This window comes from Haplochromis burtoni, unplaced genomic scaffold, assembly GCF_018398535.1.
Source record: "Haplochromis burtoni strain Fernald_Lab_line unplaced genomic scaffold, NCSU_Asbu1 Contig_28, whole genome shotgun sequence".
Taxonomy (NCBI): domain Eukaryota; kingdom Metazoa; phylum Chordata; class Actinopteri; order Cichliformes; family Cichlidae; genus Haplochromis; species Haplochromis burtoni.
Window position 1 is genome coordinate 1,523,911 of NW_024582389.1, and position 70,669 is coordinate 1,594,579.

The following is a 70,669-nucleotide window of genomic DNA, read 5'->3' on the forward strand; positions in this document are numbered from 1 at the left end:
TTAGAACTGAACTCCAATAATACTGCTGAACTCATGACTGACTAAAGCTGCTAGCCTCACACAGAGCTAAGAAGAAAGATATAGAATTCTAGTAATCTCAGTTATACACTCTGCAGATCCTTTTTTCATTTTCATTGTCAGACCCTCAGTCTCAGCTTGAACTGACCCGAGTGCCCTCACATGAAGCAGCTTCACACAGATGATTCTGGAGCCAAAAAAGGCTATTAAATAGACTGTGGTGTGTAAAATCTGTGCAATCCCCCTTTAAATTGATTGTCCTTCTCCCACCCTTCTCTACTCTGTAAAGCTGCACTGATTTATTTTTATAATGATATTAGATCAAATGACTTTGTGTAATGTGAAGGGGTCATTCTTAGTGACAAACCAGCTGAGAGCTATCACCAGCTCTGCAGTTCCCTTCAGGCTGACAAAGTGTCTTAACGTCGCTTAGCTTACATTGAGAAAAGACAGCTGTTCTCATTGTAAAAGTTCTGATAATCCTGCTTATATGCTGCTGAACATGGATTAGCTTTTAGTTGCTAAAGAGAAATGTTTACTTTAGGATTTACTGAATATGGAACTTCATTGTGCTTCTCAGTATCTGCAAAATGAGTATGTAGGAAACTTTGAAGCAGGTTCAGTGCAGTATTACTTTGCCTGAGTGACTAAAGTAACATGCTTCATCTAAGATATCAACTGCTAGCTGGACAGATAGATGCTATAAGAAGTTAAATGTCTTGAATATCACTTAATGCACCATTAATCAGTGTTTCTATTCTCAAAATGTCAGTTATTGCTGATTTTGGTTGCACCAATTGAACAACTTTCTGGGTAACGCTTTATAATATGCTAGAGTTACTCCACCATCTAGCTAGTGCTAAAAGCTGAAGGAACATTTCTGAAGTGGCAGATAATTTCAGATGCAATGTTTCAAACAGCTCCGCATACACAATCTGTCTCCTAGATAAAAACAGCGCTGCAGTACTTCCCAGTGAACAAAAAAAATGTTAATGTGACAAGTTCACTCAGAGATGGAGAAAGATGTTTGAGAGGACAGAAGAGGAAGATTTCATGATTATTTTTCAAAGGTAAGGACTGCTGAGTGAGATTTAAGCTTAACTATAATGTCTTAATTCGTGTTAGATTTTTTTTTTCTTTTTTTAAATAAGTCTGTCCATGATGTGCTGACTTCAGATTGCGAATAATGATCGTGATTTTGTGTTATTAAAGTTTCAAACAGCTCCACAATCAGCTTTGCACTAAAGGACCGTGTTGCATCGATGCAGCACAGACTGTGGTATCCACGGTTACTGCTAGTTTATGTCCTGGATGGCAGCAGAGACATTATGAGAGTGAGACAAGTCACTCAAAGAATTCTGAGTTGGAATTTATCTGAGAAATAGAGTTCTAGTGGAATAACATCCAGGAGGAAAAAGAAAAAGCAACAAAATAAAATCAAAAGCTTTTTGAAACTTTATTTGTGAGCAATAATTTTGGTGATTTGCAGCAGATTTGATCATGTTATACACATACACTATTTAGATAATTTATTAATATAAGTCTTCCAAATGAATGCCCTAATATGTTTCAGCATGTAACTGCTGAGTTACAGGATTTGCTCCAAGAAGGAGACGTCACTTAGAGTGATGGAGAGTGACGCTTTTTTTCACCCAGTTTTCACCATCATACCAGCTTTATACTGGTCAGACACCAGAGAACAGTCATAGTGGTCATGTAATATCTGCTTTTATACTGTAGGTCAGGGATGTCAAACACAAGACCTGGGGGCCAGAATTGGCCCAGCAAAGACCCTAATCGAGCCCACTGGACAGTTTTGAAAAATGTGAAAGAGGGCATAGATTTGGATTTTTCATAGGTTTAATGTGTTTCTGTCAGGTTTTCTGGATCATTGAGAGAATGCCCCAAGAAAACATACAGTGTTTTCAGTCTCTACTGTGTCACTGTTTATTTTCCCTGTGTTTCCTGTTTTATTTTGTTAGACTTTTGGTTCTGTGCATTATGTTCAGCTCTATCTCCCATGTCTCATTATTTAGATTTAGTTCAGCTGTGTTCTCACTTGTTTCTAACATCTTCATTATCTAGTGTATTTAAACCCTCAGTTTCCCTCAGTTCCTTGTCTTCTCATCATAAATCAGTCCAGTATTTTCAGTCCAGTTCAATTCAGCCATTCATTAAGTCAGTTTTTCATATTCTATTCATTCAGTCTTAATAATAAACACCATCCACATCCTCAATAAACCCATGAGACCTTGGGTCCTCTCTTCTCTGTGTGTTTGTAGAAACAGCCACTGTGACAGGTTCCTACAAATGTTACACCAAAGTAATTAACACACAGAAAGTGTCCCTGATTTAAAGCTCATCAGAAGAATTGGTCCTGCAGAGACATTTCAATAAACATGATACAAAAGGCTAGTAATAAAGAAAAGAGTACTCCCATCTTTCCTTTGCTCTTCTTGTTCACATCACATGTACAGACACTACAGTTATTCCCTAAAATTAGACTCTCGGGTACCCAGTAACGACATTTATGCACTTTAGGGCCTAGTGAAGAAAATTCCTCCTCAAATGAGGAGAAACAGCGAATGCATGGGGATGGAGCTCTTGTACCAGAAATCACTGCCTCTTAAAAGCAGACAGGTAAAAGCTGAAATTGTCCCAGCCTGCCAAATCAGCCATTAAGTGTCAGCACCGGCACTCTCATTGTGAGAAAAAAAGAAAAAGGTGAGGTTTGTCTTGTAGAGCCCAATGACAGAAATTAGGGAAATTGCAACATTTGTCTAATATTGGGCTGCAGGTTGTTTCTTCTCACTTTGTCAGTTTAAAGCCTGCCTCATCAAGATAGGCAGTTTGTGTGGAGAGATACGCACACAAGGTAATCACATAATTACAATAAGTGCACCTGTCACTCAAATGACTTGCGCAATCTGAAAGAGGGCACTTACATGGCAAAGAATTCAGAGGAGGAACCTGTTAACACAGATGGGATTTTGTCTGTATATTCGGTGGCGCCTCGGCTTGTCACTGTTCCTCTCAAAGGGAACCCTGAAAAACAGCTTCAGAGTGATCATCAGACTGTGAATGGTAGAGAGGATCAGAGGTGATGTGCTGAATGTTGCCAATTTTATGTGCAAACAGCGCTGTGAAGCTCTTCTAGTTGAATGACATGATGTGCCTTCACCATTTTTCTACCTCTTGCTGTTTTGTAGAAGCTGCCGCTGTCTCTCCAGCACGTGGTTCAACAGGGAACACTTTTAATAGCCACTGTGATTTCAAATTTCTTTTGAACAATGTTGGCAAAGGCAGTGATATTTAAGATGATGAAAAAGAGAGATCATTGTATCCAGCAAACCCAGGAAATTAACTCTGGATATTCCAGTTCGGGCAATTTAATATTACTTAATGTTGTTCCTACAACATCACAATGAGTGTTGCTCCAATTCTTTGACTGTAACTGACTAGCAATGGTTTTGTGAGGTCATAGCTTCTAGTAATATTTATAAGCTTGTGTTCTGGTGTATGGTTTTATTGTTATCTGAGTATGCTACATTTTATTTTTCTTGTGTTGTCTGAGTTCTGTTTTTTATGGAGTTTTGCATTCCTGTTAAGATGGCTAGTGTTTTGAATTCCTGATTCATATTGAGCTTCGGTGTCTTTACGTTGCTGTCTGCTTCCCTAATTTGACTTCATGTAAGGTATTTATAGTCATATCCTAATTATAACATAGTAATAATAATATATTATAATATCTCTTGTTTATTTCTTGTTTTATTGTAAAGGTAAATGTAAAGGCAATGTTCTGTTATGTTTCCCCATGTGTGATCCTCCATGGTCTCCTGTGGGTTCTTTTTTAGATTCTTGTTTATTTTACATTTTTGTCATTGCCAAACAAAATATCTCCACATTCAATCTTGACATGTTTACATTATGATATTCCCCTTATTCAGGATCTCGTCATGCCTGGGCCCTATACTAGCAAGTTCAGCATCTTTCCATTATCTCGATTCACTTACCTTAATGTCTTCAATCAGGAAAAGCGATCGCACAAAGCTCCCCATCAACTCGAAAAGCTAACCCAGGGTTTCCCCTGCTCATTCAGCAAGAGGTGGCTTTGGCAGCATCTGAACAATCACAAATATTTGCAAGTGTACTGGCAGCAGAGGAGAAATAAAATATAAAGGAATTGAAAACTATACTAGTAAAAAAAAATGAAGCGGTTAAACAAATATTACAGGCTGAAAGCAAAACAGCTACGGCAGATAAAGCAGCACTGTGTGTGTGAGAGAGAGGAAAAGCACTGTACAGCAGTTCAGTATTAAAAGCACTGTATGGACGTGTGTGCACTTTAAACGCTTTAGTCAGTAAGACTAGAAAAGTATATTAATAATGTTTAGCTTATTTCACGTTCAAAGAACAGTTTCAGTTTTTATTCTTTCAGCTGCAACCCTGGTGTTGTTTAAGGGTAAGAGAGGGAGCAAGGAACAAATAGAAAAGTAGATTTCAAACGAAGGCTTAGCGTATGTACACATTTCAAATTGGGCGTCTCCTTTTTTACGATTAATTCTAGTAATGCTTATGAAATAAAATTGCTGTCAAATTGTTTGGATATTCCAAGAGTCTTGATATATACATGCTGATTTCGTACCTGTTGATCTCTAATCCATACCCTATCCTGCTCCAGGATAGGCATGTTACCATGGTGATTTACCCCAATAAGAAGGCCCGTACTACAAAGCAGGATTTTGTCTTATCCAGGTAACTTCAGAGTTAATCTTTGGGTTTTCTGTACTATGCAGAGGACCGCTTCTTAGTGAGTGAAATCACCAGAGTAACTTATGCTGCAGACCTAACCTGCTCTGGAACAAGTTATTTTCCAGATTATAGATTATCCACCTAATGACCAATCAATTCTCAAAAAAACTGAATCTGCACTCAATTTCCCTCAGACTTCTGTGCATAGATACAGCATAGATATAGCATCTAATGCCTTTGTGATTACCTGATGAACATCAGTGATAAATATAGGCTCTTAAATGCAACTTTATTCATTGATTTATTTTTTTCCTCTTGGCTGCAAGGAATTAATAGCAAAGCATTAATATATCGTACTGAAAAATACACCCATTTCTACCAGCTGACCTTATATCACGTCAAAGCCTTGTTTAAATTGTGAGTTCACATTTGGTTCGTCTTTACGGACTCTCAGACCCTTCAACACCAAGTCTGCAGCTGAACCAATAAAAGCTAAAACTGTCTTTTAATTACTAATTTAATAAAATACTCGATCATAATCTTTTAGAGTCTCCTCTGTCTTAATGATAAAGTTATGATATTGATAACCCTCTTAACTTACACACTCAGCCTTTTTCCGGTTTCAAGTAGACTTAATTAACATAGTAGCTTTTTCTTCTTTTGTAAAATCAGTCGCTCCGTTGCCATTACACACTATTTGGTCTGATGCTTCCTGTGCGTCACCTTTCGTGTCAACACACAAGGGTTAGCTTTTCAAGTTTGTGTGACCGCTTATCTAGATTGTCAGTGTATGTGAATCCAGATAACTGAAAGATACCATGGGTATGTTGACCTCACTTCATAGTACAGGCCCCAGATGATGCTAATCATCAGACTCAGCTCCCATTTCTCTCTCGGTTACACTTCTGTAAAGTTCCATGACCGAATGGTTAAACGGCCATGATGCTAAGTTGAATAAAAACATGTTAAAGACAACAACAAAAACAGCAGTTCAAATGGGATTTGTCAGGGGAGCGAATCCAAAGAAACAGACCACCGAGGAGACTCACTTTGAAATACATCCAAGGATTGATTCAGACAGTGAGGTCCGGGACCGTTTTCTTTGTGCGTACGCCATGTGATCAGCTGACCTGTGCTACTTCTGAGTGGAGTTTTCCAGCTGTGTTCTACAACACATGACACACACTCTATCATATACTGTAGCAGCTTTCCAACTATCGAGCCACAGTATGCTATGAAAGTGAAATTTGGTATACTGAAAATCATGATCTTAAACTCAGACTGATGACTGCTGTCCCTAACCTTGAGGCAGACCAATACCACAAGCTTTCCTACTCCATAGCCTGCAATTGTTTCAACCTTCTGTAAATGTTTCCAGCTGTTTAGCACAAAAAATAAGGTTATTTTATCACAGTTAAAGACAGTTTAAATGATGAATTATTCATATAACTTCAAAGACATGTCACGTACTAATCCATGTCTTTAAAAAAAAATACATAATATGATGCCTGCAAGCTTTAAACATCTTCTGGTTTATCAAATGTCATTTACACTTAAAAATAATTTGTCTTCTTCCTCGTCTGCCGTCTGCTAACTGGGAAATGTAGCTACAAAGCAAAAACAGTAGAGGTGCACACCAAAAACAGACCTCAAACCTCACAAGCATCTGAAGTTCACATAAGTTTTCATGCATCTTTCAGCTCAGCTGCCACTAATAAAATAATATATGTACATTTTAATGTGTAAAACGTGCACACTCAATATTTGTCAAAACCACATCAGCTCAGAGGAATATCAGATTTCTTCTTTTAGACCTGAGTTTAATACATCCTCACCTTCAAGCGTTCCTGTGTGATTTTTCATATCATGTGGTATGACTGCTACATTGCATAAGTATGTTGGGTTTAAAAAAAAAAACATTTTTAAAAAACTTTTTTCATTGCTGTGCACATGCACATTTCATTGCATTTTTTCCCCATTGAGTACTTAAACAGAATTCAGACTTATTTCCGTGGACATGCAGTCAGGGAGGATAAACACCACCTCGTGAATGACTCGGTGCAGAAATGAAGTAGACAACAGGGTGACTGGCCCATTGCACTTGAAAAGAGACAAAAAACAGAGAGCCTCTTCCTCCTCCTTTTTTTTCTCCCACCAATTTCCTCCAGAGAGGAGAAAAGAGGGCAGAAGGTGTGTTATTCTGTGTGAGTGAGACAGAATGAAGAGATGGGTAGTGAAGGGAGATAAGGTTCATTAGAGGAGGTGCGCGGGAACAAAGCGTAATCTCCATTTTAACCTTACCTTTAGAGGAAGGCCGCAGTTACCGCTGTGATAAAGGACTAGTGCAGCCCTAAGCTATGCACAGAATACTGATTAATCCCTTACTATTGTTATCAGGAGGTGTCAGCTAATGCTGTGATGGTGAATCGCGCCGCCGCTGCTGCTGCTGCTGTGGCTGAGGAAATGTTTCTCTCTATCTCTCCCCTCTCGGTTTCTTGCTCTCTTGCCCCATTCGCTCTGCCTATCCATCTCCCTCTCTTCATGAGTGCAGAATAGGTGCCTGGGGCCTTTGATGGCGTCAGGGGGTGGGGGGGTAGGGGGGGTTAGTGTTTTGATAAGTATTGATATCAATCTTATAAATCTGAATTTAATGACCTGATGTGCCTGGACTGCGGACATTTGTCATGCATTCCTCATATGAGGAATCAAGCTAAATAGGTTCCTTGAATTCGCATTGACTCATTCTGACAGGAGATTGTTTGCTTGTGCATTATAAACTATGACTATGACAGCCCCGTGTACTTGTGTTATTGACTTACCCTGCACCCAAGTCTGCCAAATAAAGGAAGGGCGCTTTTTGCTTGTGCCAAAGCAGGAAAGAGCAAGGAGTGATATGAGAGATGTGAAAGGTTTAAAACGGAAGAACGAGAGGGAAAAACACACAATTATGCATGCACGCACGCACACACACACACACACACAAAGGAGACATCCTACATGGGAATAGTACTCAGCATGAGTACTTACCGTCCTTCCCTTTTTCCCTCCACCACCTCCTCCACTCTTTCAGGCTGTCTCTCTTGATGGATTAGCCCATCAGTTAGAAATAATTAGGATGAGCTGTAGTCTTGTCTTGCTGAATGCACTATTACAAGCGAGCAGGGTCAAGCCTTAAAAGCAGAACTCCAACCAGCTTTTACTTTATATTCCTAAGTGTGGTGGTGGTGGTGGGGGGTACGTGCATTCAATTGTGTCACTCTACTTTATTTCTCTGATACCTCTGCGCTGGCGAAGACAAGCAGTTCAAGTCAAAAACCTGCTTTTAACCTGCTTCTGCTTCACGGAAACTGTATTAAGCAGTCATTCCCAGCTAAATCGGCGTTCAGCCATTATCTTGATCAAACACAACACCACAGAAAATCCACACAATATATAACACCTGTCACCGTGTTCAGTTTTAAGCCCGAAGGCGTCATAACATACATATTTTCACCTTCCCTCCGCTTCCCTCTTTCATTCATTTTGCAGAGAATCGCTCACTCATCGGCAGATGCTCTTGTCCACTGGAGGCCAGCACTCAATTCTGCAGATTGCTGATTAAATCCATTTCCATACTTATATCCCTCAAGCATTCGCTGTTTATTAAAGTCCAACATACCTGTGTGCCTCACGAACAAGAGGCACAGAGCGCCGAAAGAAAACTTAAAGGGGCGAAGCTGGTTTAAAGGAGCTCTGCTGAGTCACTATTATATTTATTTATTTTGTAACTACCCAGTAGTGTTTTCTGGAAAGAAAGAAAACACCAAAGAAGAAAAAAATGGCTGAATTTTTCCTAAACACAAGTATAATTCAGTACTTTTAAAGTTACTTAAAGTTTGCAAATGGGTTATATACCATTAAACACACTTCGCTGTTGCTTCAGTCAAAGATTTTAAGGGCCAACGTCTGACAGGACTTATTTAATAGTATGGTCCCACTCAGTGTCGGAAAACAGGATGCCAGATAGCACTCCCGGCTCCTAATGACATTTATTTCCACCTGTATGGGTTATTATTACCATCCTTGGCTGCCTTGCTGTGCCTACTGTATCTGCTGTCTGCAGCCTCCCTCTGTCCTTTACAATTATGAGCCCAAAACCCCAGTGGACCACCTCACCCTTCCCGATAATGGCTTTTTTTTGTCAGAACAGAATCTGACCTTCTGCTCATGCAGGAGAACAATGCTGTAATATCACAGTCATCATCGTCATCATCATTATCATTACTCCCATCTCTTTATTTAGCATCACATCAGCATCGGGAGGACATAAATAGTGTGTTTTTTAGGTTTGTGCTGCGTTTCGTTTTTTGATTCGGACTCTACCTCGTCCTTGTTTCAGCAAAGTATTTTCTAAGATGGACATTTTAAGCTATCCCTGACAGGCGCTGATCCCATGGTCACTGCCTGCAAAAAGAATAGTCTTACTTTAAAAAAAAAAAAAAGATCGAGAGAGACACCGAGACTGAAGTTCATTCCCAGCACAGATTCATTATTCAAACATGACCTTTCTTCTTCCTCTTCCTCTTCAAAAGTGGTACCTGCATGAATTTTGTCAGACAGGCAGTCTGGTTGGCACCTTCAGCAAAAAAAAAAAAAGAGGGGGAGTTGGTAGAGGTACCACAGACAATCCTAGTGCTGGCACTTTTCCTCTTCTCCATTATTGAGATGAATTGAATTCTTAGAGCAGAGAAGGAGTGCGGAGTGGGAGGGAGCTGCGGCGTGCGGATTGTTAGTTTTTGTGTTTCAAGCCCTTTTTTTGGACAAAATGGAGCGTACATGAGAGACAGACATAAAAGAACAAGTGCATTGTGGATGAGTGCGTGTGTGTGAGAGAGAGACAGAGAGAGTGCCTGGGTGTTTGCATAGCCTTTCATGTTCACTGCGTGGTGCCTTGTCCATGTCAGGCTCCACATACTGATCAAACTCTGAGCCTGAGTGGCTCAGCTGGCTGCAGGGACAGAGCAGGAAAGCTGCACATAAAAAAAAGACTGGTCACCGCTTTTATTGCTTTTGTGCTTTAATGTCCTTTTTTTCTGCTGCAGGTGCAAACCCTGACCATGCGGTGGATTTGGCATACAGCACTTCATATGTCACATGCCCTTTCTGCCCCACATCGTCTTATCTTCCTCCAAGTGTGCTGGAGCCCGTGGATGGAAGCGTGAGGTTAAAAAAAAAAACAGAAAGAAGAGGTGATGTTCGAAGGACTGAGCCGCCCGTGGAGGGTAGTGATTTTATTTGCAAACACTGTAATAGCTTTTGTCTCATGTTCACCCATCTTTCCTATTTATGCTCGGTCCTAAAAGAGAAAAGATCAGCCTCAGAAAATAACCCATAGGAGGTGTTTCATACATACTAAGCGCTGGAAACGTGTTCTCTATCAGTAAGTCGTCTCGTCTCCACAGGCATGATGCATTTTACATGGCAGGCGCAGTGAGACCTGCTTCGTCCTGGTGATGGAGCTGAAAGGAGGAAGATGGAATTCCATCTACTGAACGCAAACCCATTTTCAATTACACAAAAAAAACCCTCAGTGTGTGTCTGTGTGTGTCTGTAAGTGTGTTCGCATTAAAAGAAAGGGATTGTTCTAAAATGCAATCCAATCTTTGAACAAATGAGAAAAAGAAGTTGCTGCATCCCAAGTTTGGGAGCACAATCCACTTAGTAAGTCGAGTAAAATCGCTGTGTGTTTTACTCGACGTCGTGATAAGGAAAGGTATACCATCTGTTTTTAAAACAGAGAGTGGGAAAATATATATTTTGTTCGAACGTTATCTCAAGGTTTGAATGTTTTATGAGTGCAACAGGAGGTTAGCGCCAGGCCAAGCTGAGTACCCGCGCATGGATTTAATAGAGGCTGATACAGGCAGTGAATCACTTTTGGACAAACACCTCTAGAACAAACCGGGTGTTGCCAATGAGTCGGTCTCTATCTTTAAAAATATAGTTAGCCACATAACTGTTATTGAAAATCAGGAAATGATTTCAGTGTTGTGACTCACTGTGATGAATGGTGCTCCTCATTTCATGTTTCCTGAAATTAAAAGCCAGAAAAAACAAAACAAAACAAAAACCAGCCGCTTTCATGATGCGCACACGTCACACTGAAATTGAATTAAGCTGTGGAAAATAAAGCTTATCATGCAAACCCCACAGTCTTGACATATGCCTTTCACTGTCACTTAGTTCTGCTTCTGACTCAAAATCCTTCTGCAATCAGCATTCCCTTCACCATCACGATCCATCGAACGTCTCCACTGTGTGGATTTGTATTGAGAATTTCAGCATGAAACGCACACACAGGCTACGTACCTCATCTCAAGGTTGGTAAATAGATATTAAAGCTCTGTTTAGGGCAAAGGCGGAGAGACTGGATGATGTGTGTCTGGATAAGACAGGTCCTTGATGTCAGGCTTTTTCACCCAGCTGAGTGAAAAAGCAAAACCCCGTGATAAACATGATGGTGTGTTTAATGTACACTGCTCAAAAAAAACTTAAAGGGATACTTTTTAATCAGGGTATAGTGGAGTATTACTTCTGAGATATTGATCTGGTCAGTTAAGTATCAGAGGGGGTTGTTAATCCGTTTTAGCTGCTTTGGTGTTAATGAAATTAACAACAGGTGCAATATGAGACAAGCCCCAAAACAGGAAGGGTTAGGATAGGGTCAAAATCACTACCGGTAGCACTTCAGGACGGCACAGCAGTACATGCCATTGCCAGAAGGTTGGCTGTTTCTTCCAGCACAGTCTCAAAAGCATGGAGGAGATCCAGGAGACAGTTATGCTAGGAGAGCTGGACAGGGTCATAGAAGGTCCTTAGCGCATCAGCAGGACCGGTATTGTGCAAGGATGAGCAGAATGAATACTATTAGATGATAAATAGACTGATTCTTATATAGTGCTTTTCTCCTTCCCCAGAGCACTCAAAGCGCTTTATACAACATCCCACATTCACCCTTTCACACAAGTGCTTTCTTCTATGCTTAAGTGCTTTCTGTCTACTGATCACACACATTCATACTCCAATAGCTGCACCCGACCACAACTTGGGGTTAGTATCTTACCCAAGGGTATTTGGCATGCAGACTGGAGCAGCCAGGGATCAAACCACAGGACACAGAGGCCTCTGCAGCTTAGGCAACTGCACTCTGTCTGCCATTAGGAATCTGGATGAAATCCTTGGATTCTCAGACCCTGCACTGGTGCAGTGAGTTCTGGGCTCCTGCAAGTGTACAACAAAGCTCGGCTGCATGTGATGAATGTCTGCAGGCAGGATAGAAGATGAAGATTGAAGACACTCACCTGGCCTAAAATCATTTTCAGTTGCTGCCATGAAATGTTGGCAAAGATTCAGCCCCTAAACGTTGTGGCATCATTTCCTTCCTAACACATTACCCAGTCCACATCAGTATAAATATCCAGCCTAATTTTTCCCCATTAAGATCTGATGCATTTCCAAAGTGTTCCTTTAATTTTTCGAGCAGTGTATTTGTTAATATAAGAGCAGGGGGCTTGTTTGAATTGGATGGAAACATAGTTTCAAATGTAAGTTTGTGCGCTTATATTATGTTGGGATGTGCAGGTACAGGTATTCCCTGTATTTTTCTTTTCCTTTTGTCAAGCGAGTGTTTATCTACACTGGCAAAATGACTGGAAATACACAAAGAGCACAACACAGACCTGTTTCACAGCAGGAATTTTTACTGCAGGCATTTTGAAAGCAAGAACAGTGGACCCACAGAGCAACTAATGTTTGGTGCACATCTGCAGTTCTCCTCGACTACATCTCCAAGTGAGTCCTGCCGCTCCAGCTCGGCCACAGGTCCACCTAATCAGTCAGTCGGGGGCCACATCTGGCCCACACAACATTTATCAGTGCTGTAGGTACCAACAACACAAGATGGGATTCTGGAAATAACAACAAAACTGATTAGAATTGTCAATAACCCCACCTGCATGTCTTTGGACTGTTGGAATATCAGCCAGAGTACCCAGAGGAAACCAACTCAGGAAATCCACACAGAAAGGCCACAAATAACCAGAACCTCCTGGTTGTGAGACCACACTGCCAACCACAGAACCCCTGTGCTGCCTTTTTGCAAACTAAAACTATAAAAGTGTGATTTTGTAGAGGGTAGAGTTTAATAGCTCCATCGTGCAAGTGTTCGTCTAAAGCTGGACAAAAAGAGGGGGGAAAAAATGTCACGGCCAACCTTCCACTTACACGGCAGTTATAATAAACCACATTTCTTGAGATGCAAAAAGGGAAAGTATGAGCCTCGTGTTGTCCCAGAAACGCAGTGTTTTTAATGGCATGCAGTCATGAATCTCTTTGTTTCGATGCAAACGCACAGCGTGAGAGTAATGTGAGGAGACAAGAGTTGTCGGGAGACCATGTGGCTCAGAAGTCTGTCCCTTTAAGCCCGGTGTGATATCATACCGGGATGGGTTCCAACTAAAACTTCAAATCCATCTTTTCTCTTTGGTTTCTAATTAGCGGAAGAACAGATGATGCATCCCGGAGACAGAAGGGAGAGCACGCGCTGTGGCGTGCACCAAAGCTTCTGGTGACTGCTATCAAGCTCTCATGCCACCCGGTTCTTGTGATTTGGGGGGATTGTTTTTAGGTGAGTGATCCTCCCCCTCACCCCCCACCCCCTCCCTTTCTTTTTGCATGGCTCAGATCAGAGTTGGGCTAATCTCAGTTAAACTCTTAATAAGACCCATTTCACGGCATGCGGCCAAGAGATTAGATCTGACAGGGCAGGCGTGGGTTAATACTGAGACTACAGATCTGCAGCCTAAGCTCTGGATTGGAAATTTTCCAAAGCATGGAGCAGCCAGTTGAATGGAGAGCTCTCTGTTGCACGATGATACCAGGAGCATGACTAGGAGAAAGCCCTTATACTTTTTTACTCATCTCCCAAGAGATGCAGTTATTGTTTTTAGAGGGTTTTTTTCTGTTTGTTTGTTTTACTGGTTCAACTTTCTCGCCACCAGATGTTGGTGGAAGTTTTGACTGCTAACCTAGCCCACCTTCCACTCAGACAGAGCACCCCAGAGGAGCACCGCCGACCTCACAAGCGCTGCGAGCTGCAGCAGCAGGAGCAGCATATGAATCATGTTCTATATGAAGCTTAAAGACATGCTCTCGCAGTCCTGAGTGAGGCAGGTGAACTCAGCTCGCCATATGGCTTAGAGGGAGCTTATTAGGCTCTGAGGCAAAAAACACATTATCCACAGTGGACCAAGGCCACCTAGGGATGATTTCCATTACGAAAGCCTTTAATTCTGTTGGTATAAGTAGGAGAAAAGGGGGGGAGAGAAAAGTAATACTTTAGCAGAGGAGCTGCACTCTGGCCAGTTGGCGCGTGTAAGGATGGATGACTGGCAGCGAAGGTGAAGTGTGATTAATTATCTGAGCGCACTTATGTAAGTTATTACACTGTAGATACAAACAAATGACTCCCTGCTCGACCTAACTCCTCTCCTTGTCTCACTCTCATCACATTATTACTGAAAGAAATTCCACATATTAAACTGACCCCGTGATAAAACAGAAACAAGCAAAACATCAACATCAGGCATTTATAACACAAACAGAGAATGAACACCATCCAGCCAGACAGTGATTTGTTGACTGTGTTGCACTGTTTTCCCCTCACTATGTTACTTATTTACACTTTTTTATGGCACTTATTATTGTTGTGCTTTTCAACTGGCTGAATCGTTTTCCCTCCTGCCAAGACTCATTATAAACCTTATATCCAGAAACTACCTTTTTATTTATTTATTTTTTGTAAATGTGGAGATAAATCTGCCTCGCCATATCAACACTATGCCCATAGTGACCCCTTGAGGTTCAATGCTGGAACTACAGTCAGACTGAACCGTTAGACAGATTTGGTGTTTTGCATCTTGTCCTAGCAGATAAGATGCATCTGTCACCCATCCATTTAAGTGTCTCTGTGGCCATAGAGTTAACGTAACTCCGCTATAATTGTATTTAAAATTTGAACCTACAATATGTCTGAATCGCTTTACTTTTTAAAATGCCTTCAAACTCCTGGGCTCTCTGTCATATGTAACAATTTTGGTAAATGGTAAATGGGCTGGTTCTTATATAGCTTTACTACTCTGCTTGAGCAATTCAATCAATTTAGTTCAGTTTTATTCATATAGTCCCAAATTACATCAATAGTACCCTCAAGCAAGCACTTGGCAACAGTGGGAAGAAAAAACTCCCTTTTTTTAATAGGAAGAAACCTGCAGCAGAACCAGGCTCAAGGAATGGTGGCCATCTGCCACAAGCAGTTGGGGGTGAGGGAAGGACAGAGGATACACTTTGAAAGAGAGCCAGGGATTAGTAATAACTAACAAGCACTCTAAGCACTATATACAAGCTTTCTATCTAACATTCACACTCCAGTGAATGCTTAGGGAGCGACTCAGGGTTCACCACCATGACCAAAGATGTTTTGGGAGTGCATACTAGAGCAGCCAGTGATCAAACCACCAAACTTTTAATTAGCAGATGACCTGCTGTACCTCTCTCTCGCCCTATAGTAGCTAGGACAGGCTCCAGCCCTCAAGTGACCCTGAATTATATGAGTGGAAGATAATGGACGGACGGACTGCTCCACCTCCTGACCCACAGCTGCCCCCAAAACAATCCAAAACTGTACCTTTATTTGCAAAATAAAGGTACAGTTTTGGATTGTTTGACTAATAACTCAACACTCTGGCTCTCATTCCACTTTTGGAAACTCTTGCAACTCCAAGTAAGCCTGCAGTCTTAGAGTGAAGTGCTCTGTTGGCATAATAGATTTTTTTGTGTTAACTAATGTGAAAGAAAGCATCCCATGTGACATCCTTTAAAAAACATTACGAGAGCTGAAAACTGGTCTGATGAAAGAAGCAAAAATTTTGCTGCAGTCTTTATGGTTTGGGTTGTACTCTCAATAAAACCAACAAAAAAGGAACTTCCTTCTAAAACTCGTCAGAATGTACTTGTTCCCAGAAACAAAGGCTTTTCTCTGTAGGAAACTGTGTGTTCTATACTCCCTCTAGGAGAACAAGTGTAAACTTGCTCCAGTTCAGACTCAAACGGAAAATGTTAGACCCTGGAACGAAACCTGAGCAGGAGGACAAGCATATATTAATCTCTAGCTTAGGAAACAGACATCTCACAGGTCCCCAGCTGTCACCTTTATTAAATAACACCTGTACGAGCCGGTTCGCGCTGTTCTGTAAGGGAATATAACGCACAGTTGAATGACATCTTCCATTTTTCAGCAATTTCCAGCATCGAAAAGCTTTTATTTCTTAAAACAAGAACACTTGACAAGTTCAGAAAAAAAAGCATGTTTCTTTAGGATATAACTGAGCTCACAAAGGCTTCACTGAGTAGTGCACCTTGTAACATGACTAACTGGCATTGCACACCATGCCACTGCTGTGTAGCCATTACAGGATGGTAGTGGATCCTGAAAATGGGCCTTTAAGCTTATGTAGCTCTTACATTCAAAATCATGAAAATAATGAATTAATCAATCATTGTTGGCAGCATTTCTAATCAATTTCATGTCATATTAGACGAAATGGAAAAGAAAAGAAAAGAGGCGACATTCAAAGATAAAGCTTTTCCAAATCTGACAGAACAAGTGTTAGAGGGAGTTTAACTAAGGACACACTTCTGCAAATATTACTGCAGGATTATATTGTTTGTAATCTCCGTGCTGAGGGGCACATCTAAGAGAATGTGTATCACTTGTCTCTATAACCTGTAGATGTGAAGAGCTCTCAGGAGCTGCATCAAATTAAATTCCTCCCTCACTTGATATGTGAGCTCATTTAAGCTTCTCGGCTTTGCTTGTGCAAGAAAAATGAAATAAATAAATAATTTAAAAAACTTTATCGCAAAGCAACGAGCCAAACGTGAACCTCAGGTGTTTTCTCTTTCTTTTTTTCTCCCCAAACTTCCTGCAATAAAAGTTTCATCCACACTTAGAGAAAAGATTACTGAATAAAAAATAAACCGTATTTATTTTTTAAACACACAGTATCAGGAGGCAAGTAAGATCAATTTATTCTGGATTTTCCCCCTTTTTTACAGATTTCCTTTCTTTTTCTTTATGCCAACTTATCTCTGCAGTTTGCACTATTGTAACAATCCTTCCCTCCCGGGCAATAAAGGAGAAGGAATGAGACCTGAGAGATTTCCTCTAAAGAGATAATTATCCCTCTCCTCTTCCTTGTGAGCTTTTCATCCAGTGTCCCTCTTGTTGCCAGGAAACCAACCAGGGTAAAGACTCTTTGCAACCCTGCTCTCCAGCTGAATGTAGCGGTGGAAAATCGTTATCATCTCGCTGCTTTTCGAGGCTGTTGATAAATAGGAGATAGCGAGGACAGTCACGGGACACATGTGAGGCCTTTTGAAGCTGCGCTCTCACTGTCGGTGAAGGTGATTTCGAGGCGTACGAACAGGGTGTAATAGATGAGGTCGGCGTGTTCGCTCTGAGAGAGACATCACAAACGCGAGAGGGGGGTCTTTGCTGTAAGTCATCCACATCTAAGTCCTTATGTGGGATAACCCTGTGCCTGGTTGGGAAGTGTGTAGTTAGACTGAGAGCACCTACAAGATAAAGACCATAACCAGAACATATCAAATGTTCTTTACTTGTGGCTACTTGTCTGTATTGCTGCACTCGTCTTAATTACATTGGTTTAACCTGTGAAACGTGAACACATAAGATAAGGAGCACCAGTCTTCCAAAAAACAGAACACTCCTCTTTTGATGTTTTCATGGCGAAGCAGAGTGCTGTCCAACCATGGATGACCACAGTATGAAATATACATCATTTTCATACTTATCAAACTGGTCATCCTGAAATGAAAGAACACTTCCATCATTAGAGGATAACAGGGACCATTCAGAACAACTTTACATTGACTTGTAATGGCCATTCTCTCTACAGGGACAGGTGACCTGAACCATGCCGGTAAAATGCTCCCAGGAGCATAACACTGTAATGAGACAGCAGGAAGAGCAGTTGTTGTCTTTAAAGTAGCCAATATGGAGACAGATAAACAGATAAAGGAAACCTGTTTCCCACGAGCCTACATTTAGTGGCTCCGGCTATTCGGGGGCTACTTTGAAAATGGAAGCAAATGACATCAATCCCCCTGAAAAATACGGAGGAAGAAGAGTCCCAATGCACAGGAAGTTTAAGTAGGGTATTCAATAGATGTGTTGCCCTGTAGACTGTGTTGCATCTCTTCCACTGCAGACGGTCAAAAGATTAAAAAAAGAAATGCTTAACACGCCCAAATGAACTATGCATGCAGGAAGTGATCTGTGTGCATTCTCTTGTTGATGTTATTGTGTGGAGGAGAAACAGTTTGTTCTCGGTGTAACTGGATATATTAGATAAGTGCTTTAGTTATCTTGATAGAAGTCACGTGTGTAACTGCTGTCATATCTATTGGACAGTTAGTTGTCCACAAGACGGCGGTATACACATCAGACAGTTATTTCAATATAGCGCTATATAATATATATATTAATATATATGATGATAATATAAGCAATACAAATGTATCTTATATTTATTCATTAAACTTTTATTCCGCGTTTCACGGCAAAATGTGCATTTCTTATCGTGCACTCGCAATAAAGGTCATCCGGGAAAAAATAAAAATACATTTAAAAATAGAATTTAAAAATTTTCATTGTAATTTGGTGTGAAAACGTTAAAACGCGGTTTTATATTGCGCACGGAGGTCAAAGTTCACTAGTTCGCCTCTCAAAATGGCGGCTGAGCCCACACGGGAATGGAGCGATGAGCAGCTCAAAAGTGATGATTTGCCCAAAAAAGACATAATAAAGTTCCTGCAGGACAATGCGGCCCACTCGGTATGTTTCTCCCTTTAGTCTCCTCGGGATTCCGGTTGGGATATCTGCAGGTTACCGGTTTGAATTCTCACTGTGAAGTGCAGCATGCAGCACGGCTAGCTCCGATGGGATGCTTTGCTTCAGCTCAGCACAGCAGAGCACAATGTTCAGCACTATCTGCACATTAATACGAATGCAAACAGCTTCTCTTAGGCTTTGACCTGCGCAGCTCCTCGTGGCTTGAGCGCAAACGAGTTAAACTTTCTCCTTCTGTTCGTTTGTTGTTATTTCAGTTCCTCAACGAGCACAAGCTGCTCGGAAACATCAAAAATGTTGCCAAAACTGCAAAGAAAGAGCAACTGATTATCGCCTACGATCAGCTCTTCGAGAGCAAAGTAAGTCACGATTGTCATCCGCCTCGATGATGAACCTTGATAACGAACATAAAATGTGTAAACGTGTGATTTGCAGAGGTTTAAAGGCACAGAAGCAGTGGAAGAAGTGACGGAGAAGGTTAAAGCTGTGAAAGTCGAAGAAAAACCCAAAGATGTCAAGACAGAAGTTGTGGATGAGGTACTGATCCACACCATCAAATATCAACTTTTTAATATCATCATTTATATAAAGAAGGAGACCTATAATATGTTGTAATTTCTTTTGTCCATTCGCATATCCCACATGGGGGTAAGTGTATTATAACCACGTACATGATACTGATGCTCAATGTTGGTTAATGGGGGGGGGCGTGCAGATTTTGGTTCTGTAGATTATGGTTACTGGAGTGAAAAATTCAGGTGTACTCATGAAGACTCAAAAATGCTGTAAAAATAATGTGAATTGGGAAATATTTTTTCATTGTATGCTAAAGTACAAAAAGCCGATTCTGGTGAGCACTCAGCGATTATTCACATTTATTGACTACTGCTTCATTACTTCTCTCAGGGTCCTCCAAAGTACACCAAATCAGTGCTGAAAAAAGGCGACAAGACAAACTTCCCAAAGAAGGGCGACACTGTGAGCTGCTGGTACACCGGAACCTTAGAGGATGGGACTGTCTTTGACACCAATGTTCCCACAGGTATGACCGCATCGCACTCGTAAGGTGATGCTCTGTCGCTAGTCGTGCTTTTGCATTATTGAAAATGTTAAACTAAGTAATTTGTACTTCTTAGTTATGTAGATCAAATCTCTATGTAGCGATGAAGAATCTGTCCTTGTTCTCTTCGATCTGCAGGGGCGAGAAAGAAGAAACAGGCCAAACCACTCAGCTTCAAAGTCGGCTTGGGCAAAGTCATCAGAGGAGTAAGTTGCTCTGCTGTTGTCATTTAGTTTTCTTAACTTTTATTTCTATGTCTAATGTCTGTAATCATCACAGTGGGATGAGGCCCTACTGACAATGAGCAAGGGTGAAACTGCTCGATTGGAGATTGACCCTGAATGGGCTTATGGAAAGAAGGGCGTCCCTGAGTCCAAGTATCCTTTTTTCCCTCCCCTCTTTGGTATTTTATACCCTGCATGCATGTTTCATAAATATCTAAATATTTCTAAAGGGATGTGATAAAACTACACGAGCTGTCTGCACGTAAGGTCAGAGCTCAGCTTGTAATGTGGCTTGATTCTTGCTTATAACTGTCCTCCTTTATTGTTTTACACTAACATAATTAAATGAAAGCCAATTTTCCTTAACTCCACCTCTCCCAGAATTCCACCCAACGCAAAGCTGATTTTCGAGGTCGAGCTGGTGTCTGTGGATTAGCCCAAAGCATGCACTACATTTCAAGAATTCCCACCTAATTAAAGGCCTTGAGGTAGAGGGGGATATCAGCATGCGTCTTGGATTGCAATATTCCTGGGATGCCTGTGCTTTAGCATAGCATTACACATATACCAATTGGATTTAAAAAAAAAAAAAAAAAAAAGTAGTTTGATTTGGACAACATGGAATGGCTTGTTAATAATGTACATATAAGAGACTGTGACATGTTATCTTTTTGTTCTTTTGCATGTACAATGTCAGAAATAAATCATTTTCCCCAAATTTGTTCATTTCAGTTAACCAGTCACTGTACAGATTGCACCTGTCTACATCGTGTTCTTTAGCCTGAAGTCAACTGTATTAAGAGAACTAGTTTGTGTGGTGTACGAAGTACTAAAACCTCCCAGTAGTTTTATGCCAACTACTAATTGTTGTTCCTGGAAGATTTTAATAAGTTGTAAATACAAGACTTTGTGTCGCACCCATAAGGTGCGAGACCATTCTAAATATGTAAACTAAGGTATTCCATGTACAGTGATGCACGTCTTTAGGGTCTAAGCATCCAGTGTCTGCACACAGAGAAACTGAATAGGAGCAGCTAATGAAGTTTAGCTTCAAAGCTAGATTTGCCAATTTTAGCTAGCATTAATTCCTAGAGACAGAATGAACTTTGGCTCAAATACAGGACAATTGTCTTTATTAAGAAACCGCAAAGATTATTTGCTAAAGATCTAGATTTACATTGCAGGACAAATCACTCATCTAGACCAAGTCAAAATTGTTTTTATTTTGTACAGGATGACATTTAACTTGGTAAAAACTGACAGGTGATGATGCGGTTTCTCCTTTGGGGCAGTGAACCACTTAAGAGTTGGCATTGGGTCCCTTCTTCTTTCCGAAGGTAGGAACGACATTCACAAAGCGCCTGTTGTACTGGATGCGGCGCTTAGCACGGCCAGTCTTCTTCTTCTTCTTCTCCTGCTTATCAACCTGAAGAAAAATAAGTGGATTGGCATCATTGTAAAAGTGAAGTAAAAGCAGATGTAGTTTGTAGTATAGCTGAAGGCAGAGTGCCACCAGAAATTTTTTTTTGAAGAAGAAGAGGTGAGGTTACACTTACTTTGGGAGTCTGTCCCCGCACTTTTCCGGCACGGGCCAGAGAGCCGTGAACCTTGCCTGGTAAAGTGAAAGAGAGAAACAAAGATCATGCTATCAAGGTGGTTTTGTTAAGACAAACTATATTAGTGCCATCCTCGGTGTGCCAAGTTTTGAAGTCCCGAAGAAAACAAACATTCAAATATGTGAATAGCTACATGTCATGCACACATACCTCCCAGAAGTCTGCCAGCTACCTCCAGGGTGCAGTGCTCGGAGACACCGCAAGACACCAGAGAGGCATCATTCTCCAGAGGGCACCCAGCAAGCAGCAGCACCTGATCCTCAACCAGGAGACCTTCCAGAGCCTGGACATGAGCCTGGGACACAAACAGGTTTTCTCATAATAATCCTTTATTCAATATTGCCATTAATAAGGTACAATTTTTACACTGGTACAAGTTTTACCTTGATCTGGCCGACAGTCTCCTCTCCAGTCACCTCAAGGGTGTGAGTGTTCTGGCCACGTAAGAAAAGCTGCATCTTGATGCTGGGGGGGAAAAAAAAACAAAAGGTAGGGCCAAGCATCTTTAGTCATGGATAAAACTTTTATTAGTTTTCATATAAAAGCATAACTAACGTCCAACTACCAACATAGCTATTTTATGTTTACTGGACTTGACTATATAACAAGGACTTTGACATCAATTACAATAACTGCTAATTAGGACATCTGATAAAACGCTGGCATCCCTTGAAAATGCTGTGTGCTTTACTTGGTGTGACAAGTAAAAATGTCTACCGTGACGATCATTGCGGAAACATACTTGCGGCATTAAAATTTATTATAACAAATCCCGACTACCAAACCTTCACTTTGCCTTCATACTCATAGAATATGAAACCCACATATGATCCTCAAAGTAAATATCTCCGGTGGTAACCTGAAAGTTATTAAAACTGTGGAGAAATAATGCACTACCAGCCGCCGGGAGCTGAACTGAAGCTTCTCCCGGGTCCTAGCAAAAGCTATGCTAGCTTAGCTAGCCACATGGGGCACGCGTATGGTAAAAGTCCAGTAAAAACATATGAAATACACCTTCACTCGTCAATAAAAAGCCAAACTTATGGTTACGGATGACATATGTGCACCAATCGCAAGATAAAACATGTGACGACAAAGCCAAACTGGGAAATTTTTATTAAAAGTACACAGCTCTCACCTCGTTTGATGCTAGTCGTGCAACGCTAGGCATAAAAAGGACTGTTTAAGGGTCTACACAGCGCATGTGCGGATTTACGTAACGCTCGTCGGACGCGGTGGCCACGCCTCTTGTACTTTGGTAGTGTCGCAGATTTATCCGTTCTAGTATAGCAGTTATATTTACGGGTTCATGTGATCTTCATAGGTTGTATTTATCTATTTTCTTTGATGTTTTGCAGAAATGCCTGCTCTACTGATATTTGTATTTTATTTTATTAAATTTTGTTTGTTTATTCTCACGGTGTCCTGTTTGTTAAGGTTTTGTTAAGTTTTGTTCTTGAAATTAACATTAACAAATATGGGGGAGAGGGGGGGTAAGTTTTAAAAACTGTTTGACTCATTAATATAATTAATATACACTAAATTATTCACGAAATCCTGGTCCTTGTGGTTTATACCAATGTCCCACAACCAACATCAAATTATGTCTTATGTATTGTGTTTCATTTAATTATTTTTTTCTCCTACACTTCAGTATTACTGACTGCATATGGAGAGGGTTATATACTCGTCATATTCTTGTGTTTATTTCTTTACAAAAAATACCAAAAAGTTTGTTTGAATATGAGTGGATAATAGTCCTGGGGTGGCATGTCAGCATGTGACTCCCATGGCAATAACAATATTCTGTTACCTTCAGCAATGATTTCAGTGGTTTAAGTGTGGCTCATTTTCACATAAGGATCAAAACGATAGTTCATTTGTATAATTTCAGCCAACTGCTAAACAGTGATATACTTTTTGAGAAGGTTTTGGGTTTTTTTGTTTTTTGCTGTGAAGCAGCACCAGTACAGAGCTCATGTGATGCTGAGATTAGAGCTTCATTTTTACAGAAACACAAAAGTGGCATGAGAACATCTCATTTATCTTTGAGCTCATATTTACCACAAAAGATTCTTCATCCTACTACATTGTAACTGTTCTACATGTTAACTTCGTCATATATCTAGATGTAATGTGTATTTATCTTTGAGAAAATCTATTATGCTTACTTTGTATGTTCATATCAAACCTCAAAACCCCTGAACTTTATTTTTGTCTTCTGTGACAGTTTTTGCCTGAAACACAGCTGGAAAAAAAGTTTAATTTCAATCCTTCAAAAACCACTCGAGCTTCAGCTTGACTAGCAATGCTTTTTGCACATTATTGGGGTATGTTGTGGGTGAAAATATTTTCATATAAAATGTACTCGTAATTATTGTCGTAAAGCGTAATTATTGAATGAGTTGCCAATGAACAACAAAATGTAAATTAAGGTTTTTTTGTTGTTTTTAAAGGCAGTTACCGTGTATACTGTTATATTCAGTTACCGTGGCTCAGTGCAGCATCTAGAAATGCTTGTCAGGGATTTCAGCTTTTGTGGAAACCCATTATTCAAATATATTTCATATTTTAATTACATTCCTGCCTATTGAATATTGGAAAGGAAAAGTTGTTTTACTTTGAATGACAGTAAAAGTGTAAACTAAACAGCTAATGACAATATTCATTCTAGCCCTTTGTGAATTATTTAAAACAAAACAAAAAACATTTAAGGATATCAATCTCTTTATTATGAAATCAAGTCAAAATAAAAAACAAGGAACTCTTTGTTGCTCTTTAGGGAAACATAACCATGAGTTATTACAAATCTTTGTGATTGGGGGGGGAAGAATGATGACAGATACATTAATGAAAGCTTCCCCTTACAAGTTCTTTAACACAAAGACAGAGAGCAAACTAAGTCATCTGGCCTAGAAATTTCAAAAAGAAAAAGCCTTTGTCACACAGGGAAAAAATAAATCTGCCTTAACAAATAACATGCATTCAAGAACCCCAAAAAGAAGCCAGTGCTGGAGAGAATGACTGTAGCAATTAAAGAACTGATAACTGCTAAAGAGGGCCAAATATACTTCTATCAAGAGCTACAATATGTGGTAAAGTTGATTAGCACACTGTGAACCAGAGAAAAGGGGAAGAAATAAAACAAAAGAACAAAGCTTTTTGAAATCTCCATGACGTCTTGGTAAGAAGCCCCGTCCCAAGATGTAAGAAGGTCAAATGGATGGTCAGGCCACTATGTTGTCCATCATGTAGAAGGAGGGGGGTAGTACTGGTTATACTGGGCATACTGGTTGTATTGCCCCCAGGAGTTTTGTCCCCAACCACCGTACTGTTGCTAAAGAGAAAAGTGTGTGGGGGGGGGGTTAGAAGGGCTGTAATTGACCACACATACTTCCTGTGACAAACTAATTTCTAAGTGCTGTAAATGTAACTGATCTGTAACCCACCTGGTACCAGTTATAGTTGTAGGCAGAGGCATTTGCCTGCATGTCAGTCATGTTTGCTACAGCACCAGAGCCGTCATCCACACGCTGCCTCTTAGCATCAGGTTCCTGAGAGCTGGAGAGGTAAAGTTTAAATTAGTAAGATCCAGCTTATAGCTGACAAATGAAACAGCAGTTACAGCCAAGTTTGTTGTTTTTACTGTTGTTCTAACCAATTTGTAGATTTTCAATATGTAGAATATGCACCTGCCCTTCACTGAGATATCAAGAAATACAAGACGCTCTAGAAAATAGACTAGTAGTAGTCGTCACATGTGTCTTTCTAACACCTTGTTAGAAGGGGGTGTGAAAATTTTCTGAAAGTGTTTGTGGGGATGTGATGGACGCTGCGTTTCATTAACCACCTGTCATACCCGTTCTCGGCCTTCCTCTTTGTCGATTCATTTTCTTTTTGTAGTTTCTGTTGTTCTTCATAGGCAGCAACAAGGCTGAAAGATGTAAAAGAATAAACATGACTCTTTACAAAAAAAACCAAAACAAACAAAACAAAGAATGAATGTATTCATTTCTCCCTTTACCACTAAAAACAACTTACGCATTAATATCGCTGCCAAAGTCTTCAAGAAACTCGACTTTGCGCTGGGCAAAGAGGAGTCGTGATTCAAGAGGCATTGGGCTATTCAGGGCTCGGTCAAAACAAGCCAAGATCTCTGCCTCATTCTGGGTCACATCTCGATTGTATTCCAGCTCAAGCAGGTTTAGATACAGTTTTGGACTAGTCTACAAAAACCACAAAACACACAATTTAGTTGACAACTAGTGCAACACAGTTATATTTATCATGTGAACAGAATTCATTGCAAGAGAAACACAACCAATGCTATAATGTGTTGACCATCTGATATAGTCAACCCTCTCTCACCTGGTCTTTTTCAATAGCATCCAGAAGCACCTTCCTCGCCTTGCCCAGACTCCTCTGCACCTTCATCAGCTGCCTGGCCAGCTTCACAGCATAGAACGATGTCTCAGTAGCATTCTTCGCAGACTCCATTGCCTCCCTCAACAGCGCCTCAGCTTCCTCCAAGTTTCCGTGGCGACGCTCCAGGCTGACCCTCCGAAGGCGCACCATGGCGAGACCTGGGATCGATGCCTCCAGGGACTTCAGGATGCTCTGAGCCTCCTCTATGCTGCCTGGGTTAAAAAAGAAGAAAAAAGAAAGGAATGTCAGCTGAGCAGTTTTCCACATTTGTTTCTTATTCATGATCTCCATGCTTTATGTTGCTTTTGCATTTAATTTGCATGCTGCTTTGACTGACTGAGGTACTCACCCTGCTGCTCCTCAAAGGCTGCCCACAGCAGGTGGATGGCTGGTTTCTTGGGCAGATGGACGGTACACGCCTTCTTGTAGACATGTCTCACACCCTCAGTGCTGTATCCCTCTAGATATTTTGCATACTTCAGAGTGAAAAAGAGAAAGCAAGTTGGAAGAAAGCCAGGAGAGGACAGAGGAAAAAAAAAAAAAAGAAAGAAAGAAAGAAAAGAAAGAAAGGCAAAAGAGACAAGACATTTTTAAACTACATTTTGAGTTCACAGACAGGCAATTTCTTCATTGACAAGATCGTTTTTAGAAATTTTCTGTGTAAACCCATCAGCACCTTCATGGAACCAATTAGATAAGTTTCTGTAAGGTAGTGGGAGACGAAGAAGATGCAACGTAGTAGTTGGCATATGCTGCAGTCAAATCTTGTGTGGCAAGCTGGCCATCCCCTAATACAACAGATACAGTCACATATCAACGTTACACGCAAAGAGTGCAGGACTGTGTCGATGTGATATCATCGTTGATGGGGGAAGTGCAGGGAGGTAGCAGGAGTGTCGGAAAGGCTCAAGGTCACTTTACCTTGATCCAAAACTCCTCATAGAGAGCGCAGGCGATGAGGCATCTTTCGAAGAGAACCACCACACGCTCCGGAGTCCCATTCTCAATTTCGAACTCCAAGTACTCCTTCCAGTTGTTCAGTTGAGTCTTCTCCAAGGCTTTGACGTGGAAGTACGGTCTCTTAATCTAAAGAAACACAAATTGATTAGTTTGATAATAATGAGGGGGGGGACTGAAAGAATAAAACATCAGTAAGGGAAAAAAAAACAAGACCCACCCCTTCTTCAAAGGCCCAGCGCTTGCTGACTTCGTGTTCATTGTGGTTGAAAACTTCCTGTCGCACCTCAATCACCTTGTGGCGCATGTTCTCAATCTCCGTCACTCTCTACATACAAACACACAGACAAAAACAAGGTTAGCACCCTTATTTGTGCTTCTCCGTATCACATTCTCCACTTGATGTAAAAACTTCTATTCCTGCAGCCAACGATTTACATCACCAGAGATAAGAAGCCTGCAGAGGGGAGAAGTATTTATGCACCCTGCATATCAGCCACTGGGTATAGGTGCTGGGATCAACGGGCCCCGGGTGATCCTGTAAGTTTTAGGGCGAGTCCCTGACTGGATACCAACGTGAATCCCACCTGGCATTGATTGGCCTGGCTGCTGACATAAAGACACCTCTTCAAACCTAGGCAAATTATCTTTTCCCTTTCATCATGGATAACATCCAAGCTCCTGCTAACCCTGCAAGCAGCAATTTTATAAATTTTTTCCCCTACGGGATTGGCAGAGAAGGTTTTACCTTAGCAGGATCCGCAAGATCCTCTGTACCAGGTGGAAGCTCCTCCTGAGCAACTTGTGACTCTCCACTGTCACCAACCATTCCCGACAGGCTGGCTTTAGAGAGCTCGAGCCTTAGCTGGACAAACTCCTCTTCTGACAAGAAGTGCCTGGGGTGATTAGTCTGCACATGGTCTTTGAACCTGCAGAGAGAAAAGAAAATGTCAGTGCACAGCTCTTTCATACAATGACGTTATAATTTTCAAAATGATGTGCACCATGACTATTTATTCCTTTACCAAAGCATGAAATCAACTTTCAGTTAAGCTGTTCAAGATGGAAGATTAAGCAAAACCAACCAAGCAGGCCATGGGCAGAGGTAGAAACTATTATTTGTGCAGTTCCAAAACAAACATTTCAAGACTGCAGAACAGGATATGTCCATCACTGGGTTTGGGGCTTTGTAATTTTAAAAACTTTATATTTGCCTTTTATGACGATTTTATAACACACTCAAGTGAATGCAAACTTTCAAACAAATCTGGAAACTGTTCTTTTACTGTACCTCTGGAAGTGCTGGGAATACAGCTGGGTTGGAATGCCCAAGATGCGGTCATAGATGGCGGTGACGTTACCCAACTTCTGCTGCTCTGTCTCCCAGTTTATGAAGGATTCCCACAAACGGTCTGAGCGAAAGTCAGTGCCTGCTGCAAGCACTGCATGCTCATAGGAGCTAATAGGAAAACAAAAAAGGAAAAAAGATTCATGAAATGTCTCATTAACTCATTAACATTTGAGAAGAAAGTAAAACAGCAGAGTGTGTGTGTGTGTGTGTGTGTGTGTGTGTGTGTGTGTGTGTGTGTGTGTGTGTGTGTAAATAAATAAAGACTTTACTCACGCTCGAATGCGCCCCTCAGTCTCTGGGTCATTAGGATCAGAATTCTCTTTGATGAAGGTCAAATAGTGGATCCACAGGTCGACACTGAGAGGGATGACCTGCAAACCTCTTCTGTACACCTTGGAAAAAAAATAAATAAAATGAGTTTGTTCATAAAAGTCTGAGTTTTTATGCCCCAAATTTTGGTTCTTAACAGATTATTCTAGCTGGACAGTTATTGATGACACAGAAAAGCAGGCACACCAAGTTAAAAAAAAAAAAAAAAAAAAAAAAAACCCAAAGAAAGCAACACGTGTACAAAAGTACAAGAGGCATACTTACTTCTTCTGCAACTTGTACATTGCCATGCTTTTTCTCAATATCTGCATACTTCTTCCAGTAGCCATAGCAGTAAGGATAACGTAGGAAAAACACATCAAATGCCTTCCTCACTGCTGTAAGGACATTCTGTAAAGAAGCAGAAAGACCAAATTGCAACAATTTAACCACCTCTTTTTAGCATGTTCAAATTTATTGGACAAGAATATATTTTCACTCAGTTTTGTAAATGTGTGTGCCTTCTGTTTACCTCTTGTTCTACATACTGCAGCAGATAGACCCACGCATTGAAATCTTCTGGGTTTTCCTCAACTCCCTTAAAAAGCTTTTCAAACTCTGAGGGCAGTTCAGGATCTGTAGGAACAGCTGCTTCTTCTGTTGTTTCTTTGGCTGGGTCTTCTAGCTCCATGCCATCCTCTGCCACCTGTGTAGCCTCTGTCCCATCTAGAGAAGTTGACAAGGAATCATCAAGTGAGTTTAATTACAAAATTACAGTTTATGATTTGTGCATAATGTGTCATTTGTTGACAGTTTTCTTTTCAATAAATTAGTTACTGTAAGCACCGACAGAAAAAAATAGAGAGAGACACTATGCTGATTCTACACAGTACCTTTCTTGGTTGCTTGTTGAAAGCTAGCTAAATCTTACGACGTTACACTAACAATTGGACCAGAGTCAACTTCATGACTAAGCATTTATTATTAAATCAATTGAGCCAACTGAAAAACAAGTTTTAAGTTACCTTGACTGTCAGTCTGTCCAATGGATTCAGACTCAATATTCATGTCCTGGCTGCAAGGCTCAGGCCCTACAGGTTCTGTTGCTTGCTGTGCATCTTCTGTGGGCTGTGGAGGGGGAGGAGGTGGCGGTGGTGGAGGTGGGTGTTCTTGGAAGAGCTGAGCATTGGCAAGTTGAAATTGTTCCACAGCCTTCTCCACAGATCCCAGATCTGTGGAATTCATTTGCTGACCCGGTTGTTGCTCTTGTCCCATGGCATCCTGAGACACATCTGAATCCTCAGGCAAGACATTGGAGAGAGGCTCTGGAGCAACCTGGTCTAGTGACCAGTCAGTCGCTTGGCCTACGACAGGAAGGTCTGGAAGAAAGGCATCCCCATTGCTCTCCATGGCAGGGGACTCAGTATCGAGCATTCCAGGAAATGTACCCTCTGAGAATTTCAGGTCTGTTGGGACAGGAAAAAAGTAAAGACACACTCAGGAAAAAGAAAATAGATTTTTCCACACACCGAATACTATTACAGTTTACTGAAATATTAATGGTTTGTACAACTAAACAAAAAAAAAAAACTAAGAAAACTAGCTCTGAAATAAGCTAAAGTATTCCCACCATTTAAATAAATCAATAAATAAAAACATCCACTGAGTTTCCAATCATTTCTTTAAAAATACGCACTTAATGATACTAGTCAGGACAGCACAAAAACAATGTCAAGTACAATTATAATAAGGAACTTGGTGCCTAAAATAAACAAGAAATATCCAAGTGTGAACTGCAGTTATAGGTAAAATATCTACAAACAAGAAATTACTTTCAACTCACAATTTAAGCCAGTTTAGTTCTGACAAAGAATTTTCCACAACTATTGACAACGTGCTGTATTTTAAACTTGCCATGAACCTTCACTACTTAAAATGATACTTATAAATCTGACGCAACACGACGCATGTTTTTCGTTTCAAACTATTTTTTTTAAATTTTACTTCCTTTACGCCTAAAGGTGTCAACCCTAGTAAAAACAGCCGCTAAAGCAACAGGATACTTCCTTGTTCTAACATTAAACCAGTGCCAGTTTAAGCTTCAGCCCTAATTTAACTACTAAAAATAATTCCGCGTACTCGGTTGCTTACTCTTAGCTTTTCGCTTAGCTACCGTAATACTAAAGTTGTTTTCTTTTTTAATTTTACTTTGAGGATTTTTTTTTTTGTTGTTTTTTAAATGTAATATTTCCTTTAAAACACGAGTAGCTTTAGCTTTGTTTGCTCCTCGAGGCCTTGTTGTTGCCGGGAGGTCTTTTCCATGATCAAAGTTCAATCAGAAGTTAGGCCTGGCGCCCGTCTATCTCAAATAAGTATAATAGTAGAGGTCGAGGCATGTTTCGTGTACGCGCTTGCTTAGTACGGTCCAACACAAACTATTCGTCTTTAATTAAGTATCTACATTTTTCATCGATTCTTTACGTTGATAGCAACGTTTACAGAATAGCGAATAGGAAACTGTTACATACATCGTAACTAGGACATTTACATGTACAGCCTTTGCTTAGGCCTCCAGGAAATAGTCGGTAGCAGTTAGCTAACAGCAGCACGTTAGCTAACAGGCTAATGTTACCCATTTCGCCACTAGCGATTGTTAAATTCGTTACTAACCAGATAAAACCAAATCAACAAATAAAAATACGTTTAAGAATCTTATCCGTATCTGTTGGGTTAATTTACTTACCCCCGTGGACTTGAGTGCAGCTTTTGAATTCACTTTATCTACACTATTGCGACCGGCCGCGTTTCGCACACCATTCTTAAGTTGGAGGAAGATGAGAGGGACAGTGTACGCATGCCCAGTCGAACTACCACCCACCAGCGACGGCGCGCTATTCGTTGTTCTTGATGTCTTGCCAATTTACATTTTATGATGAAATTAAAATGCAGAAACAATATTTTGAAGTTAGCCCATAGCTTTTGTGAATTCCTCCAGAAGTAATGAAATAAATAAATACATTTTCCTGCAGTTGAAGTGTTTGTTAAAAGTGCTGCATATAATCCCTACATATTTTAGTGTACACACACTGACACAAGAATTCAACCGCTTTTAAACTGCATGACGCAATATTAAACGTGAGCTCTAAATCTTCTGCGCCTTTTGTAAAATACGTTACACTGCATTGGATTTTTTTGAAAGTAACACTCTTTACTTTTATTAATAAAAAAACAAACATTTACAATCAACCAAGCTTTATACCACTTTATTCTTCCATACAATAAATCCCCCAAACAACTTCTCTAGGTATAGAATTACATTTTGTATTTCACTTTTATTATATTTATTAAAGCATTTCGTTTTATTAAACAAACCACTATTGATCTGATTAATCACCTGGGACTCAGCAAGCTGCAGCAAGCAGGTAAAGTCAGGTAGGTCTGGTACTGTTGTGTGGGAGCTTTCTAGTTAACCTAACCCAGCTGTGTGCCAGTAAAGGTGTTATTAGTTTTATTACTATATTTTCATTTAGACTTTGTCCCTAGTCAGCATCACTTCGTCACAATCCTGACATTTCTCCACCATATCGACTTCAAGAACTTGTTTACTTGCTTCCTAATATATTCCACACTTTGTTGAGTGCTAATGTTACAATACAATATTACCAATTTAATATCTCAGTGGTTATATTACTGTGGCAGATCAACGTGTGTTGCAAGTTTATGCACCACACTGGCATGTTTGTTATTCAGCTGCCTCGCCTCAGTTGCAAGTAGACAACAATTTCAGAGATCCTTATCATGAATGTTTGTGCCTGAAAATGTGGAGCGGTATTTGAGATCCTAGATTTGACTAAATCTATGAAAATTATGTCTTTTTGCTTTTATAAAGTCAGTGACAACTTTTTTTTACTTTAAGAAACTTCTAAGAACAGTAATAATAGTTAGATGTTAAACTGGCAGGCACAACAGAATGAAAAACAGGGTGAGGCCCCTTTGTAAAATCTCACATTTAAACCCATTTCAAAAGTAAAGTTGGGACGGTTATTCTCATAGCCTTATTTTTGAATAAGGCTTATGAGTGCATGACTGTTTTATGATATTAGAATCACCTCTCATAATTTATTATGGCAATAAACACGAGTTCACTTATATTTATACTGACCGTGTCTTTCTTTAGGCAGCCTAAATTAATAAGCTGGTGTCAGGTAATGCTTTCACCAATGAAATACTGTAGTTCCTCCCGCCCTACTCACTCACATTCTCCACGTCACAGACTAATAATACAGGAACTGTTTGAATGGATGATAAGACATGCCAGAAAGACCCGAAAGTAAACCGTCTCCTGAGACCACCGGGCCAACTAAATCATGGCATGTGTTTCATGTGTGCGGTCTTGTGTGTTCTCATTGCGGTACGTTAAACCAGAGGCGATTACATCCATAATGAACGCCCAAATGGCGTCAGCAATAGTGCCTAATGGACCGGTCTGCAGTTCTTTTTTTCTGGGCGCGCATGCGAAATGGCGTGCAGTGCGTTTAGGGGCAGTCGCGTTTTTTAAAATCTAAATGAAGGGTGTGTTTTCCCAACGTCCACGGTGGTTTCTACGGAGCGTGGATTTTGAAACAATTACAACGTCAGTGCATAACTTTATTAAATCAATAATCTGGTGCAGATTTAAACGATTGTTTATTTCGTTGAACGATTTGATTTTGGGCTGTCTAATAAATCGAATTAAAGATTATTTGAGTGTTAATTACCTAATTTACTAATTCTCTAGCTGTTATGTTTAAGGAGGAATACGGACATGAAGATTGATTTGTAGAGAGTTTCTGTGCACCATCCTTCTAGTCTTTTGTTTTCGATGTAGCCAAATTTCTGAGCTCCGAGGTAGCCCCTGAATGTATCAGTAGTGTGTGTGAGCGGTATAGAGGAAGTGGCGGCTGATCTGGGTCCGCACCTTTTCCGGTAACACAGCACCGCCACCGCTGTGACTGAACGGCTGGAGAGAGAGAGAGAGGGAGGAAGAGAGACAGAGAGCGGCAAGAGCGGGGAGAAACGGTCCGGGGACAGGGGGATGATTGCCGCAGACGTAAGTATTTACCGCGGTCTTCGTTTTATCTGTACCGTGTTGCTTTTCTGTGTGTGAAAAGAGTATTTTTTTCGGATCCAAAGTTGTCCTCTGTTCTAACACCCCTCCCTTCTCTGGACCGCTCCTGTGTCACAGGGGGAAGAGAAGAAAGTCGGATGAATCAATGACCTTTTGAGCGCTCTTCCTCTGGATGTCCCGGCGCAGAAACGGACCGGAGAGGTTTAATTTAGGCTTTTTAACAAGAAAATTACCGAGCTTTGAAAATTCATCGACTGGAATTAGCTAAGGCCAATTGTGGATACCCGGCAGCCAAGGAGGAAGTGGGAACCCCCGGGCTTGAACTGGGCCTGATTTTTGTATAGTCCGCTTCTGGTGAGAAGGCACTACTTTGTGTCAGTTTCCAGCTCCGCTGAGAGCAACAGGATTTCGAACGGAAAAAAAACTTGAAATGTGGCTTTTGACGGAAGTCAGTGCTCATAGGCGACTTTGAAACATATCGGGCTTTTTTCTTCTTCTTACTTCGGAATCCATTGGATCATGAAAACAGACCCCCACTCAAGTCTGTGAGGGCTCCATACACACTGCTTCTACTGAATGCTCAGGTCAGATCACCACAGACCAGCTAACTGTACTGTACAAACTTGCAAGCCACCACCTTTTGAACATTGACACTTGTGTCAGCCCACCGCTGCCATCACGTGGAGGACTTTCAGTAGCAACACAGTGAAACTGTAACTTCTCAGTGATATATCTCCCCCCCCTATTTTCTTCTCATTGGAGAAGCTTCATTATATCTTCTAAAGAAGTATTTATGAACAGAAAACAAGATGGGGAAAATGCTTTCAAAGATCTTTGGCAACAAGGAGATGAGAATTTTGATGCTTGGACTTGATGCTGCTGGGAAAACTACCATCCTGTACAAGCTGAAGCTGGGACAGTCAGTCACCACCATCCCCACTGTTGGTTTCAATGTGGAGACTGTCACCTATAAGAATGTGAAGTTCAATGTGTGGGACGTGGGGGGACAAGATAAGATCAGGCCGCTCTGGAGACATTACTACACGGGCACCCAGGGGCTCATTTTTGTGGTGGACTGTGCCGACAGGGATAGGATTGACGAGGCGAGGCAGGAGCTCCACCGCATCATCAACGACCGGGAGATGCGGGACGCCATCATCCTCATCTTCGCCAACAAGCAGGACCTCCCAGATGCCATGAAGCCACACGAGATCCAGGAGAAGCTGGGCCTGACGCGGATCAGAGATAGGAATTGGTACGTTCAGCCTTCGTGTGCGACGACAGGGGACGGACTCTACGAGGGCCTGACCTGGCTTACCTCAAATTATAAGTCTTAATGTTTCCCTCCCTTCCTCCTCCTTTCTCACCAGCCTGGACACTTGGAGGCAAAAGAAGTAGCTGAGAATGAAAAATAATAAGTAAAAAGAAAAAAAGATGCAATCTGAAGCAATTAATACCACGACCCCTCTGCTGAGTATGTATCAAAGAGGGTAGCATTTACTTCTAGTTTTCTTTCTTTCTCTTTTTTTGGATAATGTTGACATCACTATAATCACAGATTTCATTTAAGCAAAAAACCAACATATTTCTTGGCTTTTTTTTTCCTTTGTAGCTTGCTTTGGTTCACACTCTGTATAACCAGCACTGTTTAAATATACAGTACGCTTTCTTTTACAGCAAATTCTTTATTTTTTTAACTCCCTGTTTTTGTTTTTTTGTGTAATTTTTTTTTTTCAGGGGACTATGGGGGACACGTTTATATTTCCCTTAACCCTCATTCAGTATTCTCAGTCATCACCCAGCTACATATCCAAAGGATGGGGAAAGTCCAAAAAGACAAAAAACAAATGGGGAAAAAAAAAAGCCCATTGCCTAGCACAACTGCATATCACCTTCACTGGTCGAAGTTGCCGCTGTAATTTGTTAGAATGCGTGTTTATGAATATGTTAGGACCTTCCTTTTGTATTCGATTGTACTGGGATGAATGAGGACGTGTTAGTTATTTCATGTGCAGTGATTCCATCCATAATGTCTACTGTGGCGGTTTGTTCGAAAGACACTATGTGGACGCTTGATATTCTGACACACACACGTACACACTGTGATATGGATATATCTATACATTTTGTTGTTTCAGGGTTTGAATCTGTTACAACCAGTCTTATCGTTTCCTCTCGAGCTTCCGTTACTGTTGAGTGTTTGTAGTTTCGGCTGCCTTAAGACGGACCTGAGTTACAGGTGTCCCCACACCCCCCTCCCCAAAATCAAGACAGCAGAAGGTATTCTTAGTCGCTGAGTTTGCACTGCAGGACAGAGCGAGGGAGGGAGGGAGAGGGGTTGGTTAGCAACAAGGTGGCTGTGCACATTTTTACTCTCTGTGACTGACTTTTGGACCCCAGCAAATGTTAACCAAATACCCAACCCTCCCCATTCACCACCACCACCTCCTCCACCTCCAATGCAGGTGCTCCAGTGACTTCAACCCCCTTCTCTTTTCTTTAATTATTATTATTTTTAAAATCATCAGCCTGTATGGTCCTGCAAACACCAAACCGGCTATTCTGTTAACGCTTTATAGATGCCGCTGTTTTATTTCTTCTCTTTTTCTTTTTTTTTTTCTTTTGCTATTGCTGATAAAATAATAAAAAAAATTATATATCCAGATCAGTACGGAAGTGATGCCTTTTCAATGAGCAGCTGCTACCGTAGCAAAAGTCATATTTCACAAAAAGTTCCCAAAAGAGGAAACGAGAGCTTCAGGGCGTTATAATGACTGAAAGAAACTCGAACGAACGCGAAGTGAAGTGAGCCTCAGCCTGTTTCCTTTCTGCTGTTGAGTGTGTGTGTGTGTCTGAGTCATTTGCTGTGAATAAATGATGAGATCTCTAGTTTCAGAGAAGTGATTGTCAGGTAAACTACTTTGCCTCAAGTCTTAAAGTTTCACTCTGGTCATCAGAGTGCCGGATTCATAAAGAAAGCAAGTTTTGCTAATCTGTAAGCCATGGTAGGTTAAAAGCCAGAGGGAGCAGGACCGTAATTCACTGTCTTGGTAATGGTGAGTAATACTGAGCCTGAATCATAACTTTAATGAGGAAATTACACATTTTTCTGCTGAAGATTCTGCCTAAAATACAAGTACAATAAATTTATTCTCTTTTGAGTAATTGGGCAGTGCCTTTCTTTGCCTTTGCGCAACATCGGAGGTTAGTCAGCATCACAAAAGATCTTTACCGCCCTGGCATTTTGCCCTGAGTAAGCGAGCTGCCCCGAAACACGCATTTGAGATCAGGCCACCGTTTGAAAGCCATGCTTTCACCTCCGCGCCGCACAGAGCAGCACAGACCTTCGTGTGTGTTTCCACTGCATAACAAAAGTAGGGACATGGCTGCGTTTGGAAGGTCAGGTTCCTCTCTGTACCAAAAAGAGGAGGGTGTGAATTGCGGGGAGTGACATCACTGTGTAGTCAGGAAATGCTTTGAAGGAAGAAGATAGTTGTCATGGAAATTGGTGGTTGAGGAGTGAATGCCTGAATGAAAACAGGTTGAACTACATCAACAGACAGGTGAAGTCCTGGCGCTTTTGACACTTTCTAAACTTAAGGAGGAAAGCGCTTCCTTAAAAGCTGACATAGCTGAAGGTATGACAGTGTCCCCAGCTATGTTAATGTAAAAATATTCAGAGGAGTCAGAGTCCAGGAATTCCTGCGCAGGAATTCTTGCTGTTTATCTCTGCATTTGCTCTGTTTGCTCGCGAGCTGTTTGCTCTGTGAGTGTGTGTCGGTTTGAAGTTTGACCTGTTGCTGTGTGGAAAGCACACATGTGACGAAGGACACTGAGATAGACACACAAATGAGACGGGCTATCTCTCCTGAAACCGCCGCTGTGCTCTGGATTTTTCTCTCGTACTGAAACCACTTTAACAGAACGTCCGAGGGGCCGTGCCCCGGCGCTCTCAGGCGTGATCTTGTTTGCTTATGACTTTCCATTCATGACTCTCATTGTGGATGCAATCAAAGTGAAACCCACAGAATGCCTTTCTCAAGAGGGTTCAATGAGAGGAAATGTGGCAAGGGAGAGCATTTTGAAACCGTTCCTGATGTTACATCAGCGCCGAGCCAGTTCATTGTGCTGCACATGTCGTTGGCCTTTTGTACAGCTGTCACTGCGCTCGGCAGCAGATGCACTGCACATATTGGCTGGTGTCAAATGCTGTCAGGCTCACCTGTGGCCCTCACTTAAAGGGCAGGATTTAAGACTGTTATTTAAATAGATTATATAATTTCATGTTTTCATTAGGAAATACCTGTGTCAGTGAGAACAGCTGCACTCACACAGCCTTCCTACACTCAACCCTGTTTCATTTTTATATGCATTCAGTATTTTTTTTTTTCATCTGAAGCACTGCCATTGTATGTCTCAGGGTGGGGGTTGACTTAGACCATTGTACGCCTGAGAAGGGGGTGGTTTCAAACAATACTTTAAAACCGAGCTCATTGGCAGTTCCTCCGTCCTCATTTTGTTTATTCAGGCGTTCCTCTTTGATTTCAGTCTGTCTTCAGTTCTTCATTCAGCAGGGCAGGAAACCATTCTCGTGCACGTGTCATCAATAACAGGTCTGTAGCTCGTGAACTTGCACAATCAACGAAGCGTCTCGCGCTTTCTAAGAAGCATTCACCTGCTTGTTCAGCGCTGATTCGGCATTCTGTGTTTTACGTGCCGCTGTAATCCTTGCTCTGCTTGCTAACTGCAGCACCGGCTGGGGTTATGTTTAAGTTAACTTCATGTGACACACACACACTCAGCGGCTAAGCAAGCCGACACGTTGCCTCTCACACCTCAGGCACTTGCTGTCTGAATCCTCCCACAGCCGTTTCCACAGAGTGTGCTCACTTTGCTGAAAGAGTCAGAGGCCAAGTAAAGAACTCCACCGTTTTCTCCTCATGTTCATACAAATATGTTTAGGTGGTGCTTTGCTGGTGTGGGAATAGATTTGAAAGTAGGGTGTAAAGGAGGTAATTATACTTTAATGTATGTAAACAAAACAAATAAAAATCAGGTTTTACATTAAAAAACAATATGATGCATCTTTTCAATTCACTGCTGCAACAGTCCTACCCTTTGAGGCTTGAGCTTTCAGCCTTAAGCTTCCCTCTTAAACAAGGACATTATATTCAGTCATATCCCCATGTCTCTTCGACTTTACCACCCAGTGATTGTTAGTGTGTCAGGGATAAGTATCAAGCTCGGATACTTGTCTTCTTTGTCTTCTGATTGAATCCTTACCTGCACTTCTATTTAGCAGAACACTCCTGACACACCAAGCTGCATCAGCCAGAGATCCAGCCAGCGTCTTGGTTGTCATGGGGCCTGTTTCAATAGCCCCGTTAAAGCAGCATGCAGAGTGACATTCAGCTTCCAGGCAGTTGTAAGCTCTTCAGAGTCTGTTGCACATTGCATTTCCCTCCTCCTTGGACAATGTGCTAATAATTATAGGGAGCCCAGGGCCTGTGTTTGCATTTGGCAAAGAAGCTTTGCAGTGGGAGGGATGTGAGCTGCTACAAACCCCACGCTGCAGCAAAGATTCAGGCTCAAATATGTAATTAATGGAGGCTTTTTTTTTCTAACTGAAGCCTGTAAACGAGAGAAATAAATTTTTTTTTTTTACAAATTTTACTTTAATTACTTAATGAAACTATTTTAATTACTTTAATTTAATTTTACTACTATTTTTACTAAAACTATGAAATGCCAAAGCCTAACTAACCAACTCTGAGGTCTTTTTTTTAAATAAATTTAAGAAAAAAACTGTCACTGTTGAAATTGTGCTCAAAGTCTTTTCTAAGTCAGTGAAAATCTGATAACTAAACGATTAGCACAAAGAGAATTATGACCTCTTGTCTTTTGTCAGCAGAAGAAACTTTATCAAATACATAACAGGAAGCGAGACGATTTTCTAATTACAGAGAGAGAGAGAGAGAGAACAAACGTTTCCTTTATAGATTAAGACAGACAAACTGATGGGTAAAAGCAATGTTGCGCTTTCGTTTGTGACAGGAACTGACATATGCTGCAACCTTCCTGTGTGACACATGGCACACCACAGCAGCATATGGACAAATTCAGATAACCAAAAGAAGATTAGCAGAATAGTGTGGAGACAATAACAATAGCAGAGTCAAATTATTGTTATTATGGACTAAATGATGTGTCTGCTAAACAGCACTGTAATTACCTTGACTGTCTTGCTGCTGTGTTTTCTATTGTGAAACCCTGATTGTTTTGAATATGGGTTTGGACACTGAAACGTAACCAACATATGTTCGCTTCCCTCTGACTCAAATCTCCCCTGCTTTTTTTTTTTGCTAAAACAGTCAACAAGTGTTACTATGCCTTCACACGTCCTCTAAAAACTGTGCTAATAAAACATAATAATCATAGGTTACAGGCTGCCATTTACACTGTCGCACTCTGAAGGGGGAGACAATTAAGCTAAATGTCCCCCTCTCTCTCTCTGGGGACTGTTGTCAACCTCCCACTTACACAAACACAGAAGCAAAGTCACCAATACAATGTTCATCCCTAAATAACACACAGCACTAAATCCCAAAATAAACTCACCACACACAGCCTCCCCACTAGCTCTTACTAATGTCCAATTTGGCGAGCCACCTTCTTTTATGTAGGACACCGAGCATATAGCTTCACACACCAGCAGCTGTGTGTTTAGTCTGTGTACTCGGGTCATGTACATGTATGGCAGGTTGCTGGGAGGTGTAGGTGAGACGCTGTGCGAAAGGCTGCTGTCTCAGCTCACCTGTCAGTGTTTAAGCTGGAGCACAAGTGCATTGTCATAGATCCTTGACACACTGAGTGTGCACACTGATCAGCCACGACATTAAAACCGCTTACAGGTAAGTGAGCGCCATTGATCACTGTCAGATGGGTATGACCATGCATCTAAACAAGGTGGTGGCCAAAGCGCACCCCACATAGCAATATCACTGCAAATGGTAAATGGACTGATTCTTATATAGCACTTTTTTTTACTCTAACTGAGCACTGAAAGCGCTTTACACAGGTTTAGATATACCTTCTTGCATCTAAACCTTCTAGATCAACCATGCATGCAATGTGCACACTAGGCCATGACGTACAACCTGCAAAGAACTGTTGCAAATGTCCTACAGACAGGCAACACAAGGTAACTCCAACGGTTTAGGTCCGACACTGGCAGGTGAGCTTCCATTTGTGTCAAAATTCCTGTTCACATGCCCGCTGTGTCTGTTGGCACAACACGTGACCAGATGTTATCTCTGCTTTTTTAGTCAAATGAAACATCTGGACCACATACTCAAATGAGAGGAAGTGCAACAAGACAATCGCGGTGAAGTTGGAAGGACACATCAGGTGTCGGATTAGCACCTGATACGGTTTGTTTCCCAAAATAGTTTTGTTGCAACTGAAGTACAATTCAGAGTTAAAAAGAGCTATGCAAATATTTTACTGTCGACGGTTTAGACACAAATTGAACCAGAAACAACAGATCGGTGAGGGACACGGGGTCTCACGCAATATTAGGCAGTGGTTTGATTGTTGTGGCTGACTGTGCAATTTGCATGTATACAACTGCTCTGTTCACTTAGGTTAACCTTATGGTTTTTCTCGAAAATGTTGCATTTATTTAATCCCTTTTGCACGTTGGGATTTAATACAGTTCTCAGACTAAAATGCTGAAGTGCAGATTGCCTAACCCACTGATTTCAAAGGTTAATCCTGTCACATGCACAGCAGGTTTATTTGGTCCATCTATGATTTGTTTCTGTGAGATCTTCAGTGACTTCCTTATCTCTTGTTAATCACATGATCCTATATAATCTTTCTTTGTCTTGCTTTGAACCAGCTGCCCTAAAAAAAAAAAGCATTTGTAAACAAACTGTACGACTATATAACAGCTTGTTAAAGCTATTTCATACACAATATATCACACTTTATAATTACGTTAGTTTTTAGTATTTTGCAACAAACCTGCTTGTGTGTGCAATTAGTCCAGCTCCGGGGGGGGGGGAGCAAAATCACCAGCCCTGCCTAGTGTGTATTTGTCCTGTCATAGAGAAATAGAGAATAAGAATATGCTGAGCCATCTGCAATATCGTGTCAGCCCTGTGCTGAAGATGGCCTCCTCATCAAGTAAAGGGAGTGCAGTCTCTCTCTCTCTCACACACAGATACACGCATACCCAGCAGGTATGTGTGCACTTGTGCATCACAGGTAGGTGACTGTTCCAAAGGACACACAGCACACATGAATGCATTTAACAGCTTACGAACTAAATCATGTACTGTAATTGTATTAAACATTAGGATCATTGTGTTTAGTGTGCATTATTCCCAAATGCTTAGGGCTTTGCTTCACCAATTCACAAGTTCTTACGACACACAGCGAAGACAGGGTCGCTTAATGACAGAAATACCTTTTCTTTGTTTGCTCACATCACTATGGCAACATTGACAAAGACTTGGCAGCAGATGGCTGGAACACATCTAAGTGGTCCAAATTGATTGTCTTGAATCCCATCTCTTACTTACCATTCTTCTACTTACATGTTTACTTTTTAGATCAGCACAAACTGAATGCAGATTGTTGAAATCAGAACATGACTCTGGCTATAAATCATGGAAACATAAGTCACATTCTGAGCTATGAGAGTTAGGCTCCTAATTCGAAACACCGACAGCGGTGTCAGTATCAGGTATTCTATTGGATTGAGCTCTGTTGACTTTAGAGGTATATGCGTATAACAGGAGAGTCACTGATATTTGGAACACAGTAACGTAGAGCTATTCCAAAATGGTTCATGCTGGTGTGTCTTCTATTCAAACATCCACTTCTAAAATATTCAGCTACCACCCCATTTCTATTTTTTGCTTTACTTGAAAATACAGCCTGCCAAAAGCTGAAGAATGATAGCAGAAGTAATGCACTTCACATGTTCACAATTAGGCTGACCTGAAATTTGCTTACCAACTATGGTGTCTGGATAACTTGCCCACTAACCCTGTTACGCACGTGATACAGATAAATAGCCCCAATGTAGGTGACACAAACGATTTTGTAATATTGACTTCTAATGTACATTTTCTATGCTGTGAATATAAAAAAGACTGCATACTGTGATAAGCCCATGGCAATGTGTTTGACTGACAATGCAAAGTGGCTGCCAATCAAAGTGCCACGTCCAATCTGTCAAACGAGTTCAGTTTGTCTTCGGCGAATATGACGGGGCTATGAGGTCATGGAAACATGGCCTCTGCTGTTTCCTCTTCTATTTGTGGCAGCAGGATGATGCTGTGAATGAGACACTTTACTAATAGAGTGCCTTTTCAGCTCTCTACGTGACAACAAACATCTATTCTGCGGTATCCTTTAAAACGCAGATGAATCCCTCCTACTGTTCTGTTGCTGCAATCGTTCAGCGACGTCAGTAAAAATGATAAAACACTCAGATGGGGATTACTACATGATCATTAAACATAGTCAGCCAATTACTAGACATGGAGTGGGGTTGTATTCATTCAGAACATTCCTTAAATTCCTGGTTAGACATGACAGGTAAATAATCCCGACAGCGAAAACTGAATCCTTGTCCTGCTGATGGATTATTATGGCCACAAACTATGTAAATTAAAAGGAACAGTGAGGATTAGTACAAAAATATTTTCTAGTTTAATACTGAAACTGAAGCCAAACAAGGACAGGCAGACAAAAATAAAGAAGCAGAAGGAAAAAAGCAGGGAATATGGGAGAGATGGCAGGAGAGACTGAGGAGGGTGTGACCTTAATCTCACAGTGGAAAAGGAAGAAACTCACACTGAAACATGCACAAACACAAACACACAGAGAAGCATGCACATCTGGTCCATCCAGTTTCTACTTTGTATCTCAGAAGAAAAGTATGTTGGAGGATAACCTTCTGATATCCAGTATACAAAAGATTACTTAGTGCTCACGCTGGTTGATCAGTTACTCTGTGACTGCTGTGGGCTGTCAATTATGAAATAAGGGTGTAGCTGTTTGCTTTGGTTAATTCTGAAGCTGATTCATGAGTCATTACCCACATACAGTGTCATCACTGCTCCATAGCACTGCAAATGTGTTACTGAGGGCACAGTCATTACCTTTTGAAACTATTATCATAGCAATTAGGTTAACATCTGTAAATTTGCACATGCAAATGTTTTACTGCTGTCCCATATATCCAGTAAAAAGAGGCCCGACACTGCCACACACTGCAGAGTCATGCAGAGTGCTATACCGTTTCGCCTTGCAACCCTATCTGCAAGCTACTACATGTTACACCAGTAAGCCAAAACATGAAAAAGGGGACTGCTCCACATGAAAACAACGATGCTGATCAGTGTGTCTCTGGCTTCTGTTCAAAACCCCTGCAGCAAAGGTTTTGCTTTCATGTGTTGGTGTGGGGTGGAGGTGTCATATCTAAGCTTAGCTGTTCATTCGTTTATATTACTGGACAGTGCGTGTAAATAGAAGTGATATTTAAACTGGAAAATTAGTCACAAAAAAACCTTTCAGACTTCACTGGCTGGAAAGTTGTACTTAGCAAGTGCACTGCCCTCATGCGGTCACAACATGATGCCTTACTACAGTGTGAGAGAAAAGAGCGAGAGAGGGACGCACGCGTGGGTTCCAGCCGCCCTATATCCGTCTCCCGACTCCCACATGAAATCCAGGGAGCGGGGGGGAAGGTGTAGTCTGGGGCGCAGTGGTGACCCACATCTTAGCTCCACCACCACACCCCCCGGAGCTCCTCCTTACGTCAGACTGAATAATGGCCCGTTAGATCAGCATCACTTATGACCATACCAATAAATAAATAAAAAAATCCAGTGAGGTAGTATTTTACTTTAAATATAGTAGAATCCCTCTGTATGTCAGGGGGATGCGGGTACTTCCTGTGGATTTCGAAATGGCTCATTTTATTCTATCGGGGGGAGCCAGCTTCACATCACGGATACATCCATTCGTATTCCGCGGGTGGGTACGTTCATGGCGCTTTTACGTTCTAAATGCTGAACTGCATTTATTTATCTAATAATCGCACGTGAAGTTTTTATCAGCATTTTCAATGGAGAAGTTGCACGTTTTTCCCAACGGGCGTAAATTTTATCAAATTTTTCGACATATGCTGTGAATGGCATCCTCTTCCCCCAATTTATGGTACAGCCCACTCCCTACCGTTAGCCGTTGTTGTATCCCCTGCTACTGAACAGATTTGTCGCGATACAAACTAGCTACACACTGGCATTAAAGCCACGAAAAGATGCTCCTTCACCGGATTAAAACAATGAAAAAAACACCTAGAAGTCTGGAAAAACTTTGCCCAACAGTGCCCAAACTTTGGTAGACTACAACCAAAACCACTTCCCTACAGTTTCGAGTGTGTTAGCATTGTTTTATCTCACCACTATTGCAATTGGACGCGTTTTTTGCCCCATCTGGACCAGTCCAGTCTGATGAATTCACCGAAAAAAGACGGAGATGATGATGTGCCCGTTAAAGACCCGGTAAAATACGGCGAATTGGTCATTTTGGGGTAAGTCTTTTAAAACCTTAAGCTAGAGTGAAATTATATCGTTTGGTGAACAGCTCCAGTGGCAAATTAACCTTTAAATATGTAGCGGTTTCACCAGCACAAATAACCCAGCAAATGACGTTCGAGTTCAGCTTTAATCCACTGCTCTTACAAAATATATCGCGCTTACGGTTGTTTTAGGGTTATTAAATCAATCGTAGTAAGGGATTTGAGCTTATTTCTCATTTATGTTACATTGCCGTCGTTTTCCCTCACCGGTGTAGCTGTGTAGTAATGTTAAAAAGTAAGTTTTTAAGGCATTTTATCTCAATCTACAGCCCAGCATAGTTTCTCCATCATGTCTAAGTGTAAAGGTGCAACATCTGCCTTGGCCATAGTACATAAGGCTACTACGGATGTAGCCGGTTTTTCATCAATGGTTGTAGTGGCAGCGCTGGATTGCTCAGACCTGAAAATCCCAATGATGTCATACTTTGCTGGATCGGTGCTCGCTAAAAGTAGCACGGAGGAGAACAGCATCGTCTGAAAAATGCGTTTTGCTTATATTCATAGTCATAGTCGCGCTCTCGTTTGGTATTACTAATTAATAAAACGTCTCAGCCAGATGACCGTCCATGCCAGGGCGGGAGGGAGGGAGTGAGGGAGGAAGGAGGAGGAGGCGGAGGAGGAGAAAAGCCCTTCTACATCACCAGCGCACACAAGTACAGGAGTGGGCAGGATGTGCTGATGACAGCCACCAGCTTCCACAGCACTTCCAGCCCTGCAGCTCCACTCTATGCACAGTTTGCAAGGACCAGGAAATTACAACACACATATACACATACACAATCATATACACAGCCTTACACAGGCCTCCCTTTTGCCCTGCAGAGCTTCCTGTGTATGCCAAAGATAACTGACCTAATGGCCTATCTCTTCCCCTCCAGCTGAACACAGAGTGAGGAGGCTGTAGCCCGCCTGCATTAGAATACTGATTAACGTCCGTTTGAACACAGCAGCCCTTTACACGCTCACATCAGAGTAAGGATGTGAGAACTGAATGCCTATTTTGAGAATTTTTTTCCTTTTTTTGGCTGTGGAACTTGAACACCAGTATGCTCTGCAGTGTGTGCCGAAATGCGCCTCCTCGATGGCTAAAAAAATGCATTTTGTACAACCTCACTTTCAAAGCTGTGGTGATTGAGAGTCGGTTTTGATTGCGCACTGCCAGACTGGTAACCTGTCTGTGGTTTTGAAAAAGAGCTGACAGACAAGGATAAAGAGATAAAGCTGATTAACTATCTTCCAGTGCCACAGCCTGGTTGTAGTAGTACACGGTACAGTAATATTGTGAATAATTGTTTTATTATATGGGTGATCACAGGTATATTACATTTGGATTTGTGGAATTTATTGCTCTCAAACATACAGCAGGTAATTTTGCCTGGAGGCAGGCAGTGTAAGAACAGGTTGTATCTTTTACTGCTTCCTGTCAGATTTCATAATTTTCTGGCCATGTTTCATGCAACTGTGGTTTGGCTTTGCATCTGTCAGCTTTGATGATCCCATGCCCCTTGTGGTCAATGTCTACTTCACTGCTGGCCATGTGATCTTTGCAGAGGCTGCTTGCCTGCTATCTCTCGTCACCTTAGTTATTCTGGACACCATGTACCGTGCTGCCCCATCCAGCAACCCCCTCTATTCGCTATGCGAACACCCTGTTGTCTTCTCACACCTTTCTATTCTCCTCCATAACTTATCTCAATATGGTCTCTGTCTCATTCCTCTGTCTATCACCCAGCCCCTTCTCTAGCCGACCATTCAGTGTTTTGCTGAGTGCTGACTTTCACAGAGGCAGGCCTCCTTGGTGACTTGCCCTCAACGAAAATAAACCCCGTGTTGAGGGGCAGAAGGAGTGAATATTTCATATAGTGCCTTATGATGTGTGCACATTTGTGATGCAGGCCTGAACTGCCCACAAACGCATCTTAAAGAGCTGCTCTCCTTCTGGCCTTTCCCCCTCAATCCTCTGCTTTGCGTGATCTTTCAGTCCCTGTTCTCCATCTCCCGTCCTTCATTTTATTCACTTATTTCTCTAAAACTTGTGATAGCTTCTGACTGTTTTTCTGCCTCCATTTCAAACAACCTGCTACCCTTTTCTCTATCTCCTGCAGCCTCTTATCCTTTGCCCTATTTTATGTGCTCTGACTTTTGGCCAAAGCCCTGAAAGCTCTGTGTTCGCGTGTCCGTGATTCCTGCACCAGTCTTTTCCTTGTTAGTCACAGTTTAGTTTGAACTGTCAGAGCAGGCCAGGAAGGGTACAGGTTTGCATTGAGTCATGCTCTTTAATTGGATTTCACATAAAAAAAAAATCAAAGTTGAATGTGCCCTGTTTGTAGTATTTTCAGGTGACATACTTGATCTGTTCAGCATCATCATCCCACCTTCCTTCCCCGCTCTATCCTGAGGATTGTCAACCACAGAAAATTTATGTTCTGAGATTCATGGAATTGAAATGCACAATATCAACTTGCTCTTAGACAAGCTCACAGATTGAACCATCAAAGACAGTTTACATTTTTTCATGAATACAAATTTATTGAAGTGTTAGTATTAAATAGTAAAAGAATAAATAAAAATAGGCCTGGGGTAAATGCAGTGAAAAACTATGAAAAATATGCTAAAGTTGTTCATCTAATTTATTTTCAGAGAGCTCATGTCAAAGTGATATTAGAGTGATTCAACTGCTGTTATTAACAGTTTTCCCTTTTCATCCTCACACACAGCTGTGAGCTGTCAGGAGAGGTCACGTTACCATAAGTATAATAGAAGATTACCAACAGGTGTAACACTAAACCAGTGTCCTTCTAGCTTCTTAGATATGGTCGGTGACAGAATATAATGAGAGTGAAAGTAAACTAGTGAAGGAAGAGACAGAAAGCATCTTCATTGTCAGGTGTTGTCAGTCATGTCACCTTGAGCCCAGTTTGCAGCAAAAAAACCCAACAACAACTTTGCAAATTTAGAGACCGAAGCTGTTGCAATGCCTCCAAACTGCTGACATTCTGGTGTTTGCTCGCTCCATGCTACATTAGCTCTGCTGCTAGCTGCTGCTGTCTAGTGAGGAAGTAAACACAGAACCATAGTGAACTGAAATGAATGTATCAGACCACAGATCAGTTCAGTATAACCAATATCCAGACCAGTAACCCGACCAGTTTTTTTGTTTGTTTGCTTTGTTTTTTTTAGGGGGGGGCTGCCAGACTAATATCTGATCTTAATATTGGATCGGTGCATTCCGAGTTCAAGGAAGCAGTTTGAGATGATTTTACCTTTCTAGCATAGTTTGTGTTATCCTGCTAGAAGCAGCCATCAGAAAATAGGTACACTGTATTATAAAGGGATGGACATGGTCAGCTGCAATATTCTGGTATATTGTGGCATTTTAACAGGGATACTGATCGGTCAAGAACGTATCCCTCACATCATTATACCACCACCAACCTGAACCATCGATACAAGGCAGGATGGATCCATTACCAACATGTTAATGGCAGATTCTGACCCTATCATCTAAATGTCGCTGTAAAATTGAGACTCCAGTCTTCTGTTTTCCACTTTCAGTGAGCTTGTGGACATTATAGACTCAGTTTTCCATTCTTACGTGTTAATTATACTTATACATCAGATTTATGTTGTAACTTACGCCATAACTGGAACCTTGTTATAACCCTACGCACCGACCTGATGTGTACCTCTGAGAAATGTGCCTACACATTGGGTTTATGGTGTGAAAGGTTGTGGTGTAGGGGTGAAATGAGTTTCCAATTATTACGTAAGTTAGGACATACATTTCTTCACATGAGTGGCACCCAATGTGGTCTTCCAACTGCTTCAAGTTTAATATGTTGTGCATTCAGAGATGCTCTTCTGCATACCTTGGTTGTATTGAGTGCTTATTTGAATTACTGTTACCGACTCAGTCTGAATGCATCTATGCCATACTCCTGTGAGTGGTATCAATAAGGCATTGTTCATCCCAGAGAACTGCCCCTCATCAGATATTTCCCTTTTTTGGACCACTCTCAGTTAAACTTAGAGATGGCTGTGTGGGAACATCCAAGCAGATCAACAGTTTCTGAAATACTCAGACCACCCGTCTAGAACATGCCACTTGCAAAGTCACTTAAATCATCTTTCTTCATTCCTTTTGTAAATTCATCGCAGTGTCAGAGCTACACTTTACTGACACTCAAAAAGTAGGCAGTGCTTCCTTTTGTACTCAAATCAAGACCAAAAGTCAGAAGAAACCAGACCAGATGGCTTTTCATCCCATCAACTGTGGGGAGCAGTGAAGATGGTTATTGTCAAAATTGTGAGTCTTGCCTGCAGGACTTCCTCTGAATGCTTTTAATAAGAAACATGTCCTGCTCATTAGTCACAAGCCTTACATACTGCCTTTTTTGTGAACTCAAGCTGTGAAAGAAATTACATTGACCCAGCTACAGAAAACATTGAGGACAAATTCAATATCTTAGTTAAGGTGTCAGAAGGATTTTCATTTAAAAGCCTTATATTGAGTTATAAAACAGTAATAGGCTGGACTATGTTATTTACCACCCTCTGAAAGAACCTATCATATCTGCTTGCTATTAATGAACACAAAGCTTCAAAGTATTATTCAGTATCCTCTCCAGACCACTTACTCAACTCTTTATGGTTAATGTAATTGGGCAATGGTGTGATGAAAATAAATCTGTCTTGCTGAAGATGCTTTATATTGTAAGAGGTTAGATGAAGAGCGAGCTCTTCTTTAGTGAACGTGGGCCTTAAGGACAAGCCGAGTGAGTCAGATCAAGTGCAGGTTGTCTTTCTCATTGAGGTTCAGCAGTTTAACATGAATCACGAGTGGCCTGAATGTGCTGCTCTAATTCATTTCAAACGAGCGAGCAGCGGTATTGCTGTAAAGATGCACATAATTAATTGAGCTTGCACTTTAATTGCCGTTATTTTCCTGACATCTTGGCAGCTTCAGTGTCATTTAAGTGATGACTTATGATAAGTATGCAAACAAGATAACTGTGTTTTTAACACAATTAGGCTTTCTCAATAAAGCTAGATGTCGCATGTATTCCAGCCCAAATTAGATTACTTAAACATCATTTGTTTGTTTCAGTAGATATTTTTCGTCATGTTCTTGTGTTTGTTTATCTTCCTCCAGCTACAATGGCTCCCTTCCAAACGGAGACCGTGGGCGCAGAAAGAGCCGCTTTGCTCTGTACCGAAGGGCCAAGGCCAACGGTGTCAAGCCCAGTGCTGTGCACATCCTCAATACACCACAGGACAGCAAGGTACGTGTCCATGCGCATGTGTGTGTGTGTGCTATAGTTTTCATCATTGTGTAACATGAGTTTCCTTCCTGTAACCCCTGTTGTGTGCCAGAGGAAGGATGACTAATCATGAAGACAGGTTTATGTGGTCTGTCTGTGTGTGTGTGTGTCATCCTACATAAGGCTGTTTTGATGTACTGAAAGATGCTGCATGTAAAAAACTTGAGCTGAATTAAGATTTTATCTGGAGATGACTGATACTGATTACTGCTTGGATACTGTTTTTAGCTAGTACAAAATTCAGGTATTTATAAATCGGCCAACATTTATATTATTTTGGATGGATATTTTTTTCCCACACAGAGACTTTGCTTGGGTGGGCTTTCAAGTATATGAACAATAACCAACGGTATCGTTTATTTATTTATTTAATTTAAGATAACAGTACCACCTATGATCAGAATACCAGTTGAAAAGCCACTTACTTTTATTTTGAAAGTTCAGTCACTGTTAAGGTCCCAATATAACGTCTGTGCAGTACCTGACAAAAAGCACTGTATGACAAATTATTAACATTAAACTTCAGATTCGCAGCTGCAGTTGCTGCAGCTTAATTGAAGAGACAAGTGTAAGATTGTGTTGGTTGTACCACCATTTTTATCATACATTAGCACAGAAGCTCAGAGATTCACAGAGTTTACAGAGGAAGAAGTTGCAACAATCTGAAATGGTAAATGGCCTGTATTTGTATAGTGCTTTACTAGTCCCTAAGGACCCCAAAGCGCTTTACACAACCAGTCATCCATCCATTCATACACTGGTGATGGCAGCTACATTGTAGCCACAGCCACCCTGGGGCGCACTGACAGAGGCGAGGCTGTCGGACACTGGCGCCACCGGGCCCTCTGACCACCACCAGTAGGCAACGGGTGAAGTGTCTTGCCCAAGGACACAACGACCGAGACTGTCCAAGCCGGGGCTCGAACAAGGCGAACTCCCAACTCTTGAGCCACGAAAAGATGAGACCTTGTGGAGAAAAACTTGGCTGTTCTTTGGTTCTTGGTTCTTGTTTTGACTTCTTCTCCTCCTATATGAGGTTTTGTCTGAATGGTGACACCTGTTGTTCAGGAGAATATTGCAGCAGGTATCTGCACTGTAACAGGGACCATAAATGGAAGAGGCTTTGTGATAATGTTACCAACAGTGCACCAATGTGGCGAGTATACTGGGGCCAAAACCATGTGGCAGGGCCAACCTGGCTCAGTAATGCTGTCATGTTCATCACCACCACCTAATGTGACCTGAAAAAACACAGAACTATCTCAAAACCTGGGAATTTTTGACAGTGTCAAATTTGTGTCAGAGCTGTCGTATTATATTTGATTTCAGTGGTGTACTTAATGAAGCTGAACATGAGAGTGATCAGATTTGTGGGATTGTATTACACAAACTGGTTAACAACTTACCATGAAACCCACACCACACCACCATCTGTTCTGCTGTGTTGTTACATGTGCTGTGCTGAGAGCTGACTCTGTAAGAGAATCTGTGTGATGACACCATGTCTAGACTCTTCCAAGCATCTTATTCAGCAATTTCCAACACAACAAAGAAAGGCTTTTATATCAGCAGACACGTCATCCAGTATCTATATTAGATCAACATCCACCGGCTGATCTGTTTGTCTGGCGCTTAGTAGAAGACCAGCACGTCATTGCTAAATGCTGCTCTTAATGTTGGATGATGGTACCGTGGTTAGCACTTTGGCTTCACAACAAGGTTCCCGAATCATGGTGAGGTGGAGTTTGTGTGTTCTCCCTGTGTCTGCGACAGTTCTCTGGCTTTTACCCACAATCCAAAGACATAAGTTAGGTTGTATGATTATATGGGTAAATGTGGCTTGTAGTCTAAAATGCAGTCCCCAACCTTTTTTGTGCCACGACCGGTTTATGTCCAACAATATTTTCACGGACCGGCCTTTAAGGTGCCGCAACAAAATAAAACCAGTACCGGTAGCAAAAAAAGAAGATTTATTCATAACACATGGGAAAAGACCCAGGAAAACCGAGTTAACGATAAAAACCCATCAATTTCACAACTCTCACGGCCCGGTTCCAATGACTCACGGGCCAGTACTGGTTTAAAATGCTTGGAGTGGTAAGACTGGAAAAGCGTTGTATAAATGCCAGGCCCTTTGCACAAACTGTTTGAATTTAAAGACGCTTTTAAAAACAAAAATGTAGATATACTTTATTTGCTTATAACTGTGTGTTTTACTTAAGAATATTGGTGGTTAAATGAAAAGAAAGAAGCTTCCAGAAAATGACTGCTGTACCACAAGTTGTTGCTGTTGTTGTTGTTGCAGGCGGTGCACAGCAGGGGGCAGCACAGCATCTCTTTCACCCTGTCCCGAAACCAGACCGTGGTGGTGGAGTACTGCCATGACAACAACACAGACATGTTCCAGGTAACACAGCAAGCAAACAAAGTCAACTTTTATTTTCTTTTGAGTGATGAGAGGATTCACAGCAAAATGTACTCCAAGAAGTGCGATCATGTGCAAGTTTCCAACTCTTATGTAATCCCATCAAAGTCATTTCTACAGGAGGGTAGATTATTTTGGTTCAGAACTGGGACCATTAAGTGTTAAAAATAAAGAGATTTACGTCATAGCTCCAAGAAAGTCTATTTTTATGCACACGCTTGTGCTTTTCTATTGCTCTTACAGATCTTTTTAAACATAAAAATGAACCATCTTGCCCAGATAGCTCAAAGCCATAAAATTATGAGCACCGATGCTTTAAAAGAAATAGCTCTGCTTACCAATAACATTTTAATGACACATTTGTTTCAGTTAATAAATAGTATTTTTCTGTGCTGTCCCCTGCAGATTGGACGCTCCACAGAGAGTCCTATTGACTTTGTGGTAACAGACACCTCTGGAGGAAAGGAAGGCGAAGATCCTTCCATTGCTCCCAGCACCATTTCCCGTTTTGCCTGCAGAATAGTGTGCGAGCGCAACCCGCCTTACACTGCACGCATCTATGCTGCAGGCTTTGACTCCTCCAAAAATATTTTCTTAGGGGTGAGTAGACTCATACTCCAGCAACAGGTTTCTAATAACAGAATATTTTAGATTTTAAGTAATTGAAAAATCTAACTGAGTCCCAGTTTCTTGTCTACTGTACACATCCTGATGATTTAAGAGAGCTTAACTTTCCATGAAACGATCTGATAAAAATTGCAGTGTTTGACTAGCTTTCACTCATTTTCAGTCCATTCCTTGTACCTGACCATTTTGAGAGTGTTGCTTTGTATGTTACGCCACTTAACACTGACCTATGAATCATTCAAGCATAGAAAAGCACCTGCCTCAAGGGATGGGTGCGTTGTCCATGTGTTTCCATGTGTATTTGCACATCTCAATAAATTGCTGTACCCATTTTCCTTGCAAAATGGTGCGGTGGCCAAAGACTTTTGCACAGTGCTGTGGGACTTCTGTTGTAGAAAGTGATGCACTGAAGATCTAACTGCAAAGTCTTTTTTCCCTGTGTTTTTAGACTGCCTGTATTTGAAAGTAAGACGAGAGCAGCACTCTTCATGCTGGGAATAACAGTATGATTGACACAATAAAAATACTTTCTGAAACATATCAATATTATGTTTTAATGTCTTTGCTGCCACAGGAGAAAGCAACCAAATGGAAAAATCCTGATGGGCATATGGATGGCCTCACCACTAATGGGGTGCTAGTGATGCACCCACAGGGCTTCCCAGAGGATCCCAAGCAAGGCCTGTGGAGGGAGATCTCCGTCTGTGGAGATGTTTATGCGCTGCGGGAGACACGGTCTGGACCCAGCAGGGGGACGCTGGTGAGTTGCCGCAGGTTTGGTTACTATACCTACATTTCTTCAGTGAACCTTTGGGGTCTGTGTTTGCCTTTTATTGTACACAAATATCTGTTTGTGCGTCGCTTCAGGCGGAGGGGGAGAGCAGCGCACTACGTGACGGGTCGCTCGTCGATCTCTGTGGTGCTACTCTGCTGTGGCGCACCGGTGAGGGGCTCATGCGCTCTCCCACTCTGCGTCACCTGGAGGCGCTTCGTCAGGAGCTTAACGCATCCCGGCCCCAGTGTCCCGTCGGCCTCAGCACACTGGCGTTCCCCAGCCTTCCACGCAGTCATAGGTCAGGGCCACACTGATGGTTAAATTAAGGTCTTGTTATTTATTTAAAAACGGATTATTTCCAATTACTAATTTTAGGAGAAAATTCTTCACAGGTTTTTCTATTTTGTTACACACGCATGCATAAAAGAATTTTCTTTAAAATATCGGTACACTTTATTTAACTTCAGCCTTGAAGAGCGTCAACCCTGGGTCTACCTCGCCTGTGGCCACGTCCACGGACGCCACGATTGGGGCCAGAGATCGGAGAGAGAGGAAGATCCAGGAGAGGGTGAAGGCTCCACCACCCGGCGAGAATGTCCCCTGTGCAGGAGCGTGGGTCCCTACGTGCCGCTGTGGCTGGGCTGTGAGCCTGCGGTGTATGTGGATGCCGGAGCCCCCACTCACGGTTTTGTGCCATGTGGCCACGTCTGCTCAGAGAGGACAGCCAAGTATTGGGCTGAGACTCCTCTGCCCCATGGGACGCATGCCTTCAGACCCGTCTGCCCCTTCTGCTCCACTGCCCTGAGCTCCCCCGGCTGGACACGGCTCATCTTCCAGGGCCCCATCGACTAATCACCACTTCTCAGCAACAACCACAATAGCAGGAAGCTACCTGAGCTGCGTTCATGCGTTCAAATGTTGATCAGTATGATAAGCGTGTGTGTTCTGTACAATAACACTCTCTGTTACTGAATGTAGCTCAGTGCTGACAAATCCTTCCCTTTGTTTATCCTTTAGGGCTTGCTGATTAGTGTAAGATCAAGAAAATAGGACAGAATTATCAGTGCTGTCAATTCAAAGTGTTTTCTAAATTTTAAACCATTTCCCGCCCCCCTCGTGCAGGAGTCAGAGGGTTTTAATTCCAGCTGAACACAGTGGCAGTTGATTTCAGTCATTACTCGTCTTTCAGCGAGACACAGCTCTCAGAAGTGATGCTGCACGTTCACAGCTTAAACTATGATGCTGCATTTTAACTATATTATCAAATGATAGCCACATGAGTTCGTCAGGCATATATATACATATAATTATATAATATATATATAAATATATATATATATAGTATATATATTATATAATAATATATGTCTAAGTACTACAGTCCTCGTAAAAAAACACCCATGTATATATATATATATGTATATATATATATATATATATATATATATATTTGTGTATGATTATATATATATATATATATATATTTATTTTAATAATATGTATTATATATATATATAAAATTTATAATATTATATAAATGTTGGGTTTGTGTATTATAATTAGTTAATATATATTATTTTTGTTTATGTGTATATATTATATATATATATTTGTGTAATATATATGTGTTATTAATATATATGATATACTATATATATATATATATATGTGATTATATATAATTGTATATATAATGTGATATATATATATATATATGATATATATATGTGTGTATATATATTATATGTATATTATATATATATATATATATATTATAGATATATATATATGTATGTATATAATATATATATATGTATGTATGTGATGATATAATATATATTAATAATTGATATAATTACTATATATATATATTCTTTTATATATATATGATATATATATATATATATATATATATATATTATGTATGATATATGTGTATATTATTATATATATATATGTATGTATGTATGTATGTAGTATGATATGTATGTATGTTATATGTATGTATTATTATGTATCATAATGATATAAGTATATATGTATATGTATAGCTTATATGATATATATATGTGTATAATTAATATATACTAATATATATGTTAGTATTATATGTATATATTATGTATGTATGTATGTATGTATAGTATGTATGTATGTATGTATGTATGTTTTTTATTATGTTTTTTTTTATTTTTTTTAATAGTTTTTTTTTATTAGTTCATTGGCTGCGGCAGGACTTTCATCACAAAAAAACTTAATGCTTCTGGCATCAACTTCCATAAAAAAATATCTTATCTGACATCAGCATTATAATTAATGGGTTTCCTGTCTGAACTAGCAACCGTTTTATATTTCTAGCTGTGTTCTCAGTGGGCTTTGTTAACTGCGGATGGTTGATGATTATAATGTGGGATCAGTGGCTCGTGCTTCCATACAGCATTTAACACTCTTCCTGATCCATGAAGGAAAACTTCACAACTATTTCTGAAGTTAAGGAATTAGAAGCATATGTTGTTGGAGTCCTTTACATATCACTGTAGAGTAAGATCTATGCACAGACTGCCCATTAATGACAGACCCCTATGTGTTGTAATTCTTTGGACAGTAACCTGCAGATTGTTTGATTAGCTCCGAAGGGCCAGAGGGAACACTGCAGTACTTTTACAGCAGATCTTTTCCTAATTATGAAGCAGAGTAAGGATAAACAAAGGCTTGGAATGAAAACCGGGTATGAACTCCACTTCCCAACTCTGAAGCAATAATAGCACTCCCATAGATAAGCTAGATGTTATGCTATGTTTAGCCAAGTGTTAGGTCAGCAGTCCAATTCAAATGTGGCTGAAATGGTTTCCAGGTAAAGGGCTCAACCAGAGGCGTGTTCAATGCCGTGACTTATTTCCAAATTGGGGGTCATAGACCAGAGAATATGAGTGATACCACAAGCTGCAGATTTGAAAGACTTAATGCCTGATCCATATTTAATTACTAATTCTATCATTTCTTTACTGTGCTGGTAATGCTGCAAAACTATCCAGCTTGTTCTTTGTTAATTTGAACACACTTCTGGTTTCTGAATTATGTTAAACAGGGTGTATGGTAGTGTGATGGAGTGTCAGTAGGCTTGACCTTGTGTAACCTCAAAACATTTTTTTTGGGGTTATTGTTTCAAAGAAAACTATTTTGTTAGGAAACGGGGAGGGTTTTATTTGGGGAAGTGGGAGGAATTCTTTTAGATGTTCAGTGTTTAAAAAAATTATACAGCAACTATTTTTCTATCTGACAATTGGTTTTAGTTAACTGTTGTTACTCAGTGTACGTACGCAAGTTGTGTATGTTACGAGATATAATCGTGCGGTAGATGTAGGGGAGCTTGTGAGTGAGAAAACATTGCCAACACTGTGTCTAACGAACACACACACTTTCACACACACTCTGCTACCGTAAAACATTGCCCAGACAATGAATGTAGCCAAAATACTTTGGGCTATATTTAGCCTTCCCTGGTGCTCATATTGAATGGTCTATATTGTGATACTATTTTTGTAACTGAATATTAGGTGTAGCTTGGTGAACTAGCTCAACAAGTAAATTCAATAATAGCCTCAAGTATGAAAGACATAACTCATTTAAAAAACAGAAAAAAAAAGAAAGAAATACACTCACGTGAAAAAATTGTGTCTAGCTTGCATGTGCTGAACGTACACATACAGTATGTACACTACACGTACACGTACTCGAAAACTTTGCACGGTGGAGCGCCAACTTGCAATTCATGCTGAGAACGTTTGAGCTGTCTTCCGAGTCCTTCGTTGGTTAAAAACTGCAGCATTTCTGTTTTGTTTTTGTTGTTTTTGGGGGAGGTGGGCTTTAAAGCAAGAGGAAAAAAGAACGAGCGCCTAAATAGATCCTCATACTTGATAGATCCACGATCTTTGTGAATGAGACCTCTTGAATCCCACTTTGTACTACTATGCTAATATTTTCCACCAAACCAATTCATCACAGAAAGACGTTCACATCGACACTTGTTTACATTTTGTATTTAGACCCGTCATGGAGCATTTAAAGCTAATGAAAGACAGCATGTTTTCCATTTGAAGGGGACCTCTTATGCTTCTTCAGTAGCTTTGCATGGTTCACAGTTCAGAATAATCCTTATTTACCTTGACAGCCCACTCAGTTCATTTATTGTGTGAATAAAAGCCATTTTGGCTCCCCGCCCACGCTTTTAACTTTATTCTGATTGGCTGCCCCTCACTCAAAGACTGTTTAAACAGAGGGTGGGTGGGGCTCCTGGTCTCATTGCTAGAGCTGAATTCCTGAGATGACCGTAATCATATGGGCGCAGATGTAGAACAAAACAGAGCCTTTTGGGTCATTTGAAGCTTAACCTCGTTATTTGAAAGGTCGACCATTATTAACATCAACATCCACTTTTGTATAAGCATGTGTATGACAGAACATGAGGAAAGGCATAATAGGTCTCCTTTAAAGTCTAAATATAAGATTTGTAGTGTGGTGGATGAGGGTTGTGTTACTGTTGCTCAGGATTAAGGATTTTAGAGTCACAGCTGAAAGATGCCTGATAAAAGGCACTTTGAGTGAAAAAAAGTTCCAGATTAAGGCGTTCGATGTGAGAGCAGCCACATCTTATGTCCAAATTCTAGAGGGCAAACAGTCGGGTAGATCACCACAGGTCAACCACTTACGGGTCTCATGAAACAGGCAATGAAATCATGTGTATTAGCTGGCCTTAGCAAATCACACCAAATCCAGTGAATCTTGCTTTTGACAAAATATATATATAGAGAGAGAGATATGCATATATACAGTACAACATGTAACACCATTGGCATGTGGATGGAGAACAGTTGCAGCACCCCCACTGGGTTCTAGTTTATGAGCTAACGTACAATATTTGTTTGAGTTTTCTTTTTGTTTTATTCTATGACTCACTTTGGGTTATGGACATCCATATGTAACTTTTTTTGAGTTTTAGATTTTAGTATTAGTTACAAAAAATAGAGACTAAGCATTTTAGCTCAGCATCAGGTCGTTTGATACCACCAGTAACATCATCAGCTCTTCCCTAACTTCGTTTGTTATCATATCTATTAATTGACCTTCATAACCAGATGGCGAAACCTCAACTTCCTCAACTTATGAGCTCGTCTCATCGTAGGCGAGTGAGTAGCTGATATGTATAATACAGCATAAAACCTCACAGTTAACAATGCATTCCTTTAACTATAATCCGTGTTGTGTACAGCTATTTTGTATTATTTTATAACATATTCTTCTGTAATCGTCCGGTGCACAGACAATCGCTATACACATGTCAATAAACCAGTTCAAAGTTTGCCGTGTTGTCCTTTCTGTTTAACAAGGGAAACAAGAAGGCTCCAGCAGAGGGCGCCCTCTACCAGCTCCGAGGTTTCCACACCATGAGCAGGGTTGCTTTGAGTTGCATCACCTGTTTTAAATAATCATCTGTTTTATGAGCACTTTTGGCAGTCGAGTACGGTACATCACCGCGCAAATGTGATAACGAGCTGCAAATGCCGGCAAAATTACAGGCGGCTTGATTTCAAGCAGAAATATAAAAGACTTTGCAAAGAATTCAGGGTGCCTGGTGAAAGGCTCCCGAAGCCCTGCGTGGAGTGGTGTTATTCAGGAGTTTGTACAGAAATTATGTCACTTCAACCATGAGGAGGAGGCTTTCTGCTTTTGAATAAGCGTTTTTCACGGGTGTCGTGCCGACACGCTACATTTAAAGTCTTTCAAAGCAGGAAAAGAGAAAACCCAAAGACTGCTAAAACTCGAGAGACGGTATGCACAGTTTTAATTTGGGTGCATGCTCATCTCATGAGCGACAATATGTTCTCAATTTTAATCATAGGCACATTTTTTAGAAGAAAATTTCCAGCAATCAGTGTCTAACACATGCCCCCCCCCTTTCCGTACACTCAAAAACGCCAACTTTGCAGAAAGAAAAAAATCACTACCAGTTCTCTTTGTCCATTGGTTTGAGTGCAGTTCACTTTAGAACATCAATGTGATGCATTTAATGTTTGATGCTTGCACCAGATGCACTGTAATGACATAAAAAATAGTCAAAGTAAGAGATGTGCTTGAGGGATCTGGCATCTAGATGATATCCCAGCCTAAGACACATCAGATGACCCATTCAGCAGGCTGGTTGCTGCTATTACTGTATAACCAGTAAGTAATCCACTCTACAGCCTCATTTGGAAGTTTTTATCCAAACAGTAACCACCGATGAAAAGAAAACAAGCCAAACTATGTGTAAGACCTCTGGTGGTCATGTGACAAAAAGCATATAAAATCATTAAACGATGGACGTTACCTTTGGGTCTGAAAAGTGATCGGTGCATAAGAACCTGTAACCTGGATTTTTTTTTTGGTGCAACCACCAGGGGGCGATACACGTGGTTGCAAAAAGACTGTAACGCATATAGAAACTGCCCTCTGACCCGCCACTATCATATATGGCTTCAAAAACATCAAGATGGTGATGGTGAAAATGCTCAACTCTCGTCTGAGACCAGAACTTCACAAACCAATGGGTGACATCACAGGAGCTGCATCTATCTTTTGCACTATGACTGGTAAATGTGGTAAGCTGTAAAAAAGGAGCTACAAAACATGTGCTTCAAGTTGTCAAACGGCGCCTTTTAAACCAAACATGATCCTATGAATGTAGCCAAGATTTATTTATCCTTTCATTTTTTATTTTTTTTGATTAACCATAACTTAGTGCTTAACAAATAGTAAGCAAAATATTTCATATTGGAAAGTTAGGACCTGAATTTGTGACCTGATCACTGTGAAGGTCCCAGCATACTACTGCATGGTAGTATGTATGTTCTGCATGTAGGTGCTAATATGTTATCTAGCTGTCTAGTATCACTTTGGGGGCACTATCAAAAATATGTGAAACAGCTACAGATTGTATATAAAAGATACACAAACATACAGTCTGTCAGTATGCATACATATAGCTTGCAGATCCTTTCATGTAGCTAACTTTTCAACCAGCAAGTATCCTAAACATAGCATCGTTATCACTGGGCAGTGCACTGATGGCTTCCTAGAATGCACTCACATGCATCCTCCTAAGCCTCTGCAGAATTCCCATAATGCTTTTCTCTCCATAGTTAAGTCTACTGTCCCTTATTTTTGCTCAACTACAACCTTTGAATACATTAAATGCGTACTGAGCTGGCTATTAGGTGGAGAAAGCTGTTTGCTGGTAATGTGTATGGTACAGGTTAAACTTGTAATGGATTTGAATAAGTTTAAAACAGCTGAACTTGGGCACCGGGACAAGGAAGGATAGGGACAGCGAAAGGGTGCCCAACAGCTTGTTTGTACCCCTGGCCCACTAACAGGGATATCTGGCTGTATTCTGTATGGGGCGATTGTGGCTCAAGAGTTGGGAGTTCGCCTTGTAAACGGAAGGTTGCCGGTTCGAGCCCCGGCTTGGACAGTCTCGGTCGTTGTGTCCTTGGGCAAGACACTTCACCCGTTGCCTACTGGTGGTGGTCAGAGGGCCCGGTGGCGCCAGTGTCCGACAGCCTCGCCTCTGTCAGTGCGCCCCAGGGTGGCTGTGGCTACAATGTAGCTTGCCATCACCTGTGTGTGAATGGGTGGATGACAGGTTGTGTAAAGCGCTTTGGGGTCCTTAAGGACTAGTAAAGCGCTATACAAATACAGGCCATTTACCATTTTACCATATTCTGTATGTGGTTGTGTGTCAGGGGATGTGGCATAAATGATGGAGGTATAGTTTAGGAGAACAGAGGAATTCTCAGTGGGGGGATTTGTAGGTTTTGATCCCAGTTAATTAATGTGAATCCCTCAATGGGAGTAATGATATCTGTGACTAGGAAGTTTGAAGGGGACTCTCCGGTCTCTGTATATTTATATATATGTGTGTGTGTGTGTGTGTGTTTTCATGCATGTGTACATACTGTATGTGTGTGTGGAGGATGTGTGATAATCAAAGGCTCTGAAGTACGTCTCTGTGGACTCAGCTCTCTGCTCTCGAGGAGGCAGGGGGCGTTCAAGCCATTGTTCCATCAATCTCCCCATTAACTACAAACACTGGGAAACTTTAATTAATCTGGAGCCACAGATGATTAATTAACTTTAAGACTTTCCCCTTTTTTTCCCTTTCCTGCTACACATTTCACTAAATCCCCAAGCAGCAAAAAGTGCTAATTTAGCCACATAATTTACAAATCCAATTAAAGCCAATATTAAGGCATCACAATATGCTGTCCTGTGTTCTCTGGTCTTATAAGACTATTCTCTTTTGTGGCTCGACTAGTGGTGAATACCAACACACGTAAGCTGAGCTGACTGTATTAAACAGGGGTTAAGAGTTGTAATAAGTTTGATTATTTTATGGAGTTTATTATGCGGTGTTATCCTGTTAGGGAGGTGACGCTGTGGCAGTGGATTGGTAATCCACACAGTTTTAGTCTCACCAAGCGGTCTCCCGCTCTACCACCACGGACGCAATCCTCACACATCCCAGTTTGAGAGAGGGAGGCCCAGACTGGATGTGGGTGGATGAACGTGTTGACATATGACAGAGAAAGGAGCCTAAACGAAATGTGTCGTGACACTAGCTTTTTTCATCTTTTAGTTTCTGTTCTGCTCAGTTTGCTGTTGAATCTTTTTTGTATTTTATGTTATGTTGTTTTTTTTAATGTGTAGCACCTTCCCTCTGCTGCTAAATGAATATAGGCCAAACATTTCTGTTTTCAAATATTCCCAAAGTTCCTTCTCTTCCTCCCTGATACAGGCTGCGTGACCAATAACAGCCCTGAGGAGGCATCTCCGTAATTCCCTGTAAATGACAACTAATGAAGATGGTACGTACTCTCATTGCTTTGTGTCTTTGAGGGGGAAGGGTTGTTCGGTTCAGTTAATGCAAACAAATGCATCAGTTTTGTTTTATTCAGTCGCCTCATGGCTGGGGAAACTGGGGAAAACTAAATGCTCCTTTTCTCATTTTCTTCTCCTCAGCGACGTCAGCGGTCAGAGACGAGCGCTCTCCTTTTTGGCTGTATCAAGCACATGCTCAATTAGCGTCGCATGGTAGGTGAGAGCCATTTCGAAAACATTTCTCATTACACCTTATCGCAGGGGCACAGAGGGGGGCAACATGAAGCAAATTAGAGGGGTGAATGAGAGTTGGAGAACGAAAGAAGAAGGGGAGGGCTGGAGACATCAAAGTGTTCCCACTCTATTTAAATTGAGTGATCTTGTGTGAAAGATCCCCACTACATAAAGATTAACCCCATCCTCCCTCCCACACACACACATGCACACACACGGGGCTAATATCTCACACCCACATACCCTTGGATTTATGTGTCAAGGGTTAATAACTACGGGGATGAGGACACTGGGGGGTATGTGTGGGGCGTTCCTGCAGATGCACGTGTGTGTTCACTTATATGTGGAATCTGCATTTGTATGAATTATTGGAGCGGGGGAGACGGGACAAGAAGCGGGCAGCAGAGGTGGGGATCGCACAGTGAGTGCGAGAGAGGCTCAGTTTCATCTTAGACCAAGAGACTGACATGCTACAAATCCCACCAGCAGCACCACCAAACAGACCTGCCAGCACTCCTCAGGAAACCACTGACACACACACGCGCGCGCAGAGGCGGAGAACTGATGTGTTGCTTGTTTTCTTCCAGTTTCATCATGTACGTCAGCTTTTCATTACCCCGTTAAATATAAGTTCCAGGGACTTGTAAAGTGAGTGCAGAGACTCACTGAAGCTCCTCTGGTGTTGCATTTGCAGCACAAATTTTTTTAATGTCTGTTTTTCCTTTTGTTTGCCACACGCCTGCACGTGTGTGGGTTTTTTAGTGTTTGTGCATGCATGTGTGTGGATTTGTTCCTCTACCTGTTTGTGCCTGGTGTCTTTTAGTATATAAAAAATGTGTGTGTGAGAATCCTGTCTTCCCCACGCTGTGTATGTGCGTGTGTGTGTGTCTGCTCAATCCCACCCAGTGGATTAGTGACGTCAGAGGAGCTCACCCTCTCCCTCTGATAAGGGGCGTGCGCCGCTGCCGCCCGCTCCCTGCTCCCCGTGCTCAATTTCAGATAGTGCTAATGGAATCTGTCCCGCACGATTGTAATGCGAGTGAGACTCATTTTCCACGGAGCTTGGAGCTGTCAGCTTGGCAGGACAGTGAAGAGGAGGGGATGTTGGGAAGGAGGAAGGGAGAACCAAGGAAGTGAGAGGGCTGATGGGAGGATGAGGAAGGAGAGGATGATGAGGAGAGTGTGTGTGTGTGGCTGACATGTGTTTTGGTAGGCCTCTTCCTTCTTGTCAAAAAGCTGTTGTCTAGCTTCCCCCACGCTACTCATTATGGTGCATGCCTATACACACAAAGACACACATTTCCAGATTAACGTCTTGTGATTTAGGTGTTTTTTGGTTAAATTGCAAGTTGCTAAAATGGGTGTTCACTTAATGCTTTTCTAGCATTATGGAACACCAAAAATGGGATCCCGGGAAAGTGGAGAAATTTTAGAGACATTACTTTGCTGTAAGTATTTCCCATGAAAAGTATTCACAGAGACGTCTTTGGAGAGTATTACACTAGATTATGTACTGCAAACTAACCTGTTTATCCTGGACAAAACTACCCAGTACTTTCATGCAACACTTGAATAACACAAAGTTGATATACTTAGTTTGTTTTGCAGGATGTTTCACAAAATGGAAATACATAATTTATCAAAACACATCGTGTACAAATCCAATATGTCATATGATGACATTTCATGTAACCTTTAAATCTGCAGTTTATCAGGTGTCGCTGAGCAGTCCTTAAATTTAATTATAACCTGTCTTCTTTCTCTCCTGTCTCGTCTGCCTTCCTACAGCTTAAAGAAGCAAGTCTGAAAATGTAAGGAATAGAAAGTACAGATATTTGTTTAAGTAAAAAGTTATCAGAAGAAAAAACTGAAAATTCTACCTAAGTACAGTAACAAAGTATTTATACTTAATTACTTTCCACTTCTGTTGCTTTCCATGTGAACCAGTTACTTGCACGCTAATCTTACTTAGCACTCAAAGTGCTTTTAGACTACAAACAACCCCCATATTCAGCAATTCATACACATGTTAAATAAATTCAGTCACATGTCCATGCAGTGGTTTGTTCTATGCCTTTTAAAGTTATAGTGTATAACATCTCACTACTAGCTGCCAGTCCACTGTTATTACGTGTCCCCATCTATTGACTCTGGAGGAGATTTGTGAAAAGAGTCTGACTTGATAGTGAGGTGGGTTGTTGAGGATATCCTGAATTTTTCTCTCAGTAAGCCTTGCCGTTTTTGCTGCTGTTAGCTTCCGTTAGCCACTCCTAGCCTCGATTAGCTGATGTTAACCATCCATCCATCCATTCACTTCCGCTTATCCTTTTTCAGGGTCGCGGGGGGCGCTGGAGCCTATCCCAGCTGTCATAGGGCGAGAGGCGGGGTACACCCTGGACAGGTCGCCAGTCTGTCGCAAGGCCAACACACAGGGACAAACAACCATTCGCACTCACATTCATTTGCACATTCACACCTAGTGACAATTTGGGTTATCCAATTAACCTATCCCCACAAGCTGCATGTCTTTGGACGGTGGGAGGAAGCCGGAGTACCCGGAGGGAACCCACGCAATGTTTACTAATACTGATGTTAACCAGTATTAGTAAAACTGTCTTTGAAATGGATCTGACAGTGTTGGACACACACTTAGCGAATAAGCTCTCATATGATGTGAGAATGTAATCTAACTATGTATCAGAGACACTCAAGCCAACATTAGCTAGCATAATGTTGGCTTATAACCCGCTGTTGTAGTTGGTTCTTGCCAGCTGTCTGGAGACAGGACGGTTGCATGTCTAATCTGCAGACAATAAGTAATAAGTAAACTGTACCTTCAAACACTATAATGTTCAATGACACACACACTCAAACTCTGTACTCCATATGTTGCCCAAGGACACTTTGATCTAACCTGTGACCTCTCCATTAGTATACAACCCACTCTACCTCTCTTAGGAATGAAAAAGCTTCTGTAGCCAAAGCTCTTGCCCCTTTCATACAGATCAAAATTTACTTCAAAAGAAATTCCACTCATTGCACTGCAGGAAGCAGAAATTTCAGATAAATGCAGCCCAACCTGAAACCTGATCTCTCTGAATGGTTAAACACTGTGAGAGATGAGCGAGAAAATACGTTTGAACTGGCTACTGAGTGTGGGTTGGCTTCATTATACACACTTTGAAAATAAGGGAAAAAAATGGCAATGTTTACGAGCAGCATGGTTTTAAAAAATAGTACCTGGGGAAAAAATCTATAGTAAGGTTTTTTTAAAATTTTTTGTTCATTTATTTATTTATAAAAAGAAAAAAAATGACACAGAATTATTCATTATTAGTTTTATTCGTGACCACAAATTTCCCAGCTGTCATGGTCCCTGTGCCTCTGGCTTGCTCATGTTGGCCACAAGTTTGTTCTGTTTTTCTCCTGCTTGCCTGGGTGGAGCTCATTGTGGGCTCTCACCCTTGGCCCACGCGCCAGCAGTGATTACAACACCTGTTGCTGATCAGGCAGCGTCCCTCTGGCCTATTTAACGCTGCGGCACAGAGTAGTCGGCGCTGGAACGTTGAACCTCCCGTGTTCGTGCTCTCAGCTCTCTTTCTGAAAGAAACTCTCTCGGTGCTGTGTGGTGTTTTGATCTAATCGGTCTCTCTGGAACTTGTGGCGGACCCAGACCTGTGATCCCCGTGTGTGTGTGTGTGTTAACATAAGTGGAAATTGGAGCGAGAGTGGCCTTGGAGAAGCGAGCGAGCGTGAGGAGTTTGGGCTGAGTGGAGAGCGAGTGTAGATTCCCTCCCCTGGAGCCCTGAACCCCTGCCTCATTCACTGTATATACACATCACTGTGGTTTTCCTTCTGTGTTAATAAATTGTCAACCTTTTGCTTACCAGCACGCAGTCTGCACTTGGATCCATCTGTTAGCCGTGACACCAGCAGTGGATATTTTGATTGATACCACAGATGTCCAAGAATTATCGAAATCTCGATGTGCTTCAAACAACAGCCTGCAGATGGCAGCGTTTGCCTGATGAACTGTCCAATGCACACTGACCAGTTCTCATCTCTGGCTGCAATTCGGAAGATGCTTCTCACTTTTCTGCCTCACCATATCATTTACTAAAACATCTCTCTCGTGTTCATTTTGGCTTCCAGTTTCAAAATATTTGTTTTCTGATGTTCGGATGTGCTGCTCTCTTCCCTCGTCTCTGCTCTGTCGGAGTTACATTACTCGCTTTTCTGATGAAGTGCGCCAACTGAAGCGAGGCCTGAAATTAAGGCAAAGAAATTAATTAGATTAAGTTAGAGTTCATTCGGTCCAGGCCATGCACGTCATGCTGTGATGCTCACTCTCAGTGTTGGTATGTTCAGTGAAGGGGAGGGAAGGAAAGGAAATACCAATTTGACAGCATTTCAGGGATTACAGCGGTGGAGGGCATCTTTAATCTGTAGCATTTGTCTGCACTTAAAACTGCCATCAGTCCAGTCTTCATCTATTGGCCTGTCACCCAGTCCCATGCAGTTTAAAAACACACTCTCACACACACACTGCTGGAGCTGATTAGACTCTTTAAAATAAATAAGCAGCAACCTAAATCTCACAGCCAGAGCTTTACACAGCGAGGGCCCCCATTACTGAAACTCTGGCCTAAGAGTTTAGTGCCAGCAGACTCTCCTTCTCCAGTGATGGAAGACAGTTTCAGTTCTATGAAATGTCCAGTGCATATTTAGATTATTTTGAGCCAAACACTTTTCAGACCTTTGCCGTTTTTCCTCGTGCGACTGCAAAGCTAAAAATGTCTAATGGACTCCAGTAGAGAGTCGCACAAAGAGCACAACAGGACATATATGCTTCTGCACATACACAAGCATTGTTGCACGCATGCAAAAGAGCATATGCTTAATCACCACTAGCGTTTCCCAGGAAATTAAAAAAAAGAAGAAGAAGCCTTGGCGGATTAAATCCTTTTCGAGCCGAACATTAGAGAAGTGCAAAGTTCAGCTCTCAGAGAAAAAAGGCAAATCATTATCTGCCAGAGCGAGAGAGGGAGAATCAGAGGTTGAAGGCGGCAAACTGTGATACTGAGGAAGAAAGGCGTCACGTTGAGAGGAAGACAGACTGATAAAAGAACGGAGCCATCGGCAGAGGAAGAGAGAAAGGGCCCCACAAATTGGCAAAGGGAAGTCAGGGTCTCTCTCTGCTTTGCATTTCATTTACATGGCTGGCCGTATCGACCAATCGGATTGGGAGAAGAGCCCGAGGCTTAGGAAGGCGAATAAAGACTCCAAATGCCTTCACTGCTCTCATCCCTCTCTCTCATAATACCCTGTCTGCCCTTCTTTTCTCTCGCTCCCTCTCTTTTCTCTCCTCACTGTCATAATACCCTTTCTCTCCCTATTCTCTTCTCTCTGGCTGGTACTATAAGTAGACCCTGCCTGATGTGATAGTGGGGTGAGGATGGAGAGGAGAGGTGAGGAGGAGGAAGGGAGGGCTGGAGAAATTACTTTTTCTGCCACCCACTGAAAGTAAAAAGCAATACTGTGTAAGTGTGTTCTTGCCTTTACGGATGTATTTGCAGGGACACGTGCACACGTGGAGCGTTTTTGTTCTTCCAAATACAAACCACACTCAAGCCGGAGATTACGTTTCGGTTTTTTTTGTTGTTGTTCTTTTTGATTGTTGGGGTTTTGTGTGTGTGTGTGTGGTTGTCCTGTGGAACTCGCAAGCACAATGTAACGCCAGCAGAGCATGCAAGGGCACGCTCTCAGTACATGTTAATTGATTAATACGTGCTCTATAATTATTGGGAATAATATGGTGTAATTGCACGCTAAACATCAATGATAATTAGTGTAATACTGATAAGCAGACATGCGACTTTTTTGATGTGCATTTGATGTTTCATACATGCACAGACACACACACACACACACACACACAAGCACATTATAATGATATAGGTCTCATTTAACTCATTTCAATAATGGCATGTAGACAGCCACATTAGGAAATGCCAAGGTCACGGAACACATGCACAGTACACACACACACACACACACACACACACACACACACACACACACACACACACACACACACACACACACACACACACATAATCCTTGAGGGTACAATTTTATGATGGATTATGACTTGAATAGTATACCACCCATCTGTGCACGACCGAGCCTCCATCCCTTAGTCAAATGAAGAATTTGGGGAAAGAGTTGGAGGATGAGACGGGAACTTTTTCACCTCTTATGCAGATAACAACTATATCCACCACATTATTGCAGCAAATTCAGATGCTCACTTTATGAAGTGGTGAAACAGCATTGTGATGTATTTAGGCAGAAGCAGCGATTCCTCACTTTAAATATCCACAAGTAACCAGTCAGAATCATTGTAGCAGAAGTAAAGGAATATTCACAATTGTCTGCTTATTGTATACAATTTAACCAAATAGTCAGCACATGAAGACATGATTGTAATAGAACTGATCAAATTAAAAATGTAGCTCAATGTAGAAAAAAGTCTTCTTGTAATTTCCAGATCAATTACATGAACGATGTTATGAAAGAAACACGTGAACATCCTCACCTTTTCTCTACGCCCTCTTTCATGTTTCCAAAACGACCCTGTGAGCTGGATTGGAGTCTTTGCTTGGCTTATTATGGTCCCCGCACTTTATGTTTGATACCCCTGATTAATTGAGTTTGTATCCGGAAATGGTAAATGAGGAAAGATATTACCTGGCTCAATAAGGCTAGAAAAAAACAAAAGAAAACTAGGAGCGGCCTTATGTCTCCTGTCTTTAATCTGCTGGAACACCTTACCAGTTTTCTAAAGAGGAAGTCAGAGAAACAAAAATCTGTAATGCAAACGATCATCTGAGAAGAATGGGACAACCTGTTTGCAAATACTGG

General features: G+C 41.2%; 5 protein-coding genes across 6 annotated transcripts; 3 read left to right on the forward strand and 2 right to left on the reverse strand.

Annotated features, from left to right (window-relative positions):
- Window positions 1-18,582: 18,582 nt before the first annotated feature.
- On the forward strand, window positions 18,583-20,741 carry fkbp3 (FKBP prolyl isomerase 3). Its single transcript, XM_005917652.2, has 7 exons — window positions 18,583-18,724; window positions 18,997-19,098; window positions 19,175-19,276; window positions 19,646-19,781; window positions 19,938-20,005; window positions 20,079-20,176; window positions 20,405-20,741. The coding sequence occupies exons 1-7, from the start codon at window positions 18,620-18,622 to the stop codon at window positions 20,457-20,459; spliced, it is 666 nt and encodes a 221-aa protein (XP_005917714.1). The 5' UTR covers window positions 18,583-18,619; the 3' UTR covers window positions 20,460-20,741.
- Window positions 20,742-21,226: 485 nt separating this feature from the next.
- faua (FAU ubiquitin like and ribosomal protein S30 fusion a) lies at window positions 21,227-22,892 on the reverse strand. Its single transcript, XM_005917653.2, has 5 exons — window positions 22,778-22,892; window positions 22,023-22,104; window positions 21,790-21,934; window positions 21,580-21,635; window positions 21,227-21,449 (listed from the first exon to the last, which is right to left on the reverse strand). Exons 2-5 carry the CDS (start codon window positions 22,095-22,097, stop codon window positions 21,324-21,326), a joined length of 402 nt encoding a protein of 133 aa, XP_005917715.1. The 5' UTR covers window positions 22,098-22,104; window positions 22,778-22,892; the 3' UTR covers window positions 21,227-21,323.
- A 1,456-nt stretch (window positions 22,893-24,348) lies between these two features.
- On the reverse strand, window positions 24,349-31,567 carry prpf39 (PRP39 pre-mRNA processing factor 39 homolog (yeast)). 2 transcript variants are annotated; one of them, XM_014332199.2, is made up of 15 exons: window positions 31,425-31,567; window positions 29,707-30,147; window positions 29,214-29,407; window positions 28,967-29,092; window positions 28,646-28,764; window positions 28,313-28,480; window positions 27,770-27,950; window positions 27,242-27,349; window positions 26,986-27,150; window positions 26,414-26,540; window positions 26,008-26,276; window positions 25,681-25,865; window positions 25,499-25,573; window positions 25,089-25,200; window positions 24,349-24,976 (listed from the first exon to the last, which is right to left on the reverse strand). In XM_014332199.2, the coding sequence occupies exons 2-15, from the start codon at window positions 30,113-30,115 to the stop codon at window positions 24,887-24,889; spliced, it is 2,328 nt and encodes a 775-aa protein (XP_014187685.1). In that variant the 5' UTR covers window positions 30,116-30,147; window positions 31,425-31,567; the 3' UTR covers window positions 24,349-24,886. The 2 variants fall into 2 exon arrangements, with proteins under 2 accessions (XP_014187685.1, XP_014187684.1); XM_014332198.2 differs by having other exon boundaries at window positions 25,490-25,573.
- A 2,021-nt stretch (window positions 31,568-33,588) lies between these two features.
- On the forward strand, window positions 33,589-36,405 carry arf6a (ADP-ribosylation factor 6a). Its single transcript, XM_005917655.3, has 2 exons — window positions 33,589-33,770; window positions 33,906-36,405. The coding sequence occupies exon 2, from the start codon at window positions 34,598-34,600 to the stop codon at window positions 35,123-35,125; it is 528 nt and encodes a 175-aa protein (XP_005917717.1). The 5' UTR covers window positions 33,589-33,770; window positions 33,906-34,597; the 3' UTR covers window positions 35,126-36,405.
- An 8,407-nt stretch (window positions 36,406-44,812) lies between these two features.
- Window positions 44,813-55,880, forward strand: LOC102290868 (E3 ubiquitin-protein ligase pellino homolog 2). The gene is made up of 7 exons (XM_005917656.2): window positions 44,813-45,399; window positions 50,600-50,729; window positions 53,074-53,175; window positions 53,599-53,793; window positions 54,395-54,580; window positions 54,688-54,893; window positions 55,063-55,880. The coding sequence occupies exons 1-7, from the start codon at window positions 45,320-45,322 to the stop codon at window positions 55,445-55,447; spliced, it is 1,284 nt and encodes a 427-aa protein (XP_005917718.1). The 5' UTR covers window positions 44,813-45,319; the 3' UTR covers window positions 55,448-55,880.
- Window positions 55,881-70,669: the final 14,789 nt, after the last annotated feature.

What these genes read in the sequence shown, in the direction of transcription:
- prpf39 (XM_014332198.2), bottom strand. Translation starts at nt 30,115, where the DNA reads ATGCTCGATACTGAGTCCCCTGCCATGGAGAGCAATGGGGATGCCTTT. An exon ending in ATGCTATTGAAAAAGACCAG is followed by an intron (nt 25,866 to 26,007) that starts GTGAGAGAGGGT and finishes TGGTTTTTGTAG; the next exon opens with ACTAGTCCAAAACTGTATCT. An exon ending in TTTGGCAGCGATATTAATGC is followed by an intron (nt 25,574 to 25,680) that starts GTAAGTTGTTTT and finishes TACATCTTTCAG; the next exon opens with CCTTGTTGCTGCCTATGAAG.
- LOC102290868 (XM_005917656.2), top strand. Translation starts at nt 45,320, where the DNA reads ATGAATTCACCGAAAAAAGACGGAGATGATGATGTGCCCGTTAAAGAC. An exon ending in ATACACCACAGGACAGCAAG is followed by an intron (nt 50,730 to 53,073) that starts GTACGTGTCCAT and finishes TTGTTGTTGCAG; the next exon opens with GCGGTGCACAGCAGGGGGCA. An exon ending in ACAACACAGACATGTTCCAG is followed by an intron (nt 53,176 to 53,598) that starts GTAACACAGCAA and finishes TGTCCCCTGCAG; the next exon opens with ATTGGACGCTCCACAGAGAG.
- faua (XM_005917653.2), bottom strand. Translation starts at nt 22,097, where the DNA reads ATGCAGCTTTTCTTACGTGGCCAGAACACTCACACCCTTGAGGTGACT. An exon ending in AGACTGTCGGCCAGATCAAG is followed by an intron (nt 21,935 to 22,022) that starts GTAAAACTTGTA and finishes TTTGTGTCCCAG; the next exon opens with GCTCATGTCCAGGCTCTGGA. An exon ending in AGCTGGCAGACTTCTGGGAG is followed by an intron (nt 21,636 to 21,789) that starts GTATGTGTGCAT and finishes TCACTTTACCAG; the next exon opens with GCAAGGTTCACGGCTCTCTG.
- fkbp3 (XM_005917652.2), top strand. Translation starts at nt 18,620, where the DNA reads ATGGCGGCTGAGCCCACACGGGAATGGAGCGATGAGCAGCTCAAAAGT. An exon ending in AGGACAATGCGGCCCACTCG is followed by an intron (nt 18,725 to 18,996) that starts GTATGTTTCTCC and finishes TTGTTATTTCAG; the next exon opens with TTCCTCAACGAGCACAAGCT. An exon ending in TGGGCAAAGTCATCAGAGGA is followed by an intron (nt 20,006 to 20,078) that starts GTAAGTTGCTCT and finishes TAATCATCACAG; the next exon opens with TGGGATGAGGCCCTACTGAC.
- arf6a (XM_005917655.3), top strand. Translation starts at nt 34,598, where the DNA reads ATGGGGAAAATGCTTTCAAAGATCTTTGGCAACAAGGAGATGAGAATT.